Genomic DNA, 72,089 nt, shown 5'->3' on the forward strand with positions numbered 1-72,089 from the left:
CTCCCAATCTCTTACTTTGATTAGGGCTCAAAAAACCTTGGCTTGGACCCGGTTCATAACTCAGCCTCGCGTGAAAACCGTGCTCGAGTCAACTCCCGCAATACTGCGAGTCGACTCGGCAACAGTCCACAGAAAAAGGCCTCTCTGTCTGCCTGTGGGAGTCGACTCCTGGAGTTCTCGAGTCGACTCCAACACTGGGGAGTCGACTCCAGGTCTGCTGGAGTCGACTCCAAAAACTGTGCCAAGACTTCCTGCGTGCCAGAGTCGACTCCAAGTCTGCTGGAGTCGACTCCGGACCTTGCTGAAGGTTTCTTTCTTTGCTGATTCAACTCCGAATCTTCTCGAAACTCTTTCCGGCTTGTCTTCCCTTGATCCTCCACCACCATAGTGCACATAGGGGTCTAGGAAAAGGGAATGGATCAGGCTCCACAACCCCAACTCTCCCACTTGGAGACTGATACATCCAGTTGTGCATCTATCTTGAAAATAAAACAAACTTCCATATCTTGATATGTATTCTTTGTGCGGCACCTCCATTCAATTATCTTTGGAGGCCAATTGAGGCCATGCATAGCCTCAATTTCTCTGTAGTGACTGTCTTAGTCAACATATCAGCTGAATTCTTTACTCCTTGAATCTTCTCAAGTAACAAACTGCCATCTTCTAGCAACTTTCTGATGAAGTGATATCTCAGCTGTATGTGTTTCGTTCTCGCATGAAACATTGGATTCTTAGCTAAGTGAATAGCACTCTGACTGTCGCAGAATAGTACACTACAGTTCTGTTCTCTGCCCAGCTCTTTTAGAAGGTTTTGTAGCCAAATCATCTCCTTGCTGGCTTCTGTAATGGCAACATATTCTGCCTCAGTTGTCGAAAGAGCAACGATCTTTTGCAGTTGTGAGAACCAGCTCACTGCTGTCCCGCCTACGGTATAAACATACCCTGTGGTGCTTCTTCTAGTGTCAGTATCACCTCCTAGGTCTGCATCCACAAAACCTTGTAGTGTTTGACTGCCTTTTCTATAACACAAGCCTACATTTCTGGTACCTTTCAAATATCTTAGGATCCACTTGACAGCCTCCCAATGTTGTCTACCCGGATTGGCCATGTATCTGCTCACAGCTCCCACTGCATGTGCAATGTCGGGTCTCGTGCATATCATAGCATACATCAAGCTGCCTACAGCTGAAGCATATGGTACCCTTGACATCTTCTTCAACTCCTCATCATCCTTGGGTGATTGCTCTTTTGAAAGTTTGAAGTGGCTTGCCAAAGGTGTCTTCACAGGATCTGCATCTATCATATTGAATCTATTCAGCACCTTATCAATGTAGTTAGCTTGAGAAAGCTTCAGTGTTCCAGCCACCTTATCCCTCTCAATCCTTAGCCCAAGCATCTGTTTTGCTGCACCCATGTCTTTCATTGCAAACTTTCTTGATAGCTCTTTCTTCCATCTTTCAATCTCTTGTAGGTTCGGTCCGGCTATCAACATGTCGTCAACATACAAGAGTAAGATGATAAAACTGCCATCAAGTACCTTATGATAACAGCAATGATCTTCTTGACATCTTGCAAAACCATTGTTGATCATGAATCCATCGAACTTTTTGTACCACAACCTCGGGGCCTGTTTCAAACCATACAAACTTCTCTTCAGTTTGCATACAAGGTTCTCCTTGTTAGGGACTGCAAAGCCGATAGGTTGCTGCATATAGATGTCTTCATCAATCTCTCCATGGAGAAATGCAGTTGTAACATCCAACTGCTCCAAATACAGATTTTCTGCTGCCACAATACTCAGAATCACTCTGATTGTTGAATATTTGACTACCGGAGAGAAAATCTCAGTGTAGTCGATACCTTCCTTCTGTTGGAAGCCTTTCACAACCAACCTTGCTTTATACCTCTTGCTGCCATCATGTTCCTCTTTAACTTTGTAGACCCACTTGTTCTGTAAAGCCTTCTTGCCTTCTGGTAGTGAACTGAGCTCCCAAGTTTGATTTCTATCCAAGGACTTCATCTCATCCTTCATGGCTAACTCCCACTTCACCGAATCTTTGCTTTCCATGGCTTCTTCATAACACTCGGGTTCACCTTCATCTGTCAATAGCAGATAATGTAAAGAGGATGAATATCTATCCGGTTGTCTGGAGATTCTTGTAGATCTTCTCAGCTGTGGTATACTTGGTTGAGGTTGTGCCGCAACAGTTTCTGAATTTTCAGAATTTCTCTGAACTCTTTTGGCAACGTCTTCTTCTGTAATCTCTTGCAACTCAACTTGCTGTTTTTCCTTGCTTTGCTCCCCTACATTCTCAAGATCTGAAGTATTCTTGTCCTTATAGAGAACTCGCTCATTGAATATCACATCCTTGCTTCTGATGACCTTCTGGTTCTGCACATCCCAGAACTTGTAACCAAAATCATCTGTACCGTATCCAATGAAGAAACATTTTCTGGACTTTGCATCTAACTTGTCCCTTTTCTCTGCATTGATGTGCACAAAGGAGACACACCCAAAGACCCTCAAGTGTGACAAATTTACTATTTTTTCCTGTCCACTCTTCTTCAGGCAATTTGCAATCTAGGGGAACCGACGGGCCTCTGTTTATCAGATACGCTGCGGTGTTGACTGCCTCAGCCCAAAACATCTTGGGCAAACCAGCATGGATCCTCATACTGTTGGCTCTCTCATTCAGGGTTCTGTTCATTCGCTCAGCCACCCCATTTTGCTGCGGTGTGCTCGGTATTGTCTTCTCCATTCGGATTCCATTCTCTGCACAGAATTTCTTGAACTCGCTGCTGTCATACTCACCGCCATTATCAGACCTTAGTCGTTTTATCTTTACCCCAGATTCATTCTCCACAAGACTTTTCCACTTTTTAAAGATGACAAATACCTCTGATTTGTGCTTCATGAAGTGAATCCAAACCTTTCTGGTAGAGTCGTCGATGAACGTGACATAATAGTGTGAGCCTCCAAGAGATGCAACCGGTGAAGGTCCCCACACATCTGTGTGTACAAGCTCTAGCTTTTCTGTCTTCGGTGTTCTTCCACTCTTTGAGAAACTAACTCTTTTCTGCTTCCCAAATATGCAGTCTTCACAGAGACCTACATCAACAGTTTTCAGATCTGCTAGCTTGTTCTTTTTCACCATCATCTTCATACCTTTCTCACTCATATGTCCGAGTCTGCGATGCCAAAGACAACTATCTGCACCTCTTTCTGCCAATGCCACCGTATCCTTGGTGTCATTGGTCATGTAGAGAGTTTCCAACTTGTTCCCACGTGCTATCACCATAGCACCTTTGGTAATTTTCCATGAACCACCTACGAAGGTAGTAACGTACCCTTCGCTGTCAAGCTGCCCAACAGAAATCAAGTTTCTCTTCAAGCCTGGGACATGCCTCACATTCTTCAGTTTCCACACTGACTGATTCAGCATCCTGATATGAACTTCACCTTTCCCCACAATATCTAAAGGCTCATCATCAGCGAGATAAACCTTTCCGAAGTCTCCTGCGGTGTAATTCAGCATACACTCCTTCCGTGAGGTAGAATGAAACGAAGCTCCAGAGTCTAGTATCCACGATTCCATAGGACTGTCCACGCTGAGGATCAAAGCATCATTGGCTTCATCTGTGGTTGCATTCACGGACTCCTCATTCTGCCCCTTGCTTGGATTCTTCTTTCTGAGCCAACAATTCTTCCTCGTGTGGCCCATCTTGCCACAATGCCAGCAGCCATCGCCTTTCGATCTAGACTTGCTCCTCCTCTTAGACTTCGATCTGCCACGATTTTCACTGCGTTGCACAGTTCTTCCTCTGCCTTCAGATGTGTTCAGAATCGAACTAGATTTCACACCAGACTCCCTCCTTCTGATATCTTCACTGAGTATCAGATTTCGGACCTCCTCGAACTTCAGTTTGTTTGAGCCGCAGAAACTGCTTACAGCTGTCACCGTTGCACCCCAACTTTCTGGCAAGCAGGATAGGAGTATTAGAGCACGAACTTCATCCTCAAAACTGATTGCCACCGAACTCAACTGGCTCGTAATCAGATTAAACTCATTGATGTGATCCGTAACTGAGGAACCTTCACTCATCTTCAGATTGAATAAACGGCGCATCAGGCACACCTTGTTAGAGGCCGAGGGTTTTTCATACATATTCGACAATGCTCTCAGCAAACCTGCTGTTGTCTTCTCTTCCAAAATGTTGAACGCAACGTTTCGAGCCAACGTCAAGCGAACAACTCCCAAAGCCTGACGATCCATTAAATCCCAGTCGGCCTGTGACATACCTGTCGGTTTCATACCTTCAAGAGGTAGATGAAGTTTCTTCTGATATAAATAATCTTCGATCTGCATCTTCCAGAAACCAAAGTCTTTGCCGTCGAATCTGTCAATCTTGACCTTGCCTTCTTCAGCCGCCATTGCTCCCACTTATTTCCTTCGAACCAGATGCTCTGATACCAGTTGTTAGGGAATCAAACAGCAAATGCGGAATATAAAGGATAGTAGGAGAGATGAATAACACGGCAAAAACAATAGCAAAACGCACAAGACATGCAAGTTTATGTGGTTCGGAGTCTCTTGCTCCTACGTCCACAGCCGCACAGATCAATAATTCACTATATGATCAAAGGAAGTTACAGAGATTCAAGAGAAAAGAAACAAACTCTCTTTCTCACAGCAAACAATCTCTCTCAAGATGAGCAACACGTCGTATTCCTGATGCACACAAAGGATCTTCCTTTTGAAACCTCTCGTTGATGAGTTCTAGGGTTTCTCTGGGTTGCAACATGCCTCCTCGTGTCCCTTAAGAAGTCTATATATACCTCCCAATCTCTTACTTTGATTAGGGCTCAAAAAAACCTTGGCTTGGACCCGGTTCATAACTCAGCCTCGCGTGAAAACCGTGCTCGAGTCGACTCCCGCAATACTGCGAGTCGACTCGGCAACAGTCCACAGAAAAAGGCCTCTCTGTCTGCCTGTGGGAGTCGACTCCTGGAGTTCTCGAGTCGACTCCAACACTGGGGAGTCGACTCCAGGTCTGCTGGAGTCGACTCCAAAAACTGTGCCAAGACTTCTTGCGTGCCAGAGTCGACTCCAAGTCTGCTGGAGTCGACTCCGGACCTTGCTGAAGGTTTCTTTCTTTGCTGATTCAACTCCGAATCTTCTCGAAACTCTTTCCGGCTTGTCTTCCCTTGATCCTCCACCACCATAGTGCACATAGGGGTCTAGGAAAAGGGAATGGATCAGGCTCCACAACCCAACACCAGGCACAAGGATAAAAAACCGACAATTGTCCTCCACGCATTCGGAACAAGCTGCGCCGGGACGATTTGATACATTGCCAGCAACTCATTCACGAACCCGTGAAGGGGGAATCGCAGGCCGGCCCAGAGTGATTCCAAATACACTCTGATCTGGTCCGGAGGGGGCCTCGTTACCCGATCCCCCGACTCCGCAAGTTCCAGACGAAACCCGCGCCGAGGAAAGAACCATTCCTCAGCCATTTCCACCTCCTCACTGCTAATGGTGGACCCAACCTCGTTGGGACCATGACTCATCCTAAAAGAAACAAAAAAAAAAAAAAGAAGAAAAGGAGAGAAGAAAGGAGTGAAAACAAAAGCCCCCCCGAGCGGACGAGGGGGAACACCTACTAAGATCTTCGCCGGAGACGTCAAAGAATTGGAGAAAAAACTGAACAGTTCCAGGAGGCCGCCGGAAGGGATAAAGGAGTGAGGAATGTTAGAGAACAAGAAACAAGGATCGCCAAATAGAAACCCTTGGGGCCAAGTCAAGGGATTATATAAACCCCTCCAACGGCCCAAATCGGCGAGACAGAATCCCGCCTCCCACCCGGATTGTGCCGTGCGTCGGCCCCCAGAAGGCCAAAGTGGCGTATCCTATTCAGATCGACGCTTTGAATACCGAATCAAGGCGGCGTCCCATCGGATCGTGGAGCCCCATCATGAGCCCACGACGTGAGGCCGTTTCAGACGGTGAAAAGACGTCGTCCCACCTTCTGCTATTAATGACACCTTGAAACGTGCGGAGCACCGTAAAAATTTGAAATTTCCTGGCCCCCACCGATGCAGCATTAAATAGTGTGGAGCGCCATTAAACTACTTCCTACGTCCGAACTCGCAAGCTCCTCGAACTAGAAAGTCGGGGGGTAGTGTTAGGGAAAAAACTAAGTTATTCCAGAACGACCAGAGGGCGCCCGACCAGAAGGTGCCCGACCAGAAGACGCCCGACTAGAAGGCGCCCGACCTGCAGGCGCCCGACCTGCAGGCGCCCGACCAGAAGGCGCCTAGCTCAGCTCGGTGCCCGACCAAATGCTGGACTCCGAGACGCCCCGTCATAGTATGCGACCTCGGTCTAGTCTCCTTCGGGAGCCTAGCTTCAAAGGCCCAACCTCACCGCTTACCTACTAACGTCACGCCCTTCCGTAGCTCAACCGGAGACCATACCCTGCTTCGCCGTCAACAATTAATGCACATGGCATGTTCTGTTCTCCGGCTCACTCAACAATTAATGCGCATGGCCTGTTCTGATCTTCGGTTCACTCAACCATTAAAGTGTATGGACTCTGCTGATCTTTAGTTCACTCAACCATTAAAGCGTATGGCCTCTGCTGATCTCTGGTTCACTCAACAATCAATGCGCTTGTTATGTATGGATCTCAAGCCCTCCACGGCAGGCAGTTGAACTACTCCGCCACGTCTGATCAGCCACGACGACTCACTAACTCTGATTTGATCTCCCACGACACTATATTAATGCACACGATCGTGTTCAATCATGACCAAAAAAGAACTATTTGCCCCGTCACTTCACAGGTAATACAATACCCCTCTATAAAAGGGAAACCCCTCCACCTTAGAGGGGGATGGACTCTGAAACCCAGAAAACATATCTCCTCCCCCCTTCTACACATTAGCCCCCTCTGACTTAAGCATCGGAAGGTCGGCGCCGGGAACCCCGACCACCGACTTTTTGCAGGCCCCTTGCGGAGGACGCCGCCCATTGACGGATCGTCGCCCGCCAGTTCTCACCTGAGCTCCTCCTTCCCAGCGGACTGGTCACCCCCGGGTCCAGTTTCCAGCAACAATGCCCAACACCTTATGCCATCTGGTGTGGGAGTTGTTGACTGAATGATCGCTACACGGAGGAATCTTTACAAGAGTAAAAATGCATAATTTATTTATAAATAATAAAATAAAATAAAATAAAATAAAATAATAATAAAAAAGAAAAAAAGGGAAAATAATATTGACCTTGAAAGAGATGATAGTGTGAAAGCCATCGTTGTAAAAACTCGACTAAACTGGAATATCACAGATAAAGCCCATGAGGTATTAAAGTAAACATCCACAATTCTCGAAATCCTGCAAGATAGGATGATTTTGAATCAGTGATTTGGTCTTATCTGACCAATTCTTGAAAACTACTAGCTTTAGCAGTATTTTGAGGATCCAAAACTTTAGATTGTGTATGGTCCAGATTTCACCAAGCACCCAAGTATAAATAAGTCTTACAACTCTCTAATGGAAACTTAATGACTTCCACTTAAGTTGCATACTGACCTAGAATTTGGGCTGACTTAATAATTAAAACTTTGTGTACTTTTGAAATTCTTGGCATTAATGCATTTGAAATTAGATTTTATAAAATAATAGAATAAATTTTTTAGACAGCAATTTGTGGGTATCTGCGCCGGAAACCCTCACGAGACAAAACTCGTCCACTAGGGCCACCTAGGGATTTAAAGCCTTATTGCATATGGTAAATGCAATCGTGATTACTGCGAAAGTGAGTTAATTCTTTTATTTTTATTTTGCTCGAGGACTAGCAAAATGTGGGTTGGGGGGTGTGATAAGTATTAAATAATGCATAAATTAATCTCTTACTCATGGCACTTATCATTATTTCTATGCACATATTTTAAATTTAAACATGAAAAGATGTGTTAACTTCACCATTGCATTTTAATAAATTATCAGAGGTAATTCGAGTTAGATTAATATTTTGTCATATTGGTCGAGTCCAATGTGTGTAGATCGAGTCAAACCAATTGGGATGATGTCTAAACCCAAACCACATGCATCTCCTGCATCTAAGGATCAAGCTTCTATCCTAGCTCCCAAGCATCCACGTCAACCGGAATTCCTGCCTCATGCGTCTCCACCTGCGAAGGATTCCTCCAAGCATTTTGGATCACCCCTTCCCAGCCGAGATCCTCTTAGCCTCACGGATCGTCCTCACCATTCCATGCATCCATGGATCAGTTCATGCGTACTCTCCGCATGTATCCCAACATCTCTCCCCTATTCCGCATCACCAGATCGTGTTCCATCATCTCCCACATCCAAGATCTTCGTCCAATTCCCTTCCGCGTTGAAGAAGTGCATCAGCTTCGTCCCGCTCGAATGATCCCAACTGAATGCATCCCATGGCCAGCCGGATGAACATCCCGAACAACTGCCTCTCAGATTTTCCTTCCGAATCCAAAGAATAGAGCCTTCCACAAGTTTCCTCATCCTCCCGAGCTTCACGGATCCAGCAAATCAGGATTCCTCCCGCTGCCCAGCAGCCATTCATCCCGCACCAAGAAATCAGCAGCCGTCCGCAATTCAAAGCTTCTCCCGGATCACTTCTTCCCAACCGAATCCAGCTTCTTCTGCATCCCCTATTCCGCATCCCCTGCTCTGCGTCCCAGCCACGTCCGAGATCCTCTCAAACGTCCACATCTCCTCTGCATTGAAGCCGCATCACCAGCATTCCGGATCACATCCACCTTCAGCATGTGCCATCCAGCCGTCCAAGCTTCATCCCAGCTTCACGGATTGTTATCCCAGCAACCTCCCGCGTCTTCTCCATGATTCATCCTCATCTCCTCTCAACCGTGAGCACCATTCCAACGTCCTCGCCATCACCTGCATCCAAAGATCAAGCTACTTCATTCCTTTCAGCCCACGAATCTGAACTAGCTGCACCCATTCTGGGATGCGATCGGGATGAATCTTCCACATGCGTTCGAGCCATGCTTCCCAGAAACAGAACAAAGTAGGGAGTCTCATCTCTAGCATCGGGGGACTCCGACTTTCACATCCGGATCAGATCTTCTCCCCATCTCGATCACGACCATGAAACAGAAGCAATTCCTCTGCATTTATCTTCTCATTCGGAAGATTATATTAGGGCGAGGATAACAGGAGTCAGGAGGCTATAAAAGGGAAGAGTTCTTCTTTTGGGGAGGGCAACCCTTTCTGATCGAATAACTCTTGGACTCTTCTGAGAGTTCCCACATTAGTCCAAGGAGGGGATGATCCGAGGATCTGAGAAGTTCCCACCAAAGCCAGAGAGGGGAGAAAACGCAGGAGGGAGAAGTGATGGGAATCCTCTGCATTGCTGCTACCGTCCCCCACTGCATGGAAGCCTAAGCTCTTCATTAGGGCAGGATGAAGCCCTAACAAAGGCGACAATGGTTTTTATATTTTTATTATTTTGTTCTTGAAATTGTATGACCTTATTTTGATCTAAATGGATATCTTTTTATCTCATATTTGAATTCTGTTATTTCAAGTATGATGTTTATATAATTGTTCTACATGATCACTAAGTAAATGTAAGATAGTCCATTCTTAGAGAAGATACAGTGTGCTGCCACCTTAGATTAGGGTAGACATTTCATGCTAACTGAAGATGGAATATGCCTAAATTACTTTGGTGAAATTTTATTCGAATGCTTATTAGGCTTGCAGCCAATTTGCATAAAAATCCAAGAATGAAATAAAATATAATTAACCATTGTTGCTAAGTTAGTGGTGAATTCATTATCCTAGGTTCTTCTACTTATATCATTGTCAATTGCATTTTTATTAAATTTCTTAGTTTAATCTTCTTCACAAACTTTTTTTCCCGAATATTTTTACGAAAACAATTGTACCCCAATCCCTGTGGATCGATATCCGTAATCACTGTCCTACAAGATACGTGCTATTGCGTGGTCTTTAAAGTTGACTATCAGTATTGGAGCTTCCCTCCGGGCACTCTGGGAGCTTTCTGTCAACCTTCGCATTGGGCATTGCTTTCTCCTCTCGACGGGCATTCTGGGAGCTTTCTTTTCCTGACCACCCTTTCCGGCATGCTTTCAGGTAGGCATTTTATCTCTCCTTTCGGTCTCTCGTAGAGTCTTTCATCTTTTCCCCTTCTTATAATCTTCAGGCCAAGGCAATGGTCTCGCCGATGAGGGCATCGATGTTCGATGTAGGTCCATTGCTAGCTCAGGCCGCTTCCGATGTGGGAGAGGTTGAGCTCGAGGTGGGCCCGAGCCTGTATGGAACTGGCTCGCTCATGAGCGACGAGGATCTGGGCTCGGTTCAAGCCTGATTCTTCATTCTCTAGAGTTCATCCTCGAGCTCCCAGACCTCGGAGGGCGAGTCACCAACCCACCTAATGGTTGGGTCGGAGTGTACATAGATACACTCCAAGCAGGGCTTGAGGTTCGCTCTGCACGAATTCATGGAGGAGCTCCTGACAGCGTATGGCCTGGCACCTGTGCAGCTCGTCCCAAACTCGTGGAGACTAATCATCGCCTTCCTCGCCCTTTCCCTGGCATATGGTCTGTCCCCCTTAGTGAATGTCTTCAGGAGTTGCTTTATATTAAAAGGCAATTCTATAGATAAAGGGTGGTGGTACTTCTCCCCTCGAGGAGGCCGCAAGCTATTTGGGGGCATGCCCACTTCCATCCACGGATGGAAGGATAATTTTTTCTTTATCTTCTCCAAGCGGTTGTGGGGATTTAATCCGACCTGGAGCTTTTCGCTGGCTTCGGCTAACAATAAGCTCCTGCAGTTGTTGCAGTCCGAGCAGAAGACCTTAGATAGTTTGCTCAGACTGAAAAAAACTCCTCGGCTCCCTGACCTGCTCAGTGAGGAGGCTTTAATGAATCTCGGCTTGACCCCAGCCTCGTTCCGAGGGTAAGTGTAATTTAGCTTTTCCTTCTTTCTTTTCATGTTGGAATTCTAATAAGACCTTTTATCTCCAGACATTGCAGGGATGATCTTCAACAACCAAGATGCTGATGGCCGCATACAAGAAGAGAGCCACCCCCGAAGGGGTCCGGCCCGAGGGAAGGCTGAAGAAAGCGAGAATTGCCCTAGCCTTGAGATCGAGAGGGGAGAGCTTGAGGTTGCCTCCCCTACTCAGGTTGGACCCAACCAGAGGCTTGTGGAAGAGGCCGAGGTGCCCCAGTCGATAGCTGGGAGGGATCCTTCCGACCGAGCAGTGGTGGTACTCACTGATCAAGTTCCAGAGGTTGGAGCAATAACTTAGCCGTCCGGATCAGATCCCGAGCTGGGGTGTAGGCCCCGGGACTTCAATCCCTTCCATGGTCCCATCGCGCACCAAAGCTGCAACATTTTTCGAGGTTCCGGCCTTGGCAAGAGTCGAGCCAGTGTTTTCCAAGTCTGACGGAGAGCAATCGCGGCATCAACGTCGCACACCTGAGGGCGATTTGGCCCTCGAATCTAAAGAAGTTGCTCACGGGCTTGTGTGCAGCATCATGCTCCCATGCGACCGTGCATTGATGGAGGAGAATCTGGCGACCTCGTCCATCACATCTATTCGGCGACTGTGCGGGTAAGTAATGATGTCCTTCTGTTCCTTATTTATTTTCTTTATGAATGCTTGACTTTTGTTGACACTTTATCTTTTCATGCCAGTCGCTTCACGTGATCGGCGTGTTGATGTCCAGCATGCTCGCCGATCGGAGGAGCTAAGGGCGCTCAGGCCGAGAATAGAGCGTACCGAGCTCCAAAAATAGGAGGCCAAAGCTTGGGCGGTAGTTGCTGCACAACAGCAGCGGCGCGAGGCCGAGGAGAAGGCTGCTACTGCCGCACAGCGGCTTCGAAAGACCAAGAAGAAGGTGCGGGCTTCCGAAGCCTTAATAAAGGATAGGCTTTCTCAAATCCAAGATATGGAGGCTGGGCATTTTCGGACTCGCTCCCTTTCTGCAAGCCGCATCTCCGAGCTCGAAGCCGCTCTGGTTAGCCTTCGGGGCGAGGCAGAAGAACGGGAGGTGAAAATCGGGCAGCTCAAGAGCTTAATGGAGTCATCCGCCCATGAGGCCATCGAGAAGTTCCGTCAGTCGGAGGAGTACCTCACCGAACTGGCGGAAAGGGCCGCTGCTTCCATGGTACAAGGCTTTGACAATTGTCGCCTCCAAGTTTAGCAGTTCTGCCCTGGAGTTGATTTCAGCAGCCTTGAGCCAAACTTGGATGGAGCTGCCGAGGCGGACGGGGACACTGCAGAAGCCAATGTCGAGGCCAGGCCGGAGATCGCCCCTGAAGCTGCCGACAGGATGGAATCAATGGCCATTCCTGATGCGGCATTGGAGCTGAGGCCGCCTCTGAGGCTGGCGGAGATGGCGCTTTCGAGGTCGCGACCAGGACGAAGGCTGCAATTGACACCAATGTGGAAGTCGTTCACGTTGATTGATGAGGATGATAGTGTATTTTGATGGATTAATACAATGATTAAGAGTATGTTACAAGTTAATTCGATACATCATTAATAAGTCTGTCACTCTCGATACATTAGTATAATGAGATTAGATGTATTTCAATGATTATTAATGAGATAAAATTTGTGATAGGAAAGGGATAGTGAATTCTAAATTCTAATTCGGCAAAGTTTCAAGTGAAACTTACTCTTAAGTGGACAATAATAATTTTCATTATTTGGAGTATGTAGCACTACCATGACATATATTCAAAATTGTTTAAAGGTTATTTCATTGATTATATGGATGAATCTAACCTTAAGTTGCAGCAAAGTGTGGATTGAGTCGACCCCAAGATTGATTGAGTCGACCCCGCACATCAAGAAACCATCTGGCACACTTCTGCAAAATGGCACGGATGAACAGTACGTGGGTCGACCCAATAAAAGGATGAAGTCGACCCATCCTCAAGCCTCAAAAAAAACAGTTCTCTGGAAACCCTGAGAGGGTCGACCAAGTGGAAGTTGAGTCGATCCAACTGAACCTTGAGTCGACCCAAAAAGGTGTTGGAGTCAAACCCAAGTGAAGGAAGGCTTGAAATGCAAGGTTCTGTGATTCTTGAGAGGGTCGACCCCAGTAAAAGTTGAGTCGACCCAAGTGAAAGTTGGGTCGACCCCAGTAAAAGTTGAGTCGACCCAAGCACGGGCAGAAGCATAACGGCTAGTTCTGCAGAAGTACTTTTTGACCTCCCAACAGTGAGTAACGGCTAGTTTTTGAATTTTAATCATTGGGGCTTGTCCAATGGATGGAAGGAAACTATTTAAAGTGACACTATTCATCAGAGGAAAGATACTTTTTGCAAAATATCAAAGCTTACACAAGAAAGACAAGTGCCCTAATCTTCTTCATCCAAGTGCTTCATTCAAGAGTCAAAAGGAAGTGGTTGAGCAGATTCCAAGAGATATTAAGAGCTCCATCCACCCTTGAAGAGTGAAGCATTCTTGACAAAGAAGAGAGAAGTCTCATCAAGCGATAACTATTCTCTAAACTCTTCTTTGTAGCTTATATATGTTATATTTGCTCATCTAGGAGCTTCAACTTTCTTCTTTCTTTTTATTAATCACCTTGTAAAGGTTTGTTGGCGAGCCCGCAAAACCAACTGTGTAGGTTTATTGGTGAACCCGTAAAACCAATTGTGAAGGTTCGTTGGTGAGCCCGTAAAACCAACATAGGTTCTTGGTGATCCAGGAAAACCAAAGTGTAAGATTTTTTGGATTGTGAGCCCGGAAAACAATCCAACTGTAATCCGCGGGATATAAGTGAACTTCCCAAGGGGTCGCTTGGGGAGTGGACGTAGGTGCTTAGGAGAGCACCGAACCACTATACTTCTTGTGTTTGTATTGTGCATTGTTCTAATTTCACTCACTCATCAATTGACAAAGTAAGATAGTAAAAATTAAGAGAAACCAATTCACCCCCCCCCCTCCTGGCTTGTCACCTTGGGCAACAAGTGGTACAGAGCGAGATGCTCATATAGTATTTGTTGATCTCACAATAAGAGACAAAGATCATGACAACCCAAGTGGATGTTCTATGAGTGAGGGCAATCCACAAATAGACCTCCCTATTTAATGGAACTAATACACATACTGAAAAGCTAGGATGAGGATATCATTCAAGCTCTAGACTATGAATTGTATATATAATAGAGGACCTCACACACCCACAATTAGTATAGAGGCACTATCATTCCCAAACCAGAAAATGAGAATGATAGAAGACTAGCACAATAAATACTAAAGCAATAAATTACTTTACTGCTCATAATGTAAGTGAATTCAATAGAATATCTACATGCACTCCGCAAAAGAAATTTGGGATAAACTGAGTCACACATAAGAACTAATCAAGTTAAGGAGTCAAAGATAAACATATTAGTACATAAGTATGAGTTGTTAAAATGGAATCCACTGAGTCCATAACTGAAATGTTTACTCATTTCACGAAATCATAAATGGGCTAAAGAGTCTAGAAAAGTCTTATACAACACTGAATTGGTGCAAAAAATTCTCAGGTCTCTACCAAGAGTTGGGAGGCCAAGGTAACCGCAATTCAGGAAGCAAAGGACCTCAATACACTGCAATTGGAGGAACTTCTAGGATCACTCATGACCCATGAGTTGACCATGAGGCAAAATTCAGAAGATGAGGTCAAGAGAAGAAAGACCATTCCCTAAAGTCTACCACTCCAAAACAAGAAACTGAATCGGAAGAATCTGATGATGATGATGAATTTGATGAAGAAGGATGCTATGCTGGAAAAATTCAGAAAATTTATGAGAGGTAAAAGAGATTCATAAAAAGAAACCCTTCTTCAAAGGTAGCTCAAGCAAAGAAAAGATAAGGACAAAAGAAAGAAAAGGAAACACCAATTGTTATGAGTGTAACAGCCGGCATTTAAGATAGATTGCCGAATTAAGTGGATGGCAAAAAACTTAAGAAGAAAATTATGGCAATGGAGTGAAAGTGAGGTCAAGTTCGGAAGAGGAAGATCATCAAGAGACGGCCAAATCTGCATATGGCCAATACATGAGGTAGATTCTGAACTTGAATGTGATTTTACTGTGATGAATTAATGAGCATTTTAGAACTCATGGAAGAACACAAAAAACTGATCAATAAAAAAAAGTTCTAAAGAAGAAAATCAATCTCTATCAAAGATAACTGAAACATTAATAACTATAAACATAAGTAGGAGACCACAAATAAACAAAATCTAATTGCTGAAAATTCAGTAAAGAAGATGCTGAAAATATAAATCCTTAGTAGACAAGTTTACACTAGCTCAACCAAATAAAGATTCTGATATCAAAAAGCTGTATATGAAAAGCGGATAGGATATAAAAAAATAGGAAACAAAAATACTTAAAGAACAATTGTAAAAGCTAAAAATGAAAATATACTTGCCATTGTCAATAAATTAGGACATAAAGCATATAAGTAACATAGAAAGTCTAGCTACAACAAATTGATAACAATTATAAGCTTAAATCCAGAAATTGGGTCCAAAAGGAACATCAGTACTAACCTAAAGGACCCAACTAGTTTGGGTACCTAAAGCCATTCTTGATCTTGATGCAGGGTGTCTGCACTAATAAGGTGGATAAACATGGTATCTAGATAACGGCTGCAAGACACATGACATGACGTAGACCAAATTTGTCACCTTGGAGTCTAAGAAGGTGGAGTATAACCTATGGAAACAATGGAAAAGGGTTATCATTGAAAGGGAAAATTCATTACTCCATCTACCTTCATAGAAAATGTCTATAGTTAATGGTTTGAAACATAACCTACTTAGCATAAGCAATTTTGTGATAAAGGTTTAAAGTCACATTTGAAGCATCAGTATGCATAATCAAAATCCTAAAGATAATAGCATGTATTATAGGACAAAGCAAAGAAATTTACATGGTAGATCTTCATGAATTAGCAGAAAAATGATTATATTTAATTACTAATGAAGAAAAAAAAATGAAACAAGTTGGCTTTGGCATCGTAGACTAGGACATGCTAGTATGGAATTAATATCAAAACTAGTCAAGAAGGAATTAATAAAAGATGTGCCAAAATTGATCTTTGAAAAGGACAAAATTTGTGGACCATGCTCATTAGGAAAACAAACAAAATCATCCTTCAAATCAAAGAATATAGTATCAACAACTAGGCCTTTTGAACTCATACATATGGATCTATTTGGACCCACTAGAACTGCGAGTCTAGGAGGGAAGAAGTATGGACTAGTTATAGTAGATGATTTTTCAAGATATACATGGGTTTCATTTTTGGCACATAAGAATGAAGCATTTTCAGCATTCTTGAAATATTATAATTATCATAAATGAAAAAAGCTCACCTTAATAGCAATTCGAAGTGATCATGGAACTGAATTTGAAAATCAACACTTTGAAGAATTTTGTAATGAAAATGGTATCTCACATCAATTTTCAGCACCTAGAACGCCTCAACAAAATGGGGTTGTTGAAAGGAAAAATAGGACCTTGGCAGAAATGGCACGCACGATGTTGTGCGAGTCAAATCTTCCAAAGTACTTTTGGGCTGAAGCTATAAGCACTGCTTGCCATATTCTAAATCGGGTTTTAATACGACCTATAACCAAGAAAACTCCTTATGAACTTTGGAAGAATAAGAAACCAACCGCTAAATATCTTAGAGTATTTGGATGTAGATGTTTCATTTTAAACAATGGCAAGGAGGATCTAAGTAAATTTGATGCCAAGTCAGATGAAGGTATCTTCTTAGGATACTCCACATCTAGCAGGGCATACAGAGTGTTCAATAAAAGAACTCTTGTAGTCGAAGAGTCAGTTAATATCATATTTGATGAGTCTGATAGTGAGTCTGCTAGGAAAGAAAATATTCTTGATGATGATGCAGGAATTATTAACTTTGAAAAATTGAATCTTGATGACGTGCCAATCAAGATAAGGAAAATGATCGCGTGCCACCACAATCTCAAGACTTGCCAAAGGAATGGAGGTATGCATATGGACACCCTAAAGACTTAATCATTGGTGATCCATCTCAAGGGGTAAGAACTCGATCCTCTCTTAGAAATTTAAATGATTATCTTGCTTTTGTTTCACAGTTAGAACCTAAGACTTATGAAGAAGCTGAAAAAGATACCAATTGGATAAATGCTATGCAAGAAGAATTAAATCAATTCAAAAGAAGTAATGTATGGACATTAACTGAGAGACCAAAGCATAACTCTGTAATTGGAACAAAATGGATCTTTAGAAATAAATTAGATGAAAATGGGTAGTTATAAGAAATAAAGCTAGACTTGTAGCTAAGGGATACAATCAAGAAGAAGGGATAGATTTTGAGAAACATTTGCTCCCGTAGCTAGATTAGAGGCTATTAGATTACTTCTAGCTTTTGCATGTTTCATGGATTTCAAATTGTATCAAATGGATGTAAAAAGTGCATTCTTAAACGGTTTTATAGAGGAAGAAGTATATGTAGAGCAACCTCCTGGTTTTGAAATCATGAATTGCCAAATCATGTGTTTAGACTACATAAGGCATTATATGGATTGAAAAGCACCTAGGGCTTGGTATGATCGATAAGCAAATTTCTACTGAATAATGATTTCAGTAGAGGAAATGTAGATAAAACACTTTTTCTCAAAAGAAAGACAAAAATCTGCTAGTGGTACAAATATATGTAGATGACATAATCTTTGGTGCCACAAATGATAATCTTTGCAAAGAGTTTGCTAATTTAATGCAAGGAGAATTCGAGATGAGTTTATGGGAGAACTAAGTTTCTTTCTCGGATTACAAATCAAACAAACTAAAGAAGGTATCTTCATTCATCAAACTAAGTATACAAAGGAAATATTAAAGAAGTTTGGGAATGAAAATCACAAGGGAGTAGGCACCCCAATGAATCCTACTAGTAAGCTAGACAAAGATGAGAAAGGAAAAGTATTGATATTAAGCTTTATAGAGGATTAATTGGATCCTTGCTCTACCTTACTGCTAGTAGACCAGACATCGTGTTTAGTGTGGAATATGTGCTAGATACCAATCAGATCCTAAGGAGTCACATTTAAGTGCTGTTAAAAGAATCCTTAGATATTTAAGAGGAACTACAAACATAGGATTATGGTACTCAAGAGACTCCTGTCTAGATTTGCTTGCCTACTCAGATGCAGATTTTGCTGGATGCAAATTAGATAGGAAGAGCACTAGTGGAACATGTCAATTTTTAGGAAATAACTTAGTATCATGGTTTAGCAAAAAGCAGAATTCAGTAGCACTGTCAACGCTGAAGCTGAATATATAGCTGCCGGCAGTTGTTGTGCTCAAGTACTATGGCTTAAGCAACAACTAGAGGACTATGGAGTTAAACTAGATAACATTCCTATAAAGTGTGATAATACTAGTGCCATCAACCTTACTAAAAATCCGGTTCAGCACTCTAAAGCCAAACACATTGAAATAAGATATCATTTTATTAGAGATCATGTGCAAAATGGAAACATATGTATTGAGCATGTATGTACTGAGAAACAATTAGCTGACATATTCACAAAACCTTTGAGTGAAGATAGATTTTGCACTAGGAGGGAATTAGGCATATGTGATCCTTTTTATTGAGGAGATATAAAAGGAGCAAGCGTCTCATGATACTCTCCTCCATTTCTAAAAATCCATGAAACATTAGTCAAACTAGTCATCTATAGATTCTAACTCAGTATCATTGTCCCAGTAAGAATTTGTAAGGATTGGAAAAAAGAAATTTTTTAAAAGGAAAAAAGAAGAGAAAGAAAAATTTCTGAACTGAGGTCGACCCAACCCAGAATAGGGTCGACCCCAACGTTGAGTGACCCAAGAAAATCTAGGTCACCCAACGACGGGACCCCACTGTTAAAAGGAGACCCGTGAGCTATCTAGGGCACTGTATTCTCTTTGTCCTCTCCGAAAACCCCTATTTTCCACTCTCAAATCTCTTCCAATCATCTCCAAACAGTAGATTAGATCAAGATCTTGAAGAAATGAGACCCAAAAGAGCCGTAGCAAGCGATCCGGGAGGTTTCATGGACACCCGTGCGATAGAGTGCTACAGAGCCTTTACAGTGTCTCCACAAGGTAGACACGTGTAGAGCCTCCTCCTCCTCCCTCCCTTCAGTCCAACTGCGAAATTTGCGGGGAGACCGGTTACCACGGAAGAAGATCCACTCCGAGTTTTTGGATCAAGAAGGTTCCGTTTGGGGAATGGATCTGAAGGCAAGGATGGAGTATCTTGCTCCCTAGATTGTGATCTACCCAGATTGGTTCGTGAGTTCTATGCCTTCCTGAAAACTAGAATGGGAGGCTTATATCTGAAGTCCGAGGGTAAGGTTAGGGTTTCAAAGAGAGTTTGAGTGAGTGCTTCATCTCCCTGCAAAGGAGCAACTCCAGAAAAGCCGAAAAAAGTTGAGAGCCTGCAGTGATTCTTGAGAATGAAGACTTTGATTATTCAGAAAATTAATAGCAAGCTCTCTTTCAGCTGAAATAGGTGTTGCACAACTTCATAGGTCGGATTTTTTCCAAAAGTAAAAGATTTGATCTCATTCTGACGAGACTGGTCGATGGAGCACATTATTCAGGGCATTCCCTGAACCTCCCAGCTATGATACTCAGCAGATGAGAAGGTCATATGCAATTCCAGAATCTCCCTGCCTTATGGTATGATACTCACACTGATCTTCCGACAGCATGATATATCAGTAGAGGGAGATCTCCAGGCATCTACTATTCACAACACATACACTGCAGATCCCTTACGCATGGGTATGAGAAGGTAACGGCAGTGGGTACGTGCAGGACTGAATCAGGGTATGCACCAGAGGTGATGCACCAGAGATTGGAGACCCCACCCTGAGGATGAGGAGCCTACGGATCATCCTACAGCACCTTCAGAGGCTGGACCTTCGTCATCTGTTCCTCGGGATACACAGATGAGTTTTGGAGTAGGAGACTGAGCTATGTCAGCTCAGCGAGGACTATCACTGATAGACTGACGAGCAGATGATATTATGACTGCTGAGATTAGCGATCTAGAGAGCAGATAGGAGTTACGGAGAGAGAGAGAGGTTCATGGACCATCTGTGCCCCAGCAGCTGAGTCAGAGATTTCGGCACAGAGTCATCCAGCTCACCGAGCTCCACGCCAGACTCAGTCCATCAGGCTCGACCTCCCCTCGCCACTTATGCTAGGAGGATGAGACTAGATCACAGCCATTAGATACCCCCTAGGCTGATATTAGCATTATGATTAGAGCCTAGGATATGTATCTAGTTCTCATATGTATTTTGTATTAATCATTACTTTGTACTTGATTGAGGAACATTGTATTTGTTTTGTTTTGGCATTAATTGTACTACAATGTTCCATTTTGATCAATGAAACTGAAATGTTTGTTAATTATGTGTCTACTATCTATTCCATGCACCTATTTGATGATAACAAAAAGGGAGAGAAGCAAGGAAAGAGAAATAAGTTGACAAACAAGTTGAAAATTATAATAAAAAAGGATATACATTAAGGGGGAGCAATTTGTAACAATGAAAATGTTAAGTCTAAGATTTAAATCGAATTTCAGAATTTGGCACATAGAATTTCAGAATTTGGGCACATACCTTTCACACCTCGATACATAATCTAAAACTCATGCTTTATCTCAAATTTTGAAGTTTCATCTTTAATGAATATAAAAGAAAGGGGGAGTAAATTCAAAAGGTCAAATTGGAAACATTTGGATGAAATAGGGGGAGACTTCACTCTCAAATTTGAAAAGCTGAAATTCAGCAACTTGAGCCCTTCTAAAACTAATTTTAAGATAAGTATCAATAGGCTCATACTCAATATTTTGTAATCATCAAAAAGGAAAAAATTGAGGATGATAGTGGTATTTTGATGATTAATACAATGATTAAGAGTATGTTACAAGTTAATTCGATACATCATTAATAAGTCTGTCACTCTCGATACATTAGATATAATGAGATTAAGATGTATTTCAATGATTATTAATGAGATAAATTTGTGATAGGAAAGGGATAGTGAATTCTAAATTCTAATCAGCAAAGTTTCAAGTGAAACATACTCTTAAGTGGACAATAGTAATTTTCATTGTTTGGAGTATGTAGTACTAACATGACATATATTCAAAATTGTTTAAAGGTTATTTCATTAATTATATGGATGAATCTAACCTTAAGTTGCAGCAAAGTGTGGATTGATCGACCCCAAGATTGATTGATCGACCCCGACACATCAAGAAACCATCTGGCCACACTTCTGCAAAAATGGCACGGATGAACAGTACTTGGGTCGACCCAAGAAAAGGATGAGTCGACCCAATCCTCAAGCCTCAAGAAAAATAGTTCTCTGGAAACCCTGAGAGGGTCGACCCAAGTGGAAGTTGAGTCGACCCCAAACTGAACCATGAGTCGACCCAAAAAGGGTTGAGTCGACCCAAGTGAAAGAAGGCTGAAATGTAAGGTTCTGTGGTCTGAGAGGGTCGACCCCAGTAAAAGTTCGAGTCGACCCAAGTGAAAGTTGGGTCGACCCAAGTGAAAGTTGGGTCGACCCCAGTAAAAGTTGGGTCGACCCAAGCGACGGGCAGAAGCATAACGGCTAGTTCTGCAGAAGTACATTTTTGACCTCCCAACAGTGAGTAACGGCTAGTTTTTGAATTCTAACCATTGGGGCCTTGTCCAATGGATGAAGGAAACTATTTAAAGTGACACTATTCATCAGAGGAAAGATACTTTTTGCAAAATATCAAAGCTTACACAAGAAAGACAAGTGCCCTATATCTTCTTCATCCAAGTGCTTCATTCAAGAGTCCAAAAGGAAGTGGTTGAGCAGATTTCCCAGAGATATTAAGAGCCCATCCACCCTTGAAGAGTGAAGCATTCTTGACAAAGAAGAGAGAAGTCTCATCAAGCGATAAACTATTCTCTAAACTCTTCTTTTGTAGCTTATATATGTTATATTTGCTCATTTAGGAGCTTCAACTTTCTTCTTTCTTTTTATTAATCACCTTGTAAAGGTTTGTTGCGTGAGCCCGCAAAACCAACGGTGTAGTTTATTGGTGAACCCATAAAACCAATTGTGAAGGTTCGGTTGGTGAGCCCGTAAAACCAACATAGGTTCTTGGTGATCCCGGAAAACCAAAGTGTAAAGATTTTTGGATTGTGAGCCCCGGGAAAACAATCCAACTGTAATCCGCAGGATTATAGTGAATTCCCAAGGGGTCGCTTGGAGAGTGGATGTAGGTGCTTAGGAGAGCACCGAACCACTATACTTCTTGTGTGTTTGTATTGTGCATTGTTCTAATTTCACTCACTCATCAATTGACAGAAGTAAGATAGTAAAAATTAAGAGAAACCAATTCACCCCCCCCCCCCCTCATGGGCTTGTCACCTTGGGCAACAATGATTTTTGTCTTTATTTTTGTAAAGTTGGCCATTCGGGCCCTTTGTACACTAACCCGACCTCAAGGTCAGGCACCCTTATATTCGGCCTTCAGCCTTCGTTATCAATGAAGTTTCCATTTTTCTTTCAATATATTTTGTCTTGGACCTGGATATCGAGATTCGAACTGGCGTAACTTAAGTTCGGGCCCATCGCATATATGCAGGATACGCATTTGGCACTTGCTGAAGTCTTCGAGTTCGGTATATACCGTCCGATTCGAAAATAAACTTCATATGGAACAAGCTCGTAGCTCTTTATTTGATAGTGCAGGCCGCTTTAAGCTTTGCCCAGGAGGGCGAAATCGGAGGAGGAAGAAACTAACCAAAGATTAGCTTAAGGATAGAGGCTTGCCCCGAGGCCAATGCTAACTCGGAAGTACAGGTAAGCTCGGGGATAAGCATCCACCGAGAGTAGGAATCCACTCAGAGGCTAATGCAATTTAAGAATAATAATGAGCTCGGGAATAAGTGTCTACACGAGAATAAAAACTCGCTTGAGGGCCAAAGCCAACTTGAGGTTAAAAATCTATCCGAGGGATAATGCCAGCTTGGGAATAATAATGAGCTCGGAAATAAGCATCTACCCGAGAATAGAAACTCGCTCGAGGGCCAAAGCCAACTCGAGGTTTAGAAATCTAAAATTTCGATAGTTTTTGCTCTCAGTCGACGGTATAGTAATTAAGAATTGTCCTTTTTCTTTCTACTTTTCCCATCGTTGCTAACACAATTAAATCAAATGGTAAAGTTATTACTATTAAACAGATTTTTGTTTCCAAAAGGAACCATATGTCATAATTATTGGATTACTGTAAAACTATTCACAAATCACAATCAGCACAACATTCTACAATGGGGTGTCTCATAAAAATATAATTGAATTTGATGATCTACTGAACCTGTGACGACTGCTGTTAAGATGGCTGGCATCAATCCCTTCAGTGACCTCTTCGGCAGTCGAGGATGAACTGAAGCCAGATGGTGATCCTGCTCTGGAGAGAGCGAGGGCGATTGCGATTTTGTATTTTGTTTCGTAACGAGTGATGGAGGGAAGAGGAGGGTGGATCCGGTTCACTGCAGGTAGGCTCCGAGGATAAGCATCTATCCGAGAATAGAAATCCACTCGAGGGTCGAAGCCAACTTGAGGTTAGAAATCCACCAGAGGGACAATGCCAACTTAGAAATAAATAAATGCCAAACTCAGAAATAATAATGAGCTCAGGAATAAGCATCTATCCGAGAATAGAAATCCACTCGAGGGCCAAAGCTAACTCGAGATTAGAAATCCACCCGAGGGACAATGCCAGCTTGGGAATAGATAATGAGCTCGGGGATAAACACTACCCGAGAATAGAAATCCACTCGAGGGCCGAAAGCCAACTCGAGATTAGAAATCCACCTGAGAGACAATGCTAGCTTGGGAAATAATAATGAGCTCGGGGATAAGCATCTAACCCGAGAATAGAAACCACTCGAGGGCCAAAGCCAACTCGAGATTTAGAAATTCCACTCGGAGGGACAATGCCAGCTCAGAAATAATTAATGAGCTCAGAGATAAGCATCTACCAGAGAATAGAAATTCACTCGAGGGCCAAAGCCAACTCGAGATTAGAAATCCACCCGAGGGACAATGCTAGCTCGGGAATAATAATAAGCTCCGGGATAAGCATCTACCTGAGAATAGAAATTCAGTTTGAGGGCCAAAGCCAACTCGAGATTAGAAATCCACTCGAGGGACAATGCCAGCTCGGAAATAATAATGAGCTCGGGGATAAGCATTACCTAAGAATAGAAATCCACCTTGATGGCCGAAGCCAACTCGGAGATTAGCAAATCCACCCAAGGGACAATGCCAGCTCGGAAATAATAAATGAACTCGGGGATAAGCATCTACCCGAGAATAGAAATCCACTCGAGAGTAGCGAGATTTAAACAAACCCTGCAATTGCCCTCTACCCAGGATCAGAGGCGTGCTTGTGTGAATCCTACGACGAGGGTGCTATCCTTGGCTCCCCGTGACACCACAGGGCATCCCCGACTCGAGTTCAAAGGATGACTTTGTAGATGCCCCCCACTCAGATCAAAGGTGTACCTGTAGAATCCTGCGGATGGGAATGCTCTTCCTTGGCTCCCCGTTGACGCCACAGGATATCCCAACCAAGCTCAAGGATGACTTTGTAGATGCTCCCCCACTCAGATAAAAGGCTACTTGTAGAATCCTGCGGACGGAGGTGCTCTTCCTTGGCTCTCTGTTGACGCCACAGGCCATCCCGAGCCAAGCTCAAAAGATGACTTTGTAGATGGAACCGTAGTTGCGAGACCCTCGGGCTCTCGCTAAGTCCGTGCAGGGCACCCCGAGACAAGCTCCAGGGGTGACTTTATAGCATAGAACCTGTAGTTGTGACGCCCTCCAGACTCTCGCTAAGTCCTACAGGGCGGCCTTGAGGCAAGCTCTAGTGATGACTTTATAGATAGAACCTGCAGTTGCGAGGCCCCTCGGACTCTCGCTAAATCCTGGCAGGACGCCCCGAGGCAAGCTCCAGGGGCGACTTTATAAATAGAACCTTCAGTTGCGAGGCCCTCGGGCTCTTGCTAAGTTCCTGCAGGGTACCCCGAGGCAAGCTCCAGGGGCGACTTTATAAATAAAACCTGAAGTTGGCAAGGCCCTCGAGCTCTCGCTAAGTCCTGCAAGGCACCCCGAGGCAAGCTCCGGGGGCGACTTTATAAATTTATTGGCATATAAACTCGTGCTGCCAGGGCATCCAGCGTGCGCCAGGCTTCCTAGCGGCCACTTCAGAGACACCTTGGGAAAATTCTCGGAGGATAACTTCATTAAATTACAGTATGGAGAAAGAAAGCCCTAACCTGAAGGAGGCCAAGGTCCTTTCTTGGGGAGTAATTTACATCTGGGGTCACCAGCGCCGGGCTGGTGAGTGTGCCCTCTTCTTAGCCCCTTGGGGCCCAGGTGACGTTAACGTGCAAGACGCATAGATGGGGCATTGATAATACCCACGCCGGGGTCGTCCGTTGTTGGTCCGTCAGATGGTCCCGAAATCTGTCCATCGAGCTCCGCTCTGTCGGTTGATCCAGCCGACGAACCGGCCCGAAATCTGTCCCAAACGCTTCCGTGACTTGGATGGTCTCATTTACGGAGGAGATTTGGAGGTTAGCCGCAACCCTCAATTTCCATGAAGATCTTGGTCCGGGAGGACGTGAGAGGAGTATACTCCTCAAAACTTCAGTGGAAGACATGTCTTCCAGACTCCCAGGGGACCTGCTCCTCAATCGATGTGCGCTCCTCGTGGAGTTCTACAACCTGATCCCAAAGTTATCTGGATTTGTCGCCCCCACTTCCTCGACTTTCCTGTCGAGTCAGTGATTGATAAAACTCCGGCCCGAATGAAGGGTTTGAATAACTACGGCCAGAGTTTGGACTTGCTGGGCGGAGCAAATAAAACTGTTCTGGCTGGATTTGAGAAGTTTGGTCTGCCGGCACAAGCGTGTAGGGGGTGGACTTTGGAGAGAGCAGTTGGATGCTGATTCTTGCTGCTCGACGCATTTGGGGCCTCCTGGCTCATTATCCTTGTGGTCACAGCCCAAGCCCTCCTTGTAGCACCATTTGTGGATCAAATTTAGCCCGAGGATAACCACGCCGGTGGAGTCGAGGAAGCCACCGGTGGTTGGAAGGAGAAGACGGAGCCACCTCCTGCGCGATGGCCCTGGGACCTGCACAAAGTTTTCACCGGTGTTTTCAGTGAGGGCCCTCCGACGATCAAGTTAGAGTGGAGTAAATTTGGTCCAGCCAAAAGTTCCTTAGAAGTTACCTGACCGAGTTATTTATAGTTCCGGTGGACAGGCCCAAGTGGCAGAGGCGTTGTCAGCCCTCATCATGAGAGGGCGTGGCTCTGAGCCGAATGGCGCGCAGCTTAGGCTGATTGGTGACGTGTAGTACTGCCCGTTCTTGAAAATGGTAGGGTGTTGACTGTCACAGCAGGATATGGCCGAAGTAGTCATGGTGCCGTCCTTTGACTGTTGAAGGCCGGCTATGGAGACGTAGCACGGTGGTGTTGTAACGTACGGCCACGGTAGAAGGCGTAAGCGTGCACATGGGTTATGGTCGTTGGCGAGGCCCGAACCCGTTGAGAGGTCGCATCATGTGTTTGACGAGGTCGGTTTGATAGGTGCTGAGAATAGTTCGGCTTTCCAGGTACGAGGCATGCTCCGGTAGAGCACCCTGAGTTTGAGAGTCGGGACGTACTACTAAGTAGACGCCCTGAGCTTGATCGGGGTACGTCGCCGAATATTGGAGACACCCAAACTTGGTCGGAGGAGTCGGCGAATATCTGAAGTCGGTGGAGCTTTTGGTGGAGTTCGAAGTTGAGCTGACTCAGAGCCGAAGTGAGTATTCAACCAGTTGACATTGGCGTTTATTGGGCCGAAAACTGGACGACCTTTTAGCTGTGAGCTGGACCATCCATTTTGCCCCCCACCAGGGATAATAATATGTTCGGTCTACTTATGGATGTCACATCCAATGTCTGTTTGATGATGAAAAGAACCTAAATTTGCGAACCTACATCAGCATTGTTACGTTCAAATGATTGAAGGCAACCTACATTTCTTATGCAATGTATGCTTGGGAATGATGGTTGGGCAGAGGCCCCATTATCGGGGATTGGGAGAAGCGCCCATTATCCGTGCTTCGGTTATTCTCGAATCTCGCCCGTCCTAGAATTTTGAGATTGCACCTTGTTTCCAGATCTTTTGGGTGCTGATAAAATTTAAAGATTTGTACTGAGATTTCCCTCATCCTTGTACTTTCCCCCTCAATGAACGACTTCGATGATCTCCGCCCGGAGGTAGCCCAAACCAGTAAATCTGTTTCTGGTATTTTCTCTCTTTGTTTTACTGATCATAGATCTAGCATCTTGGTACAACAAGCATCCACCTATATACCACCCATTTATACCTTGCTGCCACGTAATTGAAAGTAGTTATATGACAAGTTAGCTACAGATTTAGATTTGTTACTGCATCTGAGCAATCACCTCGACAAGTATTACCATTACATTCAAAGCTTTGAGCACAACAGCTAAATAAACAGAGGCAAAAACCAAATAACCCAATTCCGAAATAATTTTTGCTATGGCCTTACACACCAACACTACGGACTTGCTTATTTCCCTTGGAGTAACAAGAGTAACCACAACTGAGGTGGTCCATTAGATATGGATCCAGCTATTCTAGATTTAGGAAATGCAGGTCGAGTCACTGTCGTTATCGCCAGTGTCTGCTTCCTTCACTTCCTGAATCATCTTTAGAACCTGCCATGTTGTTGGTCGACTCTCCGGTGAAGACCGAACACATGGCAGCTGCGATGTCAATGATCATCATAAGCCGTTCATCGTCAGTACCTTCATCTTCCCTCACTGATCGGACCCAAACAGGCAGATCTGTTGCAATTAGGACCGTGTGCTGCAATGGAAGTTTCCCAGTCAGAAGCTCCAGCAGCAGCACACCAAAAGCATAGATGTCCTGACCTTGGTGTCAGCCTTCGATTGGATTTCCGGGTTTCAGGTGCTCTGTACCCCGAGTCATCCTCACCATCTGATGGCTCCACAAGAAATGAGAGGCAGTTGTCTGCCAGCAGGCCTCAAAGTCTGAACCAAGGAGCACGTTGGAGGACTTGACATTGCCATGAACCAGACGTGAAGCTTGATGGACGTATGCAAGTCCCTGCGCAACATCTTCTGCTATCTTCAAGCACGAGGTCCAATGAAGGGGTTTGGCGCGCGTTGATCTTGAACCTACAGATATAGAATAAAAAATTTAGTTTTCCTGGAAATACAAACTGTGATGTGCAATAAAATATGAATATAACTGGAAAAGAAATAAATCTTTTTTTTTTTCGGTTTACTTTTGAGAATATTTCTTTTTTATTTAATGGTAAGTATACATACTGCAACTTGGTAGCACTATGATTTTTAAATAGCTCAAACCTTGGTTTATAACTTATTGTCCTCATGTATAACTTCTGGACTGAATGCACGCGTGTAGCTTATCCCATAATAAATAGTAGACTCCATGCTGCATCTTGTACTCTTCCAAATCCTTGCAAAGTTGAGTTTAACTAAATAACTTTTAGTTAGCATCTGCTCCCAGCTAAAATAGACAATAAATAATACAAGATTCTTCAAGTAGGGATGATCAATGATTCATTGAGGTTCGAGCACACTGCAGGTACATCTACCCTTTTGTTATTTGTGTAGTATGCAGCAATCCTACTGCACTAACATGAGATCTTCAAATCTGTGTCCAGATATACCACTGCTCAAACTCTCTCTGTGCATGTCATCTGTATGTAAGCACCTAGTTTTGAGACCTTTCACTGTTAGCTTATAGAATAAATCACTCAGATGCTCAGTGGCATATTTATGCTTTCTTTTATGTTTCAGCACCATCTAATTAAGAAGCAAACTGGAAGTGGGCATAAGGTAAATACATCCAGTGACTAATGTTCTTACTGCTCTCCTTTCAAGCAACTCTCGGTCGCACTGACTCAGGTGTTCTGCCACTCCATGGTTTTAGGGTCCTAGTTCATTTAAGTCAGTCTGTACAAGAATCAGAAACAGTGTCAGACCATGCATGGAGGGATAACAGAGTCGGAAACAGACAAGAATCGAGATAACAAATAAACCAGTTATAATTAAATAAAAACTAAACTGGAAGGATTTGAACTCATGACCTCCAGCAAATCTGGGCTCTAATACCCATACTGATTAACATTAGGTATAGTTGTCTTCAGTACACCAGGAGCTGCAAACATCATGTGTATGGAGGTTTATACACAATTCCAGATGTTTGAATAAATAATAATCAAGTTCCCGGATGCATCAAAAGTTGGGGAAAAGTTTTCAGACTTCTAATTCCAAAGTATAATAAAACCAGAACGCCAAATATTTAATGGGGTAAATACCCTAAATGGAAATACTGTTCCATGGGTTGAACATGAGCTTCCTCTAAACCACGAGCCTCTGGGAGAAGATTCCTGGTAATTAAAACCTCAAAACTCTATATCATAAGTTCTTTTTATTCCTGTTCATGCAAAACACTAAAGCGCCTAATGATCTGACAGTTGCTTCATTTCCATTTTCTTCATGTTAGCAGAAGATAGTTCATGTATGTCCTGGCAACCATCTGTGAAAGATTTACCACACTTCTTTCCATCTGAAATATTTCATGCACTAGAATTTTCAAGTCCTCTTTGGCAATCAATAAATACCTAATAATATGTTATGCATGAACCATGAGATTATTAAGATGTAACAGCATTTTCTGCATACTTACAAAGGACTGGGAAACATATATTATCAATTCATCCTACAGAGCATATCTGCTTAACCGAACTTCACTCTGGATGTTATAGTGCTGCTAGCAGGCTAATGTCAAATTGATGCTATGAACTGTGGACAACACTTGTTTACTCTCTCTGTATGACACCCAAATGCTTCTCCCATAAATTTCATCTGTCACCTCTGGCAACATGAGATTAAAGACAGGCTGCTGAACAAGTGTCATAGTTTGGTCCTAGATCTCTGCCATCCCATCATCTCCCTGAACGAAAACCTACCTTCCTTTAAGTTTCACTCCACTCCCTTATTGTTTCTATGAGGGCCCGTTCCATTGACCGGCCCGCACTTTCCTTGGGCCAGTGGGCCGGCCGAAGAGGCCAGGCCCAAGGGCCCATCATGCCTCCTAGCACGAAGCAATAGAGGAGGAAGACTCATCTTCTTCCTCCTCCGAATCCGGCGTGAATCAAGGACTCCTAAGGCAATCTCAGTTCGTCTAGGACTCGAAGACCTCACCTATTTAACCTCCCCACCGCTCTTTCTCCTCCACTTGACGATCATCGAGCTCCCTTCTCTCTCTTTTTACCGTCGAAGTTCGCAGCTGCCTGTCACTGTGCCTGCCAAAAATTAAGACCGGAGAGCTCGCCAGAGCCGAGGTAACGCCCCAACCTTCTTCCTCTCTTTTTCCTCTTCTTTCTATGACCGACATCATGGTCGTTAGTTGAGGAATAGACCGAAAATTGACCAAAGACCCTGTTTTATTTCCCCTGTTTGGCCGAGTTGTTCTTCCTTCTTCCGAATGCCACCGTCATCGGGTGTTCGTCGCCGAGGGCTTTAGCCCTTCCTTGCATCGGCCCCGAGCCGGAGACAGACCTCAACCGTTGGTGAGAAGGCTGGGAATCCAACAACTGAGCCATGACCATCCCCCAGTTTGACCTTGTTTTTGGGTTGATAGTCGCCGGCCGCCGCTGCCGCCGGCCGCTGCCGCCGACTGCCCTCTACTGGCCACCACTGCCACTTGGCCGAATGACCATGACCACGGCCGCCACCAGTCACCTTCCTCTATTTTACCAAAGAAGAAAGAAAGAAAAAAAGAAGAGAAGAGGAAAGAGAGCCATCCCTCTCTTATTTCTCTCTCTTGTTTCTTCTCTTTTCTCTCCACTCTTTCTCCTCTCTCCACTTTCTCTCTCTAGAATGTCCAATGAATCTAGAGTCGGATCATGTCGACCTGATCTATGAATCCGAGTTGACCTCTGAAATGAGTTCCTAAACTGCCCTCGTGCCCGGACAGCCTACTGGATTGATCACCCTAGCCCCGTTGAATGTCCTTGAACCTTCATTGATGAACCATGTAGATTAACCGAGGCTCTGATCGAGTCCATGCCCTATGATTTGTTGATCGAATCACTCAGGCCTGACCCACTTGGAACTCCGAACACTATTACCCGATCAACCGTCTTCTTTTTATTTATTTTAATAGAAATTAATATTGCTTTTAATATTTTTAATAGGGTTAACTAAATCACCTAGTAAAATTTGATAGCTTAAAACGAAAGAGATAAGTAAATCTTAAACTCCTTACTAGTTTTCGAACTTGTAGTACATCTTGCACTTTTTATGATCATGTCTTCCATTCATAAAATCTGCTTGTAAAAATATCATGTTTTTCTTAAAACTATGGATCAACATATATGTTATGAAAACCATGCTTTATTATGAAAAACAGTTTCATGAATGATTTGATAAAAATAATTTTGTTATGAAATATGAATATGAACATGCCATTTAGTATTTTCATATATTTATGCGTATGTTTTACGAAAAAGATATAAGTATTTGAAAAGCTCTTAGATAGCTATGTATGGCCCTCATCGGGTATAAAGTTCGTAAGAGCCCTCGCCAGCGAGTATAATAGTTGCTAATGGCCTCGCCAGCGAGTATAATAGTTGGTAATGGCCCCGCCAACGGGGTGTAAAGTTGACAGACTATGACATACAGTTGATTATGGCCCTATCATGGGTATAAAATAACTGTAGTACAAATATCTATGAGCAATATTTTAAACTATGATATGGCTACATGGCAGAAAAATAATTCCAAATTGACTTGCAAAACGAATTTGAAGCTATGTTTTTGAAATATAAATGATTTATGCATTCATGATTTGTTTTAAATATATTGTACTATGAGATGCTTATTTGGAATATTTGTTATTTTTCTTAAATGATGCATTAATATGAAAAAGTTGTGCTTGATTCGATAAGATAGTGAAAGGTTTACTTATTGAGGTGTGTCGTTTATATACCTCTTTTTATTTTTCTCTCTCCACGCACATAGGATTAGTAGAGACAAAGGTTGGTCCGGCTTGGAATTCGTGCTAGCAAGCTTGGCGATTTTGTAGAAGAATTTAACTATAAATAGCTAATGATTTTATGAATGTTGAGGGTGATGGGTTTGGTATTGAGTTTGGATTTAGATGCTCTGAACCAATATTGATTTTTATTTAATAAGTAATGAAATTAGATTCCTATTTATTTTATTATATTTGAGATGGATATGAAAGCTAAATGTAATGTTGACTACATGTTATCATAGGCAGTACCCCTCGATTGCATAGCCATGTCATGCTCTGGATCTAGGGCGTGATAGTTTCTGTTGCCATACTCATTGTGGTCATTGAAATTGCTATTGATGTTCCGATAATTCTGGTTCGTATTTCTCGACACATGAGAAATGACTTCAGTGGCAGCAAGGCAATATTTGATGAAGGACTATATCTTCCTCAAGATCTAATTTCATCACAAAATGGTCTACAGCCCTAGCTAAAATCCCTACAAGTCAAACATTCTACAACATCTTTAGATAAAATGTGGCATTCTTATCTTGCAATTCATGATATCAAACCAAAGCCAACAAAAGAAAATATGCCATGTCAAAGGGACTTGAGAGTTTTCGGGGTAGAAAACCTATACCGAGGTTACATTTCTTCTCTTCCCCAAAGACCTCTTCAGAAAAGATAGCCCAAGGCAAGTTTCGAACTCCAACCAGATCAAGAAATCAAGATTTATGGAATTAAGACCGTGTTCTCTCGGCTTTGCATGTAATTAAGAGATATGGTCAAGATATAGCTTGTAAACTAGAATCATATTGCTAAAGACAAACTTATGTACTCATAAATCACCAACAAATTCCTTACAAATTGCTAATCATAAATGACCGTTTATTAAAAGCAATAGAGATTTTCAGCAAATTGGAACATTTGCTCTTCCTGTTTAGATACAAGATTACTTTTTTGTGTAGATTTAACAATAATAAACTTAGCTCAATTGTCCACTTCTATTTTCACTTACTAAATCATCTTGCCATCCTCCTAGGATTTAGGAACATTGATTTGTGCATTTCCCTAAAACCTATGTCATCCCTTTCTTAATCCCTCTTGGATTTTTCTCTTCTTTGTTTTGATTTTTGAGTAAAGGCAAAAACTGTTCCTTCAAGAAAATCCAAGTATAATGCAGGAGGGTCTCCCTCACTTTCCCTTAAAAAAAATATTAAAAAAAACTTGTCTTTCTTTGATTGTCTAAGTATACTCACAAAATAAATCTTAATTCAAGATGACTACCAAAGCAACAAACTTTTTATGTTAGCTAAGTTGAATTTTTCAAAGTTATTAAAAGTTAATTCTTGTCAAAAAAACATACCTATGTCATGTTTAAATTAGCCTTCCAAGGTTAATCCCCTCATTTAACTTATATTACCTCAAATTACACTATCCTGACTAATTAAACTTGCATGTCAACTTAGTCCAACAAAGTGCCTACTCATTTTCTCCACAGACAATGAGCTTCACCTGAACCAGGAGTCTGTAGGAGAGATTTCCTAGTAATTAAGGTCCCCTGATTCTACAAATGAAAACCATAGATCAGCTCACTTTACCCTTGTTCATGAAAAAATTAAAGGTCATAGTGATCTGAGAAAAATTTAAAGCTCATCTTTGTGAACATAGCTCTTGTATCTCTTGGGCATTATTTTGTGAAAGATTCAACAGATTTCTTTCCATTCAAAGATTTTTTGCACGAGAATATTTAAGTTTGTTGAGAAAAATAATTAGTGCCCCGTAATATGTAAAACATGAACCTCAAGATTATCAAAGACAAACAGTACTGTGTGCGCACTTCTGAATTAAGGACTGGGAAACATATATTACTGAGATAGAGCATGTCTATTTGAATCATCTTCACACTAAAAAGGTACACTGCTGCTACCAGGCTAACATTAAGTTGATATCATGAAGTGCCATGTAGACAGCACTTTGTTTGCTCCCTCAATGTGACACTTAAATGTGACAGAGGAGCAAATAAGCTAGCAACCGTAAGAAGCCACTTATAAAGCTCGGATGATCAGCCCGGCTCCAAAAGAGAAAAAAGGAGGCCCAAATGACTCAAAGGCATCAATGTCACATGTTCACATGGCATGGTGATGATTGATCAAAAAAAACTGTAATAAAGAAAATTGGTTGAATTTATCAAAATCTAACATTTTTGCCATGATCAATATTTCAACACCTCAACTCAACTCAGCTTAGCCTTAATTCCAAAGGGGTCAGCTACATGAATAGTTTTCCTCCATTCCACTCGATTTAGAGTCATACTTTCTGAAAAATGTTTCGATATTAAATCCTTCCTTGCTACTTCATCCCATGTAAGTTTCGGTCTACCTTTACCTCTATTTCCTTCTACATGTATCAAGTCACTCCATGTTGGTACATCCCTCAGTCTACACTGTACATGTCCAAACCATCCATGTCATCCTTCTCTCAATTTGTCCTCAATTGGTGCTAACTTCACTTTTTATGAATAACTTCATTTCTTAGTCTATCTTTTCTTGTATTACTACATATCCGTATCAATATTCTTATTTCAACAACATTCTCATTCCAATCAAGATTTCAACAAATATTCTAAATTTATCTTTACTCATAATTGGTAGAAAAAGAAATGTCTAAGAGCCATAGAGATGTTAAAAAAATCTACCATTTCTTCCAGATTTTAAATCTCGCTATTATCATGATCTCTTGCCTCTTTGAGCAGATTTTGCAAATCACTTGGATATGAAGTACAAGCTAATTTTAGAGGCATGAGAATCAAAAACATTATAGGAGCAAAGTCAAACTTTATTCTCATTTTATGCTTTAGGCACTTTGGTGATGATCTCTTAATACAAAAATCAAATAAATTTTAGGAGGGATGGGGCTCTTGATACCTGTGAATACCCATCCATTAGCCTTTTTGGGAGCAAGTAGAATGAAGATCAAGGAAATTACTGCTAAATTCTCTAATATGAGTTGATTGTTGTTTTGATGTTTGTTCCTCCTATTTTGACTATATAGGTTGTTGGAGAGATTTTGTAGCTTTGCTTGTTGAGAAGGCCATGCTTTTACATAAAAAATGCTTTATGTCAGCATCATGCTCAGCCATATAAGATTGATGATCAGTTGTTGATAGTCTCAATTGATCCTAGATTTTGCCTATCCATCATCCACTTGGAACTAGAACCTCGCTTCCACCAATTTTAGAACTCCATTGGTATTGTTGCTTTTGTCAACACACTCAATATTTTTATTGAAATTATTATCGCAATCATTCTAATTCTTATAAAATTTGGTGGAAATAATGAAATATTTAAAAAAGGAATATATCTTCCTCATGATCTAATTTCATCTCAAAAAAGTCTAAAGCCCCAGCAACAACTCCTATAGGTCAAGCATTCTACATCTTGTGTATTGCATGACATCTGTACCTTGACTACTCCACACTAAACCAAATCCAGGAAAAGAAAATGAGCCTATGTCAATAGGATCAAAGAGCATTCAAGGTAGAGTAAATTTTCTTCCCTCTCCGGAAATACTCTTCGGACAAGATGATCCAAAACAAGTTCAGAACTCAAGCCAAATCAATAAGTCGGAAGTTATGACATCAAATACTATCCTCTTGGCTTTGCATGAAATTAAGAGACAGCGGATCATAGGTTCTAAACTAGGAAGCCTAACGTCGGAAAGATGTTGAACTTAGGCTAAAAACTCGAAGAAGGAAAGATATGTCGACTCAACCAATTGTAGTGAGGTAGAAACCCCATTATGCAAGGTGTTAAATTGAACAAACTGTAGTTGGAAGAGAAGGAGGGGGGCACTCTCTTCTAAAGCCAAAAAAACATCTTGGCGAAATACTCCAAGGATACAACTCTCACATGCTCACTCGTAAACCCTAGAAATCTACCAAAAGAAGAAGAGAGAGAGTAGAGAGAAGGCAAGAACAATTCTCACAAAAGAATTTTCACTAATCAATAACTCAAGTATCTCTATTATGATTGCAAGAGGAGCCCTGATGTGGGTATATATAAGTAGTACAGGAAGACTCTTTTCTTCAGCTTTCCAATATGGAGGATTCCAAGTCCTACCCTAGCTCAAAGAACCCTAGCTACAAACTTTCTTAATAACATCAAAAGTTCTCAAAAAGAAAGTTCAAGAAAATCAAACTCCCTAGAAGTAACTAACATCAAACTTTCCTATCAAGACAAGACCCATGTTAGGTTCCAACACCTATGCGGCCAAGACCCATAACCCATGCTACAGCACATGCATCCTAGGCACTCCAACATCAAAGCTAGTCTTAGAATAAGATGAACACACATCATATATCACCTAGACAGATCTAATCATAAAATGACTATTTAATAGAAACATAATATCTCTTATATGAACTGAATTTTAGTCATAATGTTTTGATCCAAGATTACTCACTTCTGAAGATTTAACAGTAAGAAACTTATGTCCAATGGTCCATTTCTATTTTTCACTGACTATATCATCTTATTATCTTCTTAGGGTGAGAAATGTGCATAATTGCATTTCCATTAACCTCTCTGATCATTTCTTTCTATTGGCTTCTTTGTCTAATTTGATTCTTGAAGCAATACAAAAACAAAAGTTTTATGAATAAATCTTCTATAAAAAACATAGGAGGACATCATGTCCCCAACGAGAGTAGCATAGACGCTTATCACATTGATATTGAAGAAAGAAGGTTATCTCACTATCTATCTTGCTTAATCTTGCTAAGTATACTCCTGAAACAAACCCTATTCCCAAAATAAACCCCCAAAGCAACAAACTTTTCATGTTAACCAAATGAACCTTCCGTAATGATATTAATGTAAAATTTTTCTCAAAGCACATGGCTTTATATCTTGGTTCAGTTAACCTTCCATTACTTTTGACTATCCTGACCAAATGACTTGTATATCAACTTAGTCCAACAAAGCACCTCCATCTAATAATCCTTTGACGATGGCCAGTCATTGGTGCCGATCAAGAGTATCTCCCTCTTCTTTCCACAAGAATCTCTAATGCCTGCAACATAATTGCTTGAGGTATAATGACCTTGCTCTTGTTCACTTGTCTATCGCCTTCCCTGAAGGAACTCGCACAGCCTTGTTCCCTCCATATTAAGTTGCTTGGGGAGCTGATATAAGCTTCAAACCCCCTCTATGTATAAACCCCTTGGCTATTTATCCATATATGTTGCTCTGTAATTGTGCTCATTTACTTGAACATGGTTCGACCATCCAGTCCATTTTAAAGTGCTGCAAGAAAGCCTCATCTTTACATACCATCAGCCATATAATACTAGAGGTGCCAGACACTGTATTCTTGAAAAAATATTTCACATCTCACGTTCTACTGGCTTAATTCAGTTTGTAAGTCATGGTCTCTACTAACAGTTTTAGCTGTCAAAAACTTCAGACATCCTAAAAAACCAATAAGCTACCTTCTTTTTCCTGGAAAAGAACCTGCTTGTCATGCTTAAACCCAGGACATTATACCCTAGTAACTTATCTGAGTAGCTGCTCATGGAGGTGACTGAAGCTTCAATGTCAAACCTAGTACTGATGGAATTAGCAATTCCTAATCAGGTAGATCTATCAACCTAATATTGACTATAAACATAAAAAAATGCAGAGAATCTATCAGTTTAGTTTTTACCACAGGGATTTCCCATCCTATATATCCTGATTGTTATGGGTGGGGGACACTCCGATCCCTTCTTAATGCCTCAATCTTTTGACAGTAATCAGCCAAATGACCTGTACACTATGGACAGCTTTGACCCTATTCCTATTCAGACATATAAAGCCGAGCCCCAAATGAAAAAAAAAAAAAAATCATGAATCGCTTCTTCCCCCGTAAATATGTTTTAGAGACAGATGGGTCATCAGCAAATTAACGTCATTTAAAAATTTAAATATTCAATTATTTGCTAATTTTGGTGAAAGAGTTACTGTCACTAAACTGTACTGGGAAACGCAGACATTAATCCTTGCGAACAAGTTAGGTCAATTTTATGGGATCTGACATTAAATTAAGAGATGTCCAGTAACTCCAATTGTTGAAATCTAAAGAAAAGGAAAAAGGAAAAGAAAAGGATGCGTCGAGGAGGTAAGAAGGCGAGGCCGGAAGCCTACCATGGATTAGAGAGTAGAGACTGCCATTGGGCTGGTAGTCATAGACGAGCAGCCTCTCCTCCTTGGCCTGGAAATACGCCCGCAGCGGTACCAAGTTGGGGTGGCGCAGCCTGCCCACCGCATCCATGTGCCGCTCGAACGCCTCCTTCCCCGTCATCCCCATCTTGGATGCATCCAGCCGCTTCACGCTCACAATTAACCGGTTATCCAGCACTGCTTTGTAGGTGGTCCCAACGCTCCCCCTCCCCAACATCTCGGCAGATGCCCGCATCAGCTGCTCCAGAGTGTAGACCTGCGCCTCCCCGGCGCAGAACACCAGGCACCCGCTCTTCCCCAGCTTCTTCACTTTCTCCTCCGACATCGCCGCCGCCGCCACCAGCTCATTGGCCCTGCACTCCATCTCCTCGGCGTTACCTTCCACATCCATCTCCAGAGCATCGGCGACGGCAGTACCTGACGCATTCTTTTCTGGTGTCAGCATCTTCCCCTGCTTCATCCTCTCCTTCTTCTTCTTCTTCTTCTGCTGCTGCTGCTTCAGTGCTAGTGAAACGCCCACCGCTCCGATTACGAGAAAGGCACCGGCCAAGAACTCGATCACAACGACAGCCCTCTTGTGCATCTTCCGAGATGACGACTCCGAGCCCGGAAGGAGAAACCCTGCGTGCTGCCCTCCCAGCCCGGCAGCGGCAGCTGGGGACGGGGCGACCGATGGGCCGCCGCCGCCATGAAAGAACTGGAAATGAGAGCCGCATTCCTTGCGAACGACCTCGCCGCAGAGCCCGGGGTTCCCGGCGAAGGCAGACGCATCGAACGTGGAAAGGGCCGCGGTGACGGGCACGGCGCCGGAGAGGTCGTTGCTGGAGACGTTGAGGGCCTTGAGGGAGCTCTGGTTGAGGGGTGGCACGGAGCCGTTGAACCGGTTCCACTCGAGGTGGAGGGAATAGAGCCGGTCAAGGGAGGCGAGCGCCGGCGGGATGGGCCCGGAGAGGTTGTTGTGGGAAAGGTCGAGGGTCCGGAGCCGGTGGAGGGAGAGAAGAGACGCGGGGAAGGAACCGGCGAAGAGGTTGTGGTCGAGGAAGAGGGCCTTGAGGTTGACGAGCCCGGAGAGATCCGGGATGGGGCCGGCGAGGGAGTTGGCCTTGAGGCTGAGGATACGGAGCTGGTCGAGCTGGGGCAGGGTGCGTTCGGCGAAGGTGCCGTTTAGGCCGTAGCCCTCGAGGACCAGCCGGATCACCCTCCCCTTGGCGGAGCACCGGACACCGGCCCAGCGGCAGGGGTCGGCGGAGCGGTTGGCGGGGTCGGCGAAGAAAGGGAGGCGGTTGCCAGGGTCGGCCTTGGCCTTGAAGGCAAGCAGACCTTCCGCGTCCGACAGCGGCGGCGATGGGATGCCGAATGCCCCCCAAGCATTATTATCATGATTATAGGAGAGGAATGACGGCGAAAGCAGTAGCAAGAACAATAGCAGAAGGAGAGGGAGCTTCTTGCCGTTCCCAGGCTTCGGCATTGCTGGGGAGGCAGCAGCAGAAGCTGAAGGCTCGATAGGCCTTGCTGGTTTTTTTTTTTTTTTTATACCTTAAATTTCCGCTCCTCTCTCCCTCCCTCCCCCTCTGTTTTGCCCGGCCTGGAAGGAAGTGGGTGAGAGGGAACAGTGAGGCATCGGGGCGGGCATAAGCGAACAAAGAAGAGCGTGGACGGGCAGCAGCTGTCTCAGAGAGCGTCGCGTCGTCACGTGAACACTGGAGAAAAAGGTCACCCGGGAGGGCCGCAGTTAAAAGACACCCAGGCCACACAATCGCGCCCGTGTGACATAGTGTACGCGGCCCATGTTAATCGGGAGGGTGCTGGCCTGGGCATGTTGCGGATCACCATGCGAATCTGTTTTTGAGGAAAAAAATTTACGGTGTTCATCATCATCATCATTTTCCTTACACCCTCCAATAGGGACTAAATAATAGTTTTTACGATGGCATGAGAGGGAGTTCCTTTTGGTGGTCCTCAACGTAGTGTCGCGATGACAGAGACTATTTGAACCTTCAACAACAGGTGCTGCTTTTTAACGGTTGATGCCGCTTCCACGTAGAACTTGATGTTGCTTTTCTTTTTAATACAGAAGGGGCCAAAGGCCCGAAACAAAAACACAGACGGAAAAAACAAAAACAAAACAAACAAACAAACAAAAAAAAGCAAAATTAAACTCCAATCTCATCAGTTCAAATCAGAGTTCTTATTCTTCAAGATAATATAAAGTCGGAGGTAAATACCAACCCCTGCTGCAAGCTAATAGAGATTCGCCGGACAATACACGTACGGAGAGGAGAGATGATATCAGGAAGACAGAGGCGCTTTCGTACGGACTGCAATGATGATTCAGGATGCATTTGGTGGACGATTCAGACCAAAATAGCAGACGACGGACCCTCCTAGATATTCACGAAGATATTTGCATGTGCAACCGAAATTATCAGAAATCCGAAATCCAGAGCCCCCATCACACATAAAATTAAAAATTTGAATGAATCGAACAATACCTATTCTGCTCTATTTTTATATTTCAATTTATTTAAATATAAATAAAAACTTAAACATCTAATTAATATCTACTATTTAAACTAAACAAAAAAAATATATCTAATTAATATTTATATTTATATTTATCAAATAAAATAAATATAAATATGGATGTTATCGGTATCCTATTGGCATCTAAATCTGGTTTCAATACTCCATGGAACACAATGCATGGTGAAAACTGTAACACATCTCGGAGCATATCCGGGACTAGGCATGCATGATGGAGGGCGAGAAGCCAAGATCCTCTGTCGTATACACGTCACAACGAATATAGAAGGTTCATTGCTCGACGTGGGATCATCTCTTGATTCTCGGCTACCCGACCCTCCCTGCGCTAGGAGCTAATCAGCTCCGCAACGTAGATCACCGGCACGCGCAGGACTCAAATCCGATTCAGCCACGTCCTTCGCAATTGCCACGGAGATCCAGAGGCGTCCGTCGGATCGATCCAGCTCCAGAGGTGGAGTTTTAATTTGGTCGGTTAAAAACAAAGAAAGAAAGAAAGAAAGATTCCGGTTACTTTGGAAATAGGATCTACGTTGCGCCCCACCTTAGCAGCCAACGGCAGCCTGGCAGATCTCCACCCCGCTCTTCCTTTATCTGCCGGCGCGTGCTCCGTCGTTTATTTTTTTTTGGTGAACTGCTCCGTGGTTTATTATTTGTCATCATTTTCTACGGTTTGTGTTCTGTCTTTTTCATCCTATTACGATCGATGAAGTGAATTGGGAGCTGTAGGCCTCCCCCTGAATTCATCGTACCCTTGACTTTTCCCGTTGGGAGATGAAGAATAAGCGAAGGAAGCTGGCCATGTCTCCTGGCTGTAAAGTAGCGGGGGCGCGGGTGGAAAGGCAGGGGCTATCACGTGGAGTGTGGTCTCTTCTTCACCCTCGGCCTCAGCCGCTGGGTCATCCCGACGGGAGAGGAAATGATATAAATGTTAATAATGTTGCCGATACCACACGTTACTTCTGGACAAAACCATGAGTACGCAATGATCCGTAGAACGGTAAATTTTGCTGGCCAAGATCCACAATAAGCACCGACCAAAAATAAATAAATAGCAAACAAATAATAATATGTGAAAGAGAATTATTTTTTATTATTGTTGCTGGAAATTGGATCCGGGGGCGACCAGTGGCTGAGAAGGAGGGAGCTCCGGCAAGAGATGGCGGGTGGCGGTCCGTCGGCGGGCGGCATCCTTCGGGAGACCTGCAAAAAGCCGGTGGCCGGGGTTTCCGGCGCCGGCACCGGCCCTCCGATGCTTAAATCAGAGGGGGCTAATATATGTGTAAGGGGAGAGAGATTATCCTCTCTAGTTTTGTAGAGTCCAGCCCCTTTCTAAGAGAGAGAGGTTTTCCATTTATAGGAGGGATACAGGGTTACCTGTGATGTGACCGGACGAATTAAATGAGTTACCATCATGATTGAGTGTGGTCATCTGAATTAATGCGTTGCCGTGGAGGACAGAACTGGAGTCAATGAGTTGTTGTGGGTGACCGGACATAGTTGAGTGAGTCAATAAGTTGCCGTGGATGGCCTGAGATTTTGAGTAACCCAGAAATCCGTGGAGACCATATGCATTAATTTTTGACAGTCGTAGCAGGGTATGGTCCCTGGTTGATGTGTCGTGGTGTGGCCAACAAGCAAAACATGGTACGGCGAGACTGGTGCAGGGCGTGGCCGCAGCATGTGGACGACGACCTCGGTCTTCTGAGCTCGGCCTGCATGAGCTCGGCTCGGCTTGCATGAGCTCGGTCTGCATGAGCTCGGCCTTCTGAGCTCGGTCTGCATGAGCTCGGCTCGGCCTGCATAAGCTCGGTCTTCTGAGTTCGGCTTGCATGAGCTCGGCTCGGCCTGCTTGAGCTCGGCCTTCTGAGCTCGGCTCGGCTTGCATGAGCTCGGTCTGCATGAGCTCAGCTCGGCCTGCTTGAGCTCGGCCTTCTAAGCTCGGCTCGGCCTGCATGAGCTCAGCCTGCATGAGGTCAGGCTTACTGTCGGATTTGGGTGCTTTAATTGTACTTATGGGGTGGTCCATTTTTTCCCCCAACACTACCCCCGACTTCCGAGTTCGAGCTGCTTTTTGGCTCGGGTGAAGGAAGTAGTCCAGTCGTCGATCGTCCTGTAATATAGCCAAATATCTATGGAGATATATGTGCTAAGTAGGGTGTGTTGGGGTATGTGGAGACCATTGGTGATGAAGAGAATTGAAGGAGAATCAATTCTGCATAGTTCTGTCTGGCAGACTGCCAGAGTCGACTCGAGCTACAGTCGAGTCGACTCGGAAACAGTCGAGTCGACTCGAGGCCCGTCGAGTCGACCCGGAAGGAGAAAAGCCAGAAGACTAAGAAAAACCATGTTTCTGTCTGGACTGTAAGAGTCGACCCGAAGGTTGGTCGAGTCGACTCGAAGTACAGTCGAGTCGACTCGAGCTACAGTCGAGTCGACCCGAGATCGTGCCAGTTATACTAGGATTTGTCCAGACGTGCCCGAGTCGACTCGAGCTCGCGGGAAATCATACGGACGAGTTTCCTTTGGTGTTTTTTGGTGGCGTTTCGACGGCTATGATCATCTGAAGGTCTTGAGACTATATATAGGACTCATGAGAGCCCTAGGGTATGTGATTCCAGTATATTTTTGAGAGAGACTCTTATTTGTTTTGTGAGGCTAGGGTTCTAGAGAAGAAGAGGATTGGGATCCTACTTCTTGTGCAAAGAGAATTCTATGTGAATCTCTTGTAGAGCGATCGCTTGTGATCATTCTGGTGTGTGCTATCTCTGTAATCAGTTCATCCTAATTGAGATTTGGAGCGGTGGAGGACGTAGGCTACTTGTAGCCGAACCTCGTCACATCCTTGTGTTTGCTTTTTTATTTTCTTCCTTCTTCTTCCTTTGGTTTGATAATCCGCTGCGGTGCTCAAGTGTTTTACCCTATTGATACCAGGGATAATCTTTTGCCCTTCGTAGCGGAGCGAAGAGGTGATCCTTGAGTCCGGTGTCGAGGGAGCGAGAGAGTGCTTATCCGTTTATTCTCTCTTTACTTGTCCGACGTTGGTGGTGGTGCCGGTGTGAGTGGGTTCCGGCATTGGTGCTGCCAACAAGTGGTATCAGAGCTATTGGTATTCTGCGATGGCGGATGAAGGGAAGTTGCGAATTGAGAAGTTCAATGGCACGAACTTCGGGTTTTGGAAGATGCAAATAGAGGATTACCTTTACCAGAAGGATCTCTATTTACCTCTTGGAGGTAGAACGAAGAAACCAGAGAAGATGCCCGATGAAGACTGGGAGGTCCTCGATCGGAAGACGCTCGGCACCATTAGATTGTCACTTGCATCCCAAGTGGCATTCAACATCAAAAACGAGAAGACGATGATGGAGTTGATGGCAACATTGTCGCGGATGTACGAGAAACCCTCAGCATCAAACAAGGTTGTTGCTGGAAATTGGACCCGGGGGCGACTGTCGGCCGAAAGGGAGGAGCTCCGCTGCCTGAGTGGCGAATGGCGACTTGTCGGCGGGCAGCGTCCTCCTGGAGACATGCAAAAAGCCGGTGGTCGGGCTGTCCGGCGCCGGCCCTCCGATGCTTAAGTTAGTGAGGGATCAATGTGGGGGAAGAGAGAGAGCGAGAGAGAGAGACGGAGAGTCAGGTCCCCCCTAAAATGGAGGAGTTCCCTTTTTATAAAAGGGGGGGGGGGGGCAGGTTACCTGTGATGCGACAGAGCAATTGGCTTGTCGTACAATTGTGCATTAATGCCCGATCGTGTAAATCAATGCTGTTACTGTAGGAGATTAGGCCGAAGCTCGAGTCGTCGTGGAGTCACGCCATCATTTGTAGCTATGCGGGTTTGCCGTGAGAGGCTCGATGTCCGTAGTCGACGGAAGCCATACTCTTTAATTGTTGAGTAGGCTGAGGGCCTGCAGGTGCCATGCGCTTTGATTGTTGAGGGAACCGGATGTCCACAGGACCCATACACATTCATTGTTGGCGAAGACAAAACATGGCCTTTCGATCGTGCTGCAGGAGGATGTGATCTCAACGCGTAGGTCAGACGTCCTAGGGTTGGTAGGGCTATCTGGATGTTGTTAGGCCGAAAAAAGGGGGGGCGGCTCGACCGCCTACGGGTCGGAGGGGTTTGCTCGGTCGACCCCTGCTCGGAGGGGTCTGCTTGGTCGGCCCCTGCTCGGAGGGGTCTGCTCGGTCGGCCCCTTCTCGAAGGGGTCTGCTCGGTCGGGCCCCTGGGGTGGCGACATTTCCCCCCAACACTACCCCCGACTTTCGAGCTCGAGCTGCTCGCAGGTTCGAGTGCGGGAAGTGGTTTCGGTTATGTCAATATGGATTAGGGGATTTTGAATTATCGCGCATTTCGAGGCATTTTTAATATGTGGCATCTCTTTCTCGGGAAACGTTTTATCAGAGTACCTTTTCGTTTTGCGAAGTGTCCTCGCGTCGTGGGCTCATGATGAGACCACACGATCCGACGAGACGCTTCTGTATTCGAAGTGTTAGTTCGAAATTGAATGCAGCGCCTTAATTTTCAGGTTGACGCGTGTCATGATCTGAGCGGGGAGCGGTGCTCCACTTTGCAGATCTGGTCCGTCAGAGGGGTATATATATATATATATATATATCCCTCCTAGGCTGTCTCCTCCCATTGTCTTCACCTCCTTCCTATCTCCTTCCCAGTCCGAAGCAGCCGATCCTCCATTATCTTCGGTGAACTCCAGAGGTGTCTTTTTTATCTGCCCGGAACCCCTTCTTCCTTCTCTCTGCTCCCTTCTCTCCTAATGGGTCCCCGTCCGAACGATATCGAGTCCACAATGAGTGAGTTAGAGGTCGAGATGGTCGAGGAGTGGTTCTTTCCTCGGCGGGGGTTTCGTTTGGAACCCGCCGGGTTGGGGGATCGGGTAACGAACCCCCCCTAGGTCGGATCGGAGTGTATCTGGAGGCACTCTGGGCCGGCCTACGGTTTCCCTTCCATGGGTTCGTGAACGAGTTGCTTGTGGAGTACCAGCTGGTCCCGGCGCAACTCGCTCCGAACGCATGGAGGACGATCGTCGGATTCTTGTCACTGTGCCTGGCGTATGAGATTCCGACCTCCGTGAATGTTTTCCGGCGACTTTTTATGTTGAAGTCGAACCCGGGAGATGGAGAGTGGCTCTACATTGCCCTTCGGGCGGGTCGGCCGCTCTTCCAGGGCGCTCCGTCATCCATTCATGACTGGAAAAAGAAATTTTTCTTTTTAAGTTCCGAACGGACGTGGGGGTTTGACCCTAGGTGGAGGCCGAGCCGACTCAGGGCTGTCAACAAAATCCCTAGGCTTTCTCCACGCGAGCAGAGGGTCCTCGATGCCGTTCGCAGCCTTGGGGACGGTATTCTTCTGAGTGGCCTCATAAGCGAGGACGCTCTAGTGAATGTAGGCCTGAGCTCGGCGCATCCTCAGGATAAGGACAATAGGAAGCCTCTTTTCCCTCTCCCTTTTTTTTTATCATTCTGCGTTCTAATCCTGCTCGTCCTCGCAGACATCGCAAAGATGGTAACCAAAAGCGAAGCTCTGTACGCCCGGTTCCGGAAGAGAGCTGCCGAGCTCGGAGGGGAGCCGCTCGAACCGAAGAAGAAGGCAATGGTTTCTGCTCCTCAAGCCGACCCCTCTGAAGCTGCTAGGAGGGGTGGTCCGAGCTCAGAGCCCGGAAGCTCGGGGGGGGGGGGGGGGGGGGGCGACCATGGCGCTCGCGTGCCCGGCGCCGCTCTCACAGATCCCTGGTCGGCCTCCCACCCGACCCGAGGGCTCGGCATCCGAGCCGGGCAGCAGCCAAGGGGCTGCGAGGCCGCCTTCCCCAGAGGCGACGAGGCCCAGCCTCCCCGACCCGCCGGAGAATGAGGGCCAACAAGAAAGACGGTCCTATGTTGTGGAGTGGACGGTGTCCGAGGGCGACTCAGCCCTCGAGAATATTGAGACGGCGCGGCAACTCTTCCGCGTCGCACTCCTTCCAGCCGATAGGGCGAAGATTCAGGCCATGAGCCTGAACCAATTTTTGGAGTCGGCCCGCCTCTCCGCTGTTCGAGTAAGTTTTTTTTTTTGTTTACTGTCACTTATTCCCTACGTCTTTAGCTCTGGTGCTCCAATTCTATTTTCGACCTAATTTCTGCCTTGATCGCAGCATCTTCACGAGGTCGAGACGCTGATCACGCTTGGGGCGGATTACAAAGAGCGGGCCCGTCGGAGTTCACGGGCTCTGGAGGAGGCCGATCGGAAACTGGCGGAGCTCGAGCTCCACAAGAAGGAGCTCTTGCTCAGAGTAGGCACCACCGAGGATGAAGTCAAGCTCCTATCGATGGCGCTTGATGAGGAGAAGGCCGCTCATACTCTGGCCAGATCAGAGTTGCGGGCCGCCGAGGCTCGCCTGGCCGAGGCGCAGTCTCTGCTCGCTATCCACAAGCAGAGAGCAAAAGAAGCAGAGCAGAAGGCCGAGCGACTCGAAGCTCGGGAAAAAGAGGCCCAAGAACGGGCTCAGGATGCCGTCCGACCCTTCCGAGAATCGGAAGAGTTTCGAGAGCTGCTCGAGGAGGAGGCCGTGAACGGCCTTATCCAGGGGTTCAACGACTTCCGCAATCAACTACGCTAGCTTTGCCCCGATTTTGATCTCAGTCTACTCCAGCCCGGAGCTGGAGTCGAGGGCCTCATGGAGGAACCGGTCGAGGCGACCGGAGAGGCAGCTCCGGAGGCCTCTTTGGATGGGGCTGCTCGGGGAGCTACTCTCGAGATCGCGCCCGGGGACACTGAAGGCGGCGAGCCCAGGGCAACCGCTGAAGGGGCCGAAGCCCAGGGCGTTGAAATCGAGCCCGTGGAGACCTCGGCTGGTGATGCCGCGGCAGCTGCCTCTTAATCTTGTACCTTTTCTTTTCCTTTTGTAACAAGAGGTCGGCCCGTGTCTACCGCACGGCCGAGACTTAATTTTGTATTTGGCCCTCGGGCTTTTGAATGAAAGCATTCAACTTTCGTTCTGCCAATTCTGGTTTATTTTTTAGTTAATGTTTGCCAGGGCTTTGCTGCTCGGATTCCTGAGCTGCTAAGGTACTTTAGATCGAAAGAATGCCCGAGCTTGCTGAGCTCTTGGATTCGAGTCGCCGCGGGGCCCTGCGGCTGGGGCCCCGAGCTCCACGGCCGTGAAACCGTCCTAGGGTTCAAGTAGGCGTGCTCGACCAGATTTTAGTCCGTAATCGGCTCGGCGGGGGACCCCGATATCGGCCGGGGTACTAAAGTATCCAACGTGAAAATGAATGGGACGTGCGTATCGAACAAGACATAGGCGCCAATCAGAACGTACCTTCTCGGGGCTATATGCCCCGTGCTGCGAACTGTTCGTCATGGAGGACGGCCCCAAGCTTAATCCGAAGGATGGGGTCTGTTGTGCGGTTCCTGTTTACTTAAAAATACGCTAAACAGATCGTTGTTAGAACCGACAAACAAAGTTTAAATTAATTTAACTATTACCTGTTCTACTCGAAGAATAGAGGTTGTAAGAGGTCGATCCACAGATAGGCGATTGGAGTTGCAAAAAAATTAGAACGTTCACTCGGATTTGAAATCGATTTTTGAATGATAAAAGAAAAACATTACGTCGGGGATGTTTGAATGATTCTCTGGTCTACCGGAGAATGTTTTCTAATTGAAATTAACTGAAAGACAGGTACTTAAATTCGAGGATCATTTATATATTTAATGAAAAAGAAAACTCTGGCATAAAATGGATGAAAACAGTGCTAGAAATATTGAAGACTAGAACATCGATTGCATGAAAGAAGATTTAATTGTATTGCATAACAAAGAAGAAAGATTATAGAATTTGGAGAACGGAAATTAAAAACAATAGAAATTAAAAACTTTAGCATAAATAGATCTCTCTATTAAACTAAAACTAAAAACCCCAAGACAACATGCTCTCAAAATAAAACTCTTACTAAAAACATTGCTCTCAATCAAAATAAAAATAAATAAATAAGAATAACATGATACTCAAAACAGAACGACTAAACACCAATTAAAAACATAACCTCTTAAAGAAAAAAAAACTAAAAAGAAAACACAAGAAACGTAATGCTCTGTTTTCAGATTGAAAACAGAGCACTGCTGGTCCGCCCCCCTTCTTCTTCCCAACCTTTGTTTCTTGGCCCCAATCCCGCACCAAGCCGAGCTCCTCCCTCCTCTGTTCTTTGGAACCGACCCCAACCGAGCACACCCCTCCTTCTTCTTCTTCCCTCCTTCTTATAGCTCTTGGAGACGCGTTGGGGACAAGCTGGCAGCGACGGTAATTGCGGAGCGCTGGGATTTTCGCCGTGTGAAGAATGCGGTCGCTGGGATTCCGGGAGACAGCTAGGAACGTTGATCACGGAGCTTGGACGCGGCTTCGGACGCTGGGAGGAGGTGATCACACGTGGAAGAGGCGGAGGGAGCTGATCTGGATGGTGATCCGTGGCTGGGGCACTGCGGAATTTTTGCTGGGAGGCGAATCGTCCGGGATCGCATGCGGAAGAGGAAGGATGCTGGGGTGCTCTTCCCTTCTTTGGGTGCCGGATTGGAAGCGGGATCGACGAGGAGGAGCTGTTCACGGAAGAACTGGGATTTAAGGGTGAATAACGAATTAGGGAGAGCCTGGATCTCGAGAGGAAGGAGAAGGCGGTGATGCACTGCGGACGGCTGGAGCGGCTGCTTGGATCACGGAAGATGAATCGGGAGCTGGGATTTTCCTTGCTGGGATGCGGTTGGGATGCTGGCAGCGCGTGAAGAACGCGGGCGTTGCAGGCACGGGATCTCGGCTTGCATCACGGGATGCTTGCTGGCACGGTGGCTGGCACGAAAGAGCTGATGATGAAGCGGAAGAGGAAAATGGATGCGTGATGCTGGGGATCCGACGGGAGCTGGCACGGGTTGGATGCGAGGCCACGGGATGATTCGGGCGTTGATCATAGAAGATGCTTCACGGCTGAATAGGAATGGGGCGCTTGCACGAGATTGTCGTGGATGGACGAGATGCTGGGAGGAAACGGGATGGGAGCTGGGAGACACCAAGTTCCGTCCAATCAGTCATATAGATAAAAAAAAAATAGTGTGATATGAAATTTGGCTTGTAGACGGACGGACTCAGTTCGTCACGGGTCATCTGTTCTGACTGGAGGTCAATTGCAAGTTTTTCAAGTCATGGGTCACCCAGCACCTCATAGTTATGATATGGTCAAATTAGATTTGCCCAAAATTCTTTCCTAAAAGCATAAAGAAATTGGACCCGATTCGGACCCGAACCCGACTCGGACCCGACCCGATCTTCAACCGGGTCGGATCTGGGAAGGGATCCTTCTTTAGTCAAATTTGTACTCAATGTGCATTTTATCTCTAATTTATGAAAATCTGTGCCAAACCCAAATATAATATTAATCCAGTGAATTTATCATTATCAGTTAGCAATAATACTAATTTAAGTGACATGTAGGTCGCACTTTTATGCTCTCATCAGGGTCGTAGCCCTTTGAGCTCGTGCATGAAGTTGCCGATGGCTTCAAGGCGCCCAAATTTCGACCTAGGTCTGACATCGGAACCAAGCATCAATGGTCGGTGAGGATCAAGCCGAGCTCGATGGTCGATGGAGATCGAGCCGAGCTCGATGGTCGGTGGAGATCGAGCTGAGCTCGACGATCGATGGAGATCGAGCCGAGCTCGTGTTGGGAACCCGCCCATGCCGCTGATATTTCAAAAATTAAATCAGATGGCAGCGGAAGAGGCATGTGCGGGATCGACGTTCATCCGCATGAACGTTGTTTCGAGACCTTTCGTAATTAGGTAAGAATTAAAACTTTTAAAACTATTAGGAAGATCAAATCTTCACCTTGCGCGGGTAGATGATCACCGCAAATCTGAATTCGTGGTTTTGGAAGAGGGTTCGCTTGAAGCCGTTCAAACGTCCGGCCTCTACGGGTATCCACACGAAGTAGAGGACCGTTCAATGTTTTCTTGTCTCCCCGGGGTGCTAGCTCCCTTGCAGAGACTTCCTTCGATGGCTGATCTCCTCTCTTTCTTTCAACTCTTGAAAGTGCTTGAGAGGGGGAAGAAGAAGGATGAAGAAGAGGAAGAAGATGAGCCCCTGCACAGCCTTCTTCTGTTGCTTGCGTTTGATGAAGAAAAGGAAGAGGAGGAGGCCGCCAACACTTGGAGGTTTCTTCCCTTGCTTGCGGCTGCAACTAAGAGGGAGGAAGAGGGTGGCCACGGCACAAGAGGAAGAGGACTCCAATGCCTTAGGGCGCCGGCCTCATGGTGCCTTTTATAGCCATCAAGGGCTCCTCCAAAGTAGGAGCCCTAGATGGTTTTCCAAAGAGAGAAGGGGGGCGCCGGCCCCTCTCTTCATGCCGCACACAAGGAGAGGAGGAGGGGCGTGATCCCTCCTTCTTGTGATGCCCTAATCCTCTTCCAAAAAGGATTAGGTGCCTCTCTTATGGTTTAATCCCAATCCAATTAGGATTAGCCAAATTGGGTTCAATCTATGCTAGTCCTAATCCAATTAGGACTTGAATGAACCATGACTCAATTGAACTCTTCAATCCTAATCCAATTAGGAGTCATGTTGATTCATTAGATTAATAATTAATTAGGACTTAAGGAATCCTAATCCAATTAGGATTTGTTTAATTCTAGTCCTAATCCAATTAGGACTCTAATTTGAATCCAAAGTCCCAATCCGATTAGGACTCTAGGAATCCTACTCCAAGTAGGAATCCAATTTTGATTCAAAACTCCTAATCTCATTAGGATTGAGGAATCCTATTCCAAGTAGGAATCCCAGTCCTACTCCAACTAGGATTCCCAGTCCTAATCCAATTAGGACTCTAGGAATCCTACCCGAAGTAGGATTCTTGTTTCAAGTCCAATTAATTAATTTCCTTTCCTTCTTCAACTTCTTATCAATCAAATTGATTACTTGTGATTCCTAATCACGATTTCAACCATCGGATCGGTCAATACTTCTAGTGTGTGTGACTCCATAGGTTCTACTCTGACTGGTAGTGAGATATATTATGATCTCTATCACAATATCATTGAAAACTCCTTTCAATGGGTTGGAACGATTCCAACTCAACTCATTAGGGTTTATCGATCATCAAGATAATCCCTATGAGTCCCACCATCCACCAGTGACACCTAGCAGCATGTAGTGGCTACCCAGTAGAATAGAAAGATGAACCTCTAGGTGCAGTTAACATGTGATACAGTCCTACTATCGTGGATCCCTACAGGACGGAGGTCATGGACAACTCGTCAAACCCCATCGTCTGTCATATGTCAAGATTTATTCGACTTGAGTTCGATAGTGGAAAACTCTTTTTCACTTTATATTACTGCCCTGGCCAAGGTCTTAGAACTCAGTCTAACAAATCACATAGGATCACTCCTTTTCTATCAAGGTCGATAGATTCCTTATAGGTGCATACCCTACTCCTACAGTGAACCTACTGCAGCCAATCTACACTGCATGGACCCATATGGCTAGAGACCATGTATGTGTGCAGTCAAACTACAATAACCTCACTGTGAGTAGCCGAAGCACCGCAGGTCAAAGGACCAGTCACACTACTGCAACATCAAGCAAGTCACTGACGAGTGGATAGACATCCAAGTGACTTCTTGTCTTGGTCACGCTCAGTACCCTTGTTCTCTAACAAGCACCTGCACTATCACTTCAGTGTCCCTACACTGTGGACTCAAGTCTCGTCCATCCAGAAGGAAAGTGATCTGTGCACTGATCGGATCGATCACCGTCCTCGTGATGATCCATTGATCAGGAGCATTTAGAAATTAATCACCAATGATACATGGCTCAAATTCTCAACTCTTGAGAATATGTATCATCATCTTATTAATTTCTTGGACGATTCATAGACACATAAACAATATGAATGAAAAGATGCATTTTATTTATTCAATAATAAATAGTCAAGTACAAAATTATGTCCCTAGAATCAACAATGTGTCAGCCAAATTGGCTTCTAGGGCATACATCTAACAGCTCGATGATTGATGGAGGTCGGGGCGAGTCCGATGGAGTTGAGGGCCGCATCTCGAACTTTTGAACATCCACGAACATTTATTTTCGGGGAGACCGCGAGGGTACTCCATCATCCCGAAGCATCGGGGCATCCCGAGTGTAGTCGAGGTATTTAATGGAGATCGAGTCGAGCTCGATGGTCGATGGAGATTGAGCCGAGCTCGATGATTAATGGAGGTCGAGCCGAGCTCGACGGTCGATGGAGGTCGAGTCGGGCTCGATGATCGATGGAGATCGAGCCGAGCTCGATGATTGATGGAGGTCGAGCCGAGCTCGACGGTCGATGGAGATCGAGCTGGGCTCGATGGATGGAGATCGAGCTGGGCTCGATGGATGGAGATCGAGCCAAGCTCGATAGTCGGTGGAGATCGAGCCGAGCTCGATATCGGTGTTCCAAGTTTTTTGTGAAGGCGTCCGGCTACGCTCGATCCTGGTTGTATCCGAGCAGGGTCGGATACACGAGCTGGGCCGGATCTTCTGGGAGTCAAAGCATTTAGACACCAGGAGAAATTCAGCACAATTAAGCAATTGCGAATAAGTCACTGCCAAAATGTGAGATTTATGATTGAAACGGAGGATCCTTCGAGATTCTATTGGTAGTACACCCGAAGGTTTTTCAGAACTCCAGCTTCGTGGAATGGGGGTCCCGTCGAGAGATTCCAGCTTGTACGCCCCGGGTCCCTGGACGCGTGCGATCCGGTAGGGTCCCTCCCAGTTCGGGGTCAGCTTTTCCTACTTGGTCGGTTGGGAGGCCTCTGCCCTTCTGAGGACGAGGTCCCCCACTTTGAAGGATTTGACTTTGACTTTGGCGTTGTAGTATTGCGTTGTCTTTTGCTGGTACCTCGCCATGCGAACTCGGGTGGCTTCTCTCGTCTCCTCGATTAGGTCCAGGTTATTTCTAAGCTGTGAGGAGCTGGAGCTGGCGTCAAAATATTCCACCCTTGGAGAAGGGAGTCCGATTTCTAGTGGGATGACGACTTCTGTCCCGTACGTCAAATTGAAAGGAGTTTCGCCAGTGTGTACGCGAAACGTAGTCCGATAAGCCCATAGGACGTTGTACAGGTCTTCGACCCACTGTCCCTTGGACTGGTCGAGCCTGGCCTTGAGCTTCTGCAAAATAGTACGATTCGTTACCTCAATTTCTCTATTCGTCTGGAGTTTGCGCGACCGAGGTGAAGCGATGATCGATGCCAAGCTCGGAGCAGAACTCTCTGAAACGGGCGTTGTCGAACTGGCGACCCGTTGTCTGATATGAGGATGCGGGAGAGACCGAATCTACATATTATTGACTTCCAGACGAAGTCGCGCATCTTCTGCTCGGTGATCCGGGCAACTGGCTCGGCTTCCACCCATTTGGTGAAATAGTCAATGGAGACGACTAGGAATTTTCTTTGCCCAGTTGCCAGAGGGAATGGGCCCAAGATGTCAATCCCCACTGGGCGAATGGCCAAGGGGAGCTGATCGAGGTCAACAGGCCGAGGGCCGGCGTTGGACATTGGCATTTCTCTGGCAGCGGTCGCATCTTCGGACGAAGTCGAGGGTATCCTTCTGGAGTGTCGGCCAGTAGTACCCTTGGCGCAAATCTTGTACGCTAATGCTCGTCCCCCCAGGTGGTTTCCACAAATCCTCTGTTGCCCAGTAGATACAACCCAAGAGGGGGGGGGTGAATTGGGTCTTTTAAAACTTTTCTGCTACTTCTAAAACTTTTTGATTAACTATGCTAAGTTGTATAGATACACAGTGAAAGTTAAACTTAGCAAGGTTTTTGATGTATAGACTTCGACTTGATTAAATATGCTTGCAACTAAAAGATGTGCAGATAAGAATTAAGCAAGCAATTTATCTAAGTAAGTAAGTGTGTTAGTTAGACAATAACTAGAGGCATTACAAACACCAAGGACATATAGTGGTTCGGTGCACCCCAGCACCTACATCCACTCCCCAAGACCTCTTGGGAATTTCACTATAATCCTACCGATTACAGCCGGTTGTTTTACAAGCTCACAACCCAACTTGTTGTTTTTACGAGCGCACAACGAACTCGGTCGGTTTTCCCAGGCTCACCGACTAGAACCACTCCGATTGTTTTCCCGGTCTCACAATCAAATCCTTACACGTTGGTTTTACCCTCGGCTCACCAACAAACCTAAACCCCGTTGGTTTTCTCTTTGGCTCACCAAACAAACCTTACACCGTTGGTTTCCCTTTGGCTCACCAACAAACCTAAACCCCGTTGGTTTTCCCTTTGGCTCACCAACAAACCTTACACCGTTGGTTTTCCCTTTGGCTCACTAACAAACCTTTACCCCTTGATTCAATCCCGTGATTGAATCAAGTTACAAGATATTATAACAAAGTTTAAGATAAATCAAAGCTTCTTAAACAAGCAAATATAACACTATAAACAAATAGAGTAAAGAGAAGCCCTCAAACGAATTTTGAAGATGGAGGAGCTCGACTTCTTCTTTACTTGACCCTCTTCTGATTTGGCACGAAGTAGAGGATCAACCGCGGCAGCACACGGATGGAGAGGAAGCTTTGGGATACACTTGGAAGCTCTTCTTCTCTCTATTTCACTTTGAATGGCCCTTATTGTGCTTATGGAGATTTCCCTTGGAATCTCTTTCCCTAAATGTTTTCTCCCACTTCCATGAGTTCTCCCCTAGCTCTCTTCTTGTTTTATAGCTTTAGATGGCGTGGAAACAAGAATATAGCCGTTAGAGACAAGAAAAAGAGCCGTTGGACACAGTCTGCATTTCCTGACAATGTTACCGTTGGGATTGGAGTCGACTCGCCGCGATCAGGAGTCGGCTCGCCTGTTGCAGGAGTCGGCTCGTGTTTACCGGAGACGACTCGGCCACTGTTCCCAAATTTGAATTAATGTGCTTGCCTCGACTAGAAGTCGACTCGTCTTAACTTGGAGTCGACTCGCCAACTTCTGGAGCTTGACTTGGCAATTCGGGAGTCGGCTCATCCACTGAAGTCCGTGGATCAATTTTGAATTTTGTCCTCTCGAGTCGACTCGACTGTCCTGGGAGTCGACTCGAATCTCAGAGCCCGAACTCCCGATCCTCTGTCTTTTGGCTCGTCCAGTCTTGGAGTCGACTCGAACTTCCTTGGAGTCGACTCGCTCTCAGTTTTGCGAAATACAGCCTTCTGCCATCTGGTGTAGCGCTGCCTTGGAGTCGACTCGAGCTGTCTGGAGTCGACTCGAATCTCAGAGGCAGTAACTTGGTTTTCTGTCTGTTGATGGTCGCGGAGTCTCGGAGTCGACTCGTGCAATGCGGGAGTCGACTCGAATCTCAGAGTCCCAAAAAATGCTCTCTACTTTTTCTTTGTGTTCCACTGAGAGTCGACTCGCGTTCCCACTGGAGTCGACTCGAAGACTATTCTTTCGAATTTTTCCTTTGATTTTACTCCTCCCAATTTGAACCTTTTGAACTTTAAACTTGGGCCAATGAATTGTAGCTTTCTTCTAACTTTTCTTGAGAGCTTTTGGAGGCCTTCTTGTGTTCTTCCAACTTGCTATGTTCCTTGCAAAATAAATATCTTTCTCCTTGCAACATAAACATTAGTATCTATACTTCAAGGTTTTGTGATCATCAAAATCAATCTATGAATCAATCTTTGGGTCATCAATCTCCCCCTTTTTGATGATGACAAAACTTGGAGTATATGCAATATAAAGATATTGTTTTCTAGAAATAATACATAGCTAAGTTGCATGAAGTAGAAAACATATATATTTAAAAAACATACTTCATGATAATGCTTTAGATTTAATCAGCTTAACACAATCAACATATTTCAATTTAAGCTGATTTGTATTCAATTCAAAGCATAAAGGCATTATAGCATATACTTAGATATTTCTCCTGCTCATAAAGGCATTATGAGCATATACTTAGATATATATTTCTCCTGCTCATAAAGGCATTATGAGCATATACTTAGATATTTCTCCCCCTTTTTGACAACATCAAAAAGATAGTGAAACATTAAGCACAAAGATCAGAATGCTCATATATTTCTTTTCCTTATTGTACTCTGATTTGCAAGTCAAATTATTGCAAGGATATGAATCATATAACTCAAGGCAATAATATTAGAATCAGATTAATGAGCATAGATCAGAGCCAATTAAGATAATTTCATAGCAGAACACATCGAATGTGATACCACAGATAGTTTTCTAAGCAAGTGTAGGTGGAATCTTTCTTAAGTTAATTCAAGAAGTACCACACGAATGGAAATCTAACCTCTCTTCAATAATAAGTATGAAAGCTTGTTCATTTAGGACCTTTTGCCCAATCTATTAAGTATTTTATCAACCATGAGAGCAAATTAATTAATTCTCTTAATGACTTCAAAGTTCTTTTATGATAATAGGAGCATTGGGGCACAAATATCAAAATATACATTCATGCAATTTTTGATACATCTTAGAGCTCTTTTAAAGACTTTCTTTTATTTCTTTAGAAAATAAGCACAATTTGATACATAAAATAATGAATTTGCACAAAATTGAAGTTCCAAAAAGCAAGCCAATTAGAGCTCATTAGTGAAGTTTAAAAAAATAGATTTTCTAAGAGATACTCAAGAAAATTTAATACATTATTCTCCTCCTTTTTCATTAAATTAGAGGCTCTTAAGATTTGCAATTTGGTTCAAGAGTGATGCATGAGATATACTAACCAAATAACACGCCTCAAGGTGTATCATAAAGATTTTCAGATTTAAATTTCAGATGATACATATTGGAGAGTATAAGAATCACTTTTCATTTAGTATTCTTTCTCTCTCCTTTAGTTATAGATTTATGCGATTAAGTTCCATAAGACCTCTCCTTCTGAAATTTTCTTTCTCCCCCTCAATTGATCATTCCATTTAAGAGTTTAGAATCCTAAGATAATGTTCAATAAAATTGTCAATCTCAAAAATATATTTTCTATAAGTTTCAGCTTATTTTCATAAGACTCAAGGTTTGAGATAAGACAACCTTTATAGAACTCATCTCAAGGTAATTTAAAGCATGTCTTGCAATATAAGGAGTTCATAAAATCAATCCATAAATTCAAGGTATACATCAAATTGAAGTAACTTTAGGATAAGATACTAAATATCTAAAGCTCCCCCTCAAAAGATGCATTCTTCTTTAATCATTTTAAATTGTTGAATTTCAGATTTTAGTGATAAACGTGAATAACACTGAAATTCTGTAATATCAAGAATGTAGAGTGATCTAGAATTATTCAGAATTTATGGTAATCACTCTTTCTAATCCTTTAAGAACAAGTTATGCTTTCTCCTAATCTTAGAGAAAATGTATAAAATATTAATCAGAAAATGATTCAATTGAAGCTCAATTTCTTTCAAAAGCATTTACATTTTCTTTCTTTTAGAGTCATTTGAGTGAACTGAAATATTTCTAGTTTTAAGATCATTCACTCTATTGATATTCTGATGGAAATCTTTAAGAATGTAGGAGAGAAAAACATATAGATGATCATTGAGGTATATATATTTATAGAACTCAATTTCTTAATCATAGTTTTTCACCAATGTATTCATGAAACAATAAATCTTTTTAATATCAAAATAAAATCATATATTTAGAAATTTTTGTTTGCAATCAATATCATCGAAAGACACATCATTTGACCAATATTAGTACACTTTGAAGATAAGAAATGATATGTTTCGGATGCGTATCGGAGCAATCAACCAAGGCATCAGAATTAATTCTGTTTTTCTTACATTAAGATTTTATTTAGTAATCATATGGAGTTTAAATTTTTATACAAAATCGGATTCTGAATTACATAGGATTTTCAATAGAACCCTTTTAAGTCATAATTTGAGATATGTATCTTTCACATTGTGGCTCATCTTAAATTATTACGATTGAAAAGTACATATTTCAATAACATTAAAGCACTTTCAGAATCTTTGTATTTAGTTTTGAGTTTCGATACAAAATAAAGGATATTTTAACAAGTATTAGGACATTATGTATCAAAGTTAGGCGAGTAGAAAGATAGATCAAAATCAATTTATTTTTCCTAAATAGAGATATTCTTCTCTTCTCCTTTCTACAATGATTGTGAATGAATCTATTTTATTTCTTTTCAATAGGATCAAACAAAGATGTTATGTAGCAATTCAAACATTCAATCAAATTGTCCAAGTATGAAGCATTACAAAATATTGAGAACCCATAAATCAAGACATCATACCATATGCAAAACATCTCATGTGTTAAATCATGCATTAAAATATTAAGAACAAGCATGTCAAGGATCAAATCAATACTTTTCAAATAAACTCCCCCTATTTAAATATAATCTTGCAATGATTTCATCCTTAAAGTGTGTTTTCAAGTGATTAAAAATTTGACTTAATTCTACTTTCATTTACTTTGTTTTTCATTTATAACTTTCTTATGCTCTATACTCTATTTGCTCCCTATCCGGTGGAGTTGGGAAGGGGCACGAGGTACTACCACTAGCCTCCCTCTTGTGCCGTCCCTAATATGCCCTACACCGAATAGTTGGGTCAAATAGTGCCGGGTACTACCACTAGCCTCCCCATTGGCACCATCCCTATGATGAGCAATATAGAAAGGTTAAAATGTTCACTTCAAACTCTCCCTGTTTAAGTGTAATTAATTATGGATTTTATCACTTCCAAATATGCCGAATATATTATGCTTGTTTTGCTTTTCCTTAAGATTGGAGTACTTGCTTTTGCCTAGATTTTTCATCTCTTGAGTAATATCCATTTTCTTTTCTTTATCTCTCTCTCTTTTATTCTCAAGTAATTTTCATGAAAGAGCAGAATAAGAAATAATCTTATGTATCATATAGATGTATATTATGCAAACAATATTTTCATTATGCTCAAGGATTCATAACTTCTCACAAGTTATTTTAATCAAATTTTAAGCATAACTTGTGTATTTCATGGTTATGACATAGGCAAAGATATATTTAGTTTGGGCAAACCATGAAACAATTTCTAAAAGTATAAGTCAGTCAATACATATATAGACATGATATCAAAAATTAATAATTAAAGAATTTAATCATGCCATAATAAGATTTAAGTTATGACTTTGCTCAATAATTTTGAGAGAAGGTATCTAAATTACCTATTCATTCTATTCTTCAGCAAACTACTAGATTTCTTATGTGTGAACTTTTGGCTGAAGAAGATCCTCTCTCTTGTTTGCATGTGAATGTTTAGTGTATCTTACATGAAGATATCCTTCAAGTTGAATCTCTCATTTCTCTGTATTTTTTTCTTTCTTGAAGAAGGTCATTAGTTTTTTAAGATACAAAATTCATCCAACATATATATTTTTTTAAACTAGATGACTCAATATAAGATATGACAATAGTTGCATGTTGAGTCACTTTACTCAAGAGATTGCCTAAATATAAGCAAGCACATATCATTTGAACTAAAGAGATAGATTCATTAACCAAGATAGTTTAAGTCAATTTAGTTTAGATTCTATTTGCTTAAGATAATTATCAATAAGATATGTTAACTATGTTTTAATCAATTTATCTTAACATTTGTTTCTATCAAAATTCAGATTATGATTTATTTGTTATCAATAAAATATGATTAATTAAAGTTAGATTGAAGTCTTGCACAAGGTCACATAATGAGCATACAATCTGGTCTACTAGCTGTATGATAAAATAATTATTCTATCATGCTTCAATACAGCTTTAACACAATAGATCTACTTTGCTCATCCTTTTCAAATTCTACAAGATGGGGTCATAGATATACCTTCTTCATGCCAATCTTCTATAAGAGTTTTCTTGTGGACTAACGTTGGTCAATGAAGATCCCCTTTCCTGTTTGTCTTAATTTGGAGTTTGAGAGAAGATGTTAATTCATTCATCATATTTCAAACTCACTTTGCAATATAACTCTTCATTAGTATAACCAAAAATGATGTCATCAATGCATACTTTGAGCAAATAAGATATCACAAATTCATCTTTTTGATGCATAGATTTATCACTATTACTTTCTATCAAAAAGGTTGCTTAAGCTTTTATATATCATGCTTTTGATGCTTGTTCTAAATCACATATTGCTTTATCATATATGTAATGTGTATTTTTAAATATGGTGGTTATTTTTCATAGATCTCCTTTTTAATGAAGTAACCACATAGGAGTGACTTCTACACATTCATTTGACAGAATATAAAGCTCATGAAGCAAGCACATGATAATGATGATCTTTACTTCTAATCATGCAAGAATCTTTATCAAGATCTATTTCCTCTTTTCTTGATTTAGTCTTTTAGTAGTCATCAATTTTTCTTCATTAAGTGCATATGTAAAAGATTAATCATTTAATTTGATTTTAGTATTTTGATAATAAATCATTAGTCTCATAAAGAATAAAATGAATTGATACTTCTACAACTAGAATTTTTCATGAATGTTCTATATGCATTGCTTGATGAATGATATCCAAGGATAGACATATCTCTATCAGATTTGGCATTATTTTCATAATAACATGTACGACTGAAAAATATGAAAGATATGCAATGGTTCATTTTCCATTTTTCAGAAGATCAAAATTTTCATCAAAAATAGAAATCATATGTATGACAAGCAGTGATGATAGTCTTTTAAAAATTATTTAAGTAGATGACTATCATACATAATTGTCTTTTTCATTTCTTCAAGAATTCTATTAATCCTATTTTGCTTATGGTGTCCTTGGTGCTGAATCATTGGATTTAATATTATTTTCTGTATAACCTTTATCAGGATTTTGGGTTTTCAACACGTGCCATGATCTTCACAGTTTGGAAACCTTTATCATTTGAACCACTTTTACAAGATTTAGTAAATACAGAAAAATACTTCAGTTTTATTTTTCAAGAATAAATCCAATGTAAGCTTTTGAAAAACTGGAGATGGAAACAACATCTTTAGATTTAGAAATGATTTTTGTTTGTTTCCTTAGTTAGCATGCATAGCAAAACTTTGACCTTTAAGTAGATAATTAAGTAAGCCTATGGCAAGGTCTTTTGAGATTAAGTACATACTAGCATGAGTTGATTTTATATGCCAAGGATGGTTTCTTGGTATTCATAGTGCATATATTCAAAAACATACCAAGTACACTTATCATATCTATGATCAATAAACAATAATGCCATGGATAATAACTCTCAATCAAGCATATAGAGAATTCATAGAGTTATTCTTAATAAATTGATTAATCATTTAGCAACTTATCCAATAGTGAGTAAAGTATACTAAAAATGAAGAGATTTGATTATATTTCCAAAAAGTATTTTCTATATCACAAAATTGATCACTATGCAAATCATATCAAATACTAAAGCACAAATAATGATGAGATGCAAGAATTACTGATTTCATTATTATTTTTTTTGTTAATAACTTTTTAAGTTTCTTTATGTTCCATAAGGTACTTGGTACACCTATGTGTACATCCTCATTTTTCATTTTGGGTACCCAAGCTTGTTGAGTCCTTGAGAGTTAGGACATTGGTTCCTTTTGGAACCCATATCTGTTTAATAGTAATAACTTTACCATTTGATTTAATTATACTAGAACGATAGGTAAAGTTGTTATTCCCATCTTTTCATTTTTGAAATAAGTTATCTTATTTAATGGTTTGCTTGGTAAATTGATAACCTTTTTCTCTAGAGATTTATGGCTAAGTGAAGGAGTCAAGCTAAATTTTGATTTATCAAATCAGCATGTTGGCTTTCAAACATCATTTTTATCTTTCTGAACTTACAGTGAATTTGTTAATAAAACATCTTAATTGGTTAATTTCTTTACTTAAGTTTTGATTTTCTTTAATTAAGCTATGATTTTCTGAATCAATTCTTCTGAAAATGACCTTAAGCTTTCATTTTCAGAATTTAGTTTCTTAGATTTTTATTCTTTACAGTTAATTTTCTACATTCACTAACATCATGAAAAGCATTTAATATTATCATAAGAGAATTCTTCTTGAAATCATTTGAGGTAAGAGTAGATTCAGATTTTACCTTGTCTTCTTGTGCCATAAAGCACAAGTCAGTTACCTCTTGTAGTTTCTTGGAGCTAATATCATCATTGTTGCCCTAACTTTATTTTTTGGCTTGACTCTTTCTTGGTCAGGCTTTCTTCCTTTTTATCTCTTTCTCTTTCTTCTTGCTTCCTCTTTTTCCTTGTCTTTAGGAAGCTGATTTGCTCGGTCGACTCGGACCTTATTGGAGTCGACTCGGCTAGCTTGGGAGTCGACTCGGAACTACTTGGAGTCGACTCGTTCACAGGGTCTTCAAGACTGTGTCTCTGCCTTTCAGACTGTTCTCTCTAGGAGTCGACTCGGACGACTGGGAGTCGACTCGGCTACTGTGGAGGATTCTGCAATCTCATTGTTAGTACGCAATTGAAGCACATGTGAGCTAATCTGAGATTTATCATAAATAGTTTCTAAAGTATCCCAGATCTCCTTAGCAGATAGCATGCAGAAATTTCATTAAACTTCGTTTCATGAATAGCACAATATAATATGTTCATAGCATTAGCATTCAATTGTGCTAAGTCCTTTTCATTAATAGTTTTAGAGAGTGTATGAAGGTCTTTATTATGATCTTCCATAAATAATAGTTTTGTGATTGAATAAAAATGCGCATGCGTGCTTTCCAATATGTGTAGTCTATGCCATTAAACAGTGGAGGCCTATTAATTAACTGTCCTTCTCCTAGAAAACTATCTATTTGAGTTGTCATGATCTTTGACTCTAGTCGGTTAAGACTACAATAATATTTGAGCACCTGCTCTGATACCACTTGTTGCCCAGTAGATACAACCAAGAGGGGGGTGAATTGGGTCTTTTAAAACTTTTCTGCTACTTCTAAAACTTTTTGATTAACTATGCTAAGTTGTATAGATCACAGTGAAAGTTAAACTTAGCAAGGTTTTGATGTATAGACTTCGACTTGATTAAATATGCTTGCAACTAAAGATGTGCAGATAAGATTAAGCAAGCATTTTATCTAGTAAGTAAGTGTGTTAGTTAGACAATAATAGAGGCATTACAAACCACCAAGGACATATATGGTGTTCGGTGCACCCAGCACTACATCCACTCCCCAAGACCTCTTGGGAATTTTCACTATAATCCTACCGATTACAGCGGTTGTTTTAACAAGCTCACAACCAACTTGTTGTTTTACGAGCGCACACGAACTCGGTCGGTTTTCCAGGCTCACGACTAGAACCACTCCGATTGTTTTCCCCGGGGCTCACAATCAAACCTTACCGTTGGTTTTACCCTCGGCTCCACAAACCTAAACCCCGTTGGGTTTTTCCTTTGGCTCACCAACAAACCTTACACCGTTGGTTTTCCCTTTGGGCTCACACCAAACCTAAACCCCGTTGGTTTTTCCTTTGGCTCACCAACAAACCTTACACCGTTGGTTTTCCCTTGGCTCACCAACAAACCTTTACCCCTTGATTCAATCCCGTGATTGAATCAAGTTACAAGATATTATAACAAAGTTTAAGATAAATCAAAGCTTCTTAAACAAGCAAATATAACACTATAAACAAATAGAGTAAAGAGAAGCCCTCAAACGAATTTTGAAGATGGAGGAGCTCGACTTCTTCTTTACTTGACCCTCTTCTGATTTGGCACGAAGTAGAGGATCACCGCGGCAGCACACGGATGGAGAGGAAGCTTTGGGATACACTTGGAAGCTCTTCTTCTCTCTATTTCACTTTGAATGGCCTTATTGTGCTTATGGGAGATTTCCCTTGGAATCTCTTTCCTAAATGTTTTCTCCACTTCCATGAGTTCTCCCCTGGCTCTCTTCTTGTTTTTATAGCTTTAGATGGCGTGGAAACAAGAATATAGCCGTTAGAGACAAGAAAAAGAGCGTTGGACACAGTCTGCATTTCCTGACAATGTTACCGTTGGGATTGGAGTCGACTCGCGCGATCAGGAGTCGGCTCGCTGTTGCAGGAGTCGGCTCGTGTTTTACCGGAGACGACTCGGCCACTGTTCCAAATTTGAATTAATGTGCTTGCCTCGACTGGGAGTCGACTCGTCTTAACCTGGAGTCGACTCGCCAACTTCTGGAGCTTAACTTGGCAATTTCGGAGTCGGCTCATCCACTGAAGTCCGTGGATCCAATTTTGATTTTGTCCTCTCGAGTCGACTCGACTGTCCTGGGAGTCGACTCGAATCTCAGAGCCCGAACTCCCGATCCTCTGTCTTTTGGCTCGTCCAGTCTTGGAGTCGACTCGAATTCCTTGGAGTCGACTCGGCTCTCAGTTTGCGAAACACAGCCTTCTGCCATCTTGGTGTAGCGCTGCCTTGGAGTCGACTCGAGCTGTCTGGGAGTCGACTCGAATCTCAGAGGCAGTAACTTGGTTTTTCTGTCTGTTGATGGTCGCGGAGTCTCGGAGTCGACTCGTGCAATGCGGGAGTCGACTCGAATCTCAGAGTCCCAAAAATGCTCTCTGACTTTTTCTTTGTGTTCCGCTGAGAGTCGACTCTTGCTTTCCTTTGGAGTCGACTACCAACCATCGGAGTCGACTCGCGTTCACACTGGAGTCGGACCCGAGGAACTATTCTTTCGAAATTTTTTCCTTCTGATTTTACTCCTCCAATTTGAACCTTTTGAACTTTAAACTTTGGGGCCAATTGAATTTGTACTTTCTTCTAACTTTTTCTTGAGAGCTTTGGAGGCCTTCTTGTGTTTCCAACTTGCTATGTTCCTTGCAAAATAAATATCTTTCTTCTTGCAACATAAACAATTAGTATCTATACTTCAAGGTTTTGTGATCATCAAAATCAATCTATGAATCAATCTTTGGGTCATCATCCTCTCATGGACTTCACGCATTGCGTAATTCGCCTCGGTAGGGCGGAGGCACCTGAGGAGGGGAGAGGTAAAAGACCTCCGATAAAGCTTGCCTTCGTATAATATGTACCGAGCGGCCAGGCGCCTGACTCGGTGAGCCTCGCGTTCATCGCTGGGGAGGACCTCGTCCCGCAAGTAGCTAATGAGCTCGTCCACCCAGCTCGGCTCAACTTCAATGCAAAGGGCCGGCTCGGGCTCCTCCGTGCTGGGTCTTGGGAGGTACTCCAGCGCTGCTACTTTGGGAAGCTCGCTCATGCGAAAGACGCCAGCTTTGATAGTTGATCTGCTCTGAGATTCTCCAATCTGGCAAAGTGTTGGATGTGGAAGGAGCTCAGAGTCGAAGTGAGATCCCGCACTTTCCGAAGATACTCCTGCATCGTGGGCTCTCTGGCCTCGAAGTCACCCAAGATTTGGTTCACGACCAACTGGAAATTGCTGAAGGCCCTTAGGTCTCTTACTCCTAGCTCCCTGGCCAACTTGAGCCGAACGATGAGTGCTTTGTACTCCGCCACATTGTTGGAGGCGGGAAACTCGAAGTGCAGGGCCTGCTCGACGACCCACCTCCATCTGGACTGGTGAGGATGAGGCCCGCTCCGCTACCCCCCGAATTCGGAAGAACCATCAACATGCAAAGGTCCATGTCGGGTTCGGGGGCTGCTTCACGGGCGTTGGCCCGGGCTCGGGCTCGTCTGGTACGGTGCACTCGACTATAAAGTCGGCGAGTGCCTGCGCCTTAATCGCTGGCCTGGGTCGATACTCGAGGTCGAACTCTCCGAGCTCGACAGCCCACTTTGTAACTCGACCGGCACGATCTGATTGCTGCAGAATCTGCTTTATCGGTTGATCGGTCAATACGGCCACCGTGTCAGCTTGAAAATATGGGCCGGAGCCTCCGAGCTGAGACGACCAGAAGCAAAGGCGGTCTTTTCCAACTTGGAGTATCGGGTCTCAGGATCCCTCAAGACCCGGCTAGTGTAATATACTGGCTTTTGGAGCTTGCTCTCCTCCCGAACCAGGACCGAGCTCACTGCTACAGGAGAAACAGCTAAGTACAAGTAGAGGAGTTCGCCCTGCTGAGGCTCTCGTGAGCAGCGGAGGAGAGGCAAGAAGACACTTAAGCTCCTCGAAAGCTTGCTGATATTCGGCCGACCATAGAAAATTCTTTGCTTCTTGAGAGCCGCAAAGAATGGAAGGCAGCGCTCGGCCGACTGAGAGACGAATCTTCCGAGAGCTGCGACTCGGCCCGTAAGCCGTTGCACTTTCTTGACTGTCTTCGGGGGCGTCATCTCTTGGAGCGCTCGGATCTTCTCAGGATTGGCCTCGATTCCCCGCTGTGTAATTACGAAGCCAAGAAACTTGCCCGAGGTGACTCCGAACGGCACATTTGGCCGGATTGAGCTTCATTCGGTACCTTCGAAGTATGGAGAATGCTTCACTGAGGTCGGTCACATGATCTTGCGCCACTTTGCTTTTCACCAACATGTCGTCAACGTAGACCTCCATGTTTCGGCCTATTTGGTCTTTGAAGATTCGACTGACCAGCCTCTGATAAGTTGCTCCGGCATTCTTTAAGCCAAAGGGCATTACTTTGTAGCAATAGGTACCCCCGTCGGTGATAAAGGCCGTCTTTTTCTCATCCTCCGGCGCCATCGCGGATCTGGTTGTATCCGGAGAAAGCGTCCATAAATGTTAACAGCTCGTGTCCCGAGGTGGAGTCTACGAGCTGATCGATGCTGGGGAGTGGATAGCTGTCCTTTGGGCAGGCCTTGTTCAGGTCGGTGTAGTCCACGCACATGCACCATTTCCCGTTGACCTTTTTGATGAGGACCACATTGGCGAGCCACTCTGGATAGGATATCTTCCGGATGAAGCCGACCTCGAGAAGTTTATCGACTTCCTCAGCTACTGCTCGTTGTCGCTCTGGGGCGGCATTTCGCTTCTTTTGCCACATGGGTTTGCAGAGCTTCACTTGGAGTCGGTGGACCGCGATCTCCGGGTCTATCCCTGGCATATCTGCGGGCGACCAGGTGAAGACGTCCATGTTGTTCCGCAGGAAGCTGATGAGGCGATCTCTCTCGCGAGCATCAAGGCCGAAGCCGATCTGCACGGTTAGCTCGGAAAAATTTTCTTGTAAAGGAACTTGGACTAGTAGCTCACCGAGCTCTACCCGATTCTTCTGAGGGCCGACCTATGCTTCCAGGGTTTTGGCCGAAGGCTGGTCTGTTGTTGGAACTGACACCTTGGCCAGTCGCTTCGCCTCATGGGTCGCTATGTAGCACCGTCTCGCCACCGCCTGGTCCCCACGGACTTCGCCGACTCCTTGGCTGGTGGGAATCGCATAAGCAGGTGGCGGGTTGAGACCACTGCTCGAAGAGTGTTGAGCCCTGGCCGTCCAAGGATGGCATTATAAGCCGAGGGCAGGCGCACCACGAGGAAACCCATCCTCACGGTACTTTTCCGGAGGGCGAGCCCGACTGTGACCAGGAGATCGACCTCGTCTTCTACTGGGACTGAGTCCCCAGTAAATCCGACCAGCGGGGCGTTCATCCTTCGCAATTGTTGCTGTTCCATCACCATTCTAGAGTAGGCGTCAAAGTACAAAACATTCGCCGAGCTCCCATTATCAATTAGGTCACGTTTTACATCGAACCTATTCACAAACATAGAGACGACCACAGCGTCGTCATGGGGAGTTTCAACTCCCTCCAAGTCCTCATCCGAGAATGAGATGGTTTCCGAGGCGCGCAGGCGCTTTGGGGCGGTTCCTTCCTCTGGAGCTTCTCCGACCGAGGCTCCGCCTCAGATGGTGTTGATGGTGCCGGCGATGGGCCTGTTGGCATTTGGATCTCCGGGCTGTGCGGCACTCTCCGCTGGCCTTCTCTCTTCGCGCCGGTTTCGTACGAACCGATCGAGCACTCCTCGACGGATGAGTGCCTCGATCTCGTCCCGGAGCTGGAAGCAGTCCTCCGTATCATGAACGTGATCCCGGTGGAAACGGCAGTACTTCCAGGAGTTACGCCAAGCCCCGGGATCTTGTCTCGGGGGCGGGGGCCGAAAATAGTCCCGACCATCGATCTCCATGAGAATCTCGGCCCAAGGAGCAGTAAGGGGAGTGTAATTTTCGTACCTCCCATTGGGTATGCGGGCCCGTGGTGGAGACCTCGGGCGGAGCGGGGACCTTTGCCGAGGTGGTCCCCGCAATCGGGGTGGACTCTTCAGACGAGGCAGATTCTTGGCTCGGCGCGGGGACGGGCTTCTAGGATGGTCGCGTTCCTCGCGGCGTCTTTTCTGCTTCTTGGAAGTCTGCTCGGCCTGCTCCGTCTAACGGCAACAGCTTCCTCGGCTTTCGCATACTTCCGCACCCGAACCAACATCTCAGTGAGGTCAGCAGGAAAGTTCTTCTCGATGGAGAAGAGGAATCTATAAGACCGGGCCCCAGTCTTTAGTGCTGACATGGCAATTGACTGGTCAAGCTCCCGGACTTCCCATGTGGCGGCGGTGAAACGGTCCAAATATTCCCTGAGGGACTCTCCCTCCTTTTATTTTATATCGAGGAGAGAGTCCGAGGTCCGCCGCTGGGGCCGGCTGGCGGCAAAGTTGCTGGCAAATTGCCTGCCGAGCTGTTCGAAGGAGGAGACGGTGCTAGGCTTCAGCCCGGTAAACCAAAGTCGGGCTGCTCCTCGGAGTGTTGCTGGGAAGGCTTTGCAAAGCATGGCCTCCGAGGCTCCCTGCAGGGCCATTAAGGCCCGATAGCTTTCCAGGTGGTCAAGGGGGTCGGTCCTACCGTTGTAAGGCTCCACCTGGGGCATCTTGAATCTTAGCGGGACCGGCTCATCTTCAATTTGCTGCGAGAAGGGGGACCTCGTGGTAAACTCGAGGTCACCATCGCGTCCCGACCTCCTGTCGTGGAGTGCCTCAATCTGGCGCTCCAGCTTCTCGACCTTCTTGTCGAGCTCATCACTCGGGGGGATCGCCGCGGCGGTCCGCTCCGGCGCAGGTTGCCCTAGGACTGACTCAGCTTCTGACGGTTGTGGCCAGTCACCAGGACCCCTCACCGGGTGTTCCCTCCAGGGGGAGGCCTGAGCTTGGGGATCTTGGAGGGGCAATCCGCTTGCAGGAGGCACCGACTGAACTGGGGCTGGAGGGAGTGCTGCCGTTGGGATGCCCCTTGGCTGTAGGCCTTGGACGGCAGCGGCCAGGGCCTGAACTTGCTGCACCAGGGCATCAAACTGCTCCGGCCGAACTTGGGGAGCCGACTCGGCCAGAGGTGGCGACTTCTAGACAGAGTGTCCGGGACTAGGTGGAGGACGTCGAGAGGCATTAGAAGCTCCCTTGCTTCTCAGCTTCATTGTCACGACTCGGGCCCTTCCTCTAGCGCCAACTGTTGCTGGAAATTGGACCCGAGGGCGACTGTCGGCCGAAAGGGAGGAGCTCCGCTGCCTGAGTGGCGAATGGCGACTTGTCGGCGGGCAGCGTCCTCCTGGAGATCTGCAAAAAGCCGATGGCCGGGCTGTCCGGCGCCGGCCCTCCGATGCTTAAGTCAGTGAGGGATCAATGTGGGGGAAGAGAGAGAGCGAGAGAGAGAGAGACGGAGAGTCAGGTCCCCCCTAAAATGGAGGAGTTTTCCTTTTATAAAAAGGGGGGGCCAGGTTACCTGTGATGCGACAGAGCAATTGGCTTGTCGTACAATTGTGCATTAATGCCCGATCGTGTAAATCAATGCTATTACTGTAGGAGATTAGGCCGAAGCTCGAGTCGTCGTGGAGTCACGCCATCATTTGTAGCCATGCGGGTTTGCCGTGAGAGGCTCGATATCCGTAGTCGACGGAAGCCATACTCTTTAATTGTTGAGTAGGCTGAGGGCCTGCAGGTGCCATGCGCTTTGATTGTTGAGTGAACCGGATGTCCACAGGACCCATATACATTCATTGTTGGCGAAGACAAAACGTGGCCTTTCGATCGTGCTGCGGGAGGATGTGATCTCAACGCGTAGGTCAAACATCCTAGGGTTGGTAGGGCTATTTGGATGTTGTCAGGCCGAAAAAAGGGGGGGGCGGCTCGACCGCCCGCGGGTCAGAGGGGTTTGCTCGGTCGGCCCCTGCTCGGAGGGGTCTGCTCGGTCGGCCCCTGCTCGGAGACATTTCCCCCAACAAAGGTATTTCTCATGAAGAGGTTGTTTAATCTTCGTATGAAAAATGGCGGCAGCGTAGCAGAATACCTCAATGAGTTCAATGGACTCACGGCCCATTTGGAGTCAGTGGAGATTAGTTTTGACGATGAGATTCGGGCATTGCTAATCCTCTCCGGATTGCCTGATAGCTGGGAGGGCCTGGTGATGGCGGTGAGCAACTCTTCGGCAACGGGGAAGTTGATCTTTGATGACGTTGTGGGAGTGCTTCTGAGTGAAGAAGCAAGAAGAAAATCTTTTGGAGCTACGGAGTCGTCTGGAAGTGCACTAAACACCTCTGACCGGGGAAGACAAAAGAAGGACGGTCGATTTCGAAGCGACTCGAAGTCGAGATCCAGCAGGTCTCGAGCACCTCAGAACAAGGGAGCGAAGTGCTGGAACTACGGAAAGACGGTTTACTTTAGGAGGGACTGCAAATCTCCTAAAGGGAAGCAAGGCGACCACACTGAAGGAGTCTGCAAGGATCTGGCAAATCTTGCTGAAGATGGTGACATGGATGCTCTCGTTCTATCTTTATCTACCTGTGACGAGTCTTGGGTGATAGACTCGGGCGCGTCTTTCCATGCTACATCCCAACGGAAGCTTCTTGGAGGATATGAGAAGGGAGACTTTGGCAAAGTCTACCTAAGAGATGGAGAGCCTTGCACCATACAAGGAAGGGGAAGCACGGAAGTGAAGTTGATTTCTGGATCTTCACTTGAGCTTGAGGACGTACGGCACGTGCCTCAACTACAGAGGAATCTGATTTCTATTGGACAGTTGGCGAGCCAGGGGTACAGGGGTATGTGGAGACCATTGGTGATGAAGAGAATTGAAGGAGAATCAATTCTGCATAGTTTTGTCTAGCGGACTGTCAGAGTCGACTCGAGCTACAGTCG

At 44.3% G+C, this 72,089-nt stretch overlaps 1 protein-coding gene across 1 annotated transcript; it reads right to left on the reverse strand.

The window, feature by feature from the left end:
- Window positions 1-27,540: 27,540 nt before the first annotated feature.
- LOC103709375 (probable inactive receptor kinase At5g67200) lies at window positions 27,541-40,161 on the reverse strand. Its single transcript, XM_008794674.4, is given in 5 exon segments — window positions 27,541-27,932; window positions 27,934-28,102; window positions 28,104-28,212; window positions 28,215-28,373; window positions 38,433-40,161. Coding segments are annotated over 5 exon segments (2,058 nt in total). The 5' UTR covers window positions 39,937-40,161; the 3' UTR covers window positions 27,541-27,815.
- Between the last annotated feature and the right edge of the window lie 31,928 nt (window positions 40,162-72,089).

The sequence above is a fragment of the Phoenix dactylifera genome, unplaced genomic scaffold (genome assembly GCF_009389715.1).
Source record: "Phoenix dactylifera cultivar Barhee BC4 unplaced genomic scaffold, palm_55x_up_171113_PBpolish2nd_filt_p 000489F, whole genome shotgun sequence".
In the NCBI taxonomy this organism is placed as follows: domain Eukaryota; kingdom Viridiplantae; phylum Streptophyta; class Magnoliopsida; order Arecales; family Arecaceae; genus Phoenix; species Phoenix dactylifera.